The 72,089-nt window shown below is 39.8% G+C and overlaps 8 protein-coding genes across 8 annotated transcripts; 4 read left to right on the top strand and 4 right to left on the bottom strand.

The window, feature by feature from the left end:
* Positions 1–1,594: 1,594 nt before the first annotated feature.
* Positions 1,595–2,419, top strand: LOC309327554 (olfactory receptor 14A16-like; the record flags this gene model as incomplete). Its single annotated transcript, XM_081836855.1, has 1 exon — positions 1,595–2,419. One exon carries the CDS (start codon positions 1,595–1,597, stop codon positions 2,417–2,419), a length of 825 nt encoding a protein of 274 aa, XP_081692981.1.
* Positions 2,420–7,907: 5,488 nt separating this feature from the next.
* LOC309326958 (olfactory receptor 14A16-like) lies at positions 7,908–8,840 on the bottom strand (the record flags this gene model as incomplete). The annotated part of the gene is made up of 1 exon (XM_081835986.1): positions 7,908–8,840. The coding sequence occupies one exon, from the start codon at positions 8,838–8,840 to the stop codon at positions 7,908–7,910; it is 933 nt and encodes a 310-aa protein (XP_081692112.1).
* A 6,846-nt stretch (positions 8,841–15,686) lies between these two features.
* Positions 15,687–16,604, top strand: LOC309327545 (olfactory receptor 14J1-like; the record flags this gene model as incomplete). Its single annotated transcript, XM_081836842.1, has 1 exon — positions 15,687–16,604. One exon carries the CDS (start codon positions 15,687–15,689, stop codon positions 16,602–16,604), a length of 918 nt encoding a protein of 305 aa, XP_081692968.1.
* A 7,046-nt stretch (positions 16,605–23,650) lies between these two features.
* LOC309326960 (uncharacterized protein) lies at positions 23,651–37,096 on the top strand (the record flags this gene model as incomplete). Its single annotated transcript, XM_081835988.1, has 3 exons — positions 23,651–24,564; positions 28,742–29,151; positions 36,258–37,096. The coding sequence occupies 3 exons, from the start codon at positions 23,651–23,653 to the stop codon at positions 37,094–37,096; spliced, it is 2,163 nt and encodes a 720-aa protein (XP_081692114.1).
* A 6,760-nt stretch (positions 37,097–43,856) lies between these two features.
* Positions 43,857–44,465, top strand: LOC309326961 (olfactory receptor 14A16-like; the record flags this gene model as incomplete). Its single annotated transcript, XM_081835989.1, has 1 exon — positions 43,857–44,465. The coding sequence occupies one exon, from the start codon at positions 43,857–43,859 to the stop codon at positions 44,463–44,465; it is 609 nt and encodes a 202-aa protein (XP_081692115.1).
* A 2,230-nt stretch (positions 44,466–46,695) lies between these two features.
* Positions 46,696–47,682, bottom strand: LOC309326962 (olfactory receptor 14A16-like; the record flags this gene model as incomplete). Its single annotated transcript, XM_081835990.1, has 1 exon — positions 46,696–47,682. One exon carries the CDS (start codon positions 47,680–47,682, stop codon positions 46,696–46,698), a length of 987 nt encoding a protein of 328 aa, XP_081692116.1.
* A 5,556-nt stretch (positions 47,683–53,238) lies between these two features.
* LOC309326963 (olfactory receptor 14A16-like) lies at positions 53,239–54,210 on the bottom strand (the record flags this gene model as incomplete). The annotated part of the gene is made up of 1 exon (XM_081835991.1): positions 53,239–54,210. One exon carries the CDS (start codon positions 54,208–54,210, stop codon positions 53,239–53,241), a length of 972 nt encoding a protein of 323 aa, XP_081692117.1.
* Positions 54,211–58,687: 4,477 nt separating this feature from the next.
* Positions 58,688–59,752, bottom strand: LOC309326964 (olfactory receptor 14A16-like; the record flags this gene model as incomplete). Its single annotated transcript, XM_081835992.1, has 1 exon — positions 58,688–59,752. The coding sequence occupies one exon, from the start codon at positions 59,750–59,752 to the stop codon at positions 58,688–58,690; it is 1,065 nt and encodes a 354-aa protein (XP_081692118.1).
* Between the last annotated feature and the right edge of the window lie 12,337 nt (positions 59,753–72,089).

Raw genomic sequence — 72,089 nt, forward strand, 5'->3', positions numbered from 1 at the left:
TTGGTTGTGAATGATCTGTCACTCTCACAAACTCTTCCACACCCTCTGCTAATTTTATTAGCAAAACACAGATAAGAGATTTACCGGTAATCCTTCACCTGGACACCTGTAATCCTGTGGTACAGCAGACTGCAGAGAACAAGGCTCCAGGGAAATTATGCTTTTAATAGACTTCTTCTGCCAGTATAGATGGACTTTCTATGCTTCAAAAGGAGCAGGATAACATTTGTAAGATGTTATGGATCACTGAGTAACAGTGCTGGGAGCAGAAAGTGCAAGAGGAGATACAATAAATCTGTGAGGGGAAATGTAAGTCATTTATCTACGTAACTGATCTACTTAATACTTTAGAAAAAGATAGATACATTTCACACTTTCTTAAACTTGCAAGAATATTAATTGCTTTTCTGACTATTTGGATACAGCTTAGGTAGCACAGCAGGGCTGAGGGGTTATATAGAAGCAGGTTAGATGCAGGTTTGGGTTTACTAAATGTATACCTCCCACTAAAATAATAATAATCATCATCATCCTGAAAGTGATTTACTGCTGAACAGTTAAAGCAGCTAGCTTTTTTTTTTTAAAAAAAAATGGTCTAATATTTCTATTCATCATAAACCATGGTAGTTTGTAGATATTCTATCTGGTGAGGAATGTGAACTAACGAAACTTCAGACTATTCTAAGAATAGTTGTGGAAAAGTAGTTTAAAATATATGGTTTGTAATATATATGGTTCATATATGTTGACCTCACCACTACCTCCTAGTAAGCAGCAGCAAGATTCCTGTACTCTGTTCCATTATTGTACTCACTAAAAATATAATCAACAATAATGTAAGATTTTTCTTCATACAAATCTGCTGGGTGCCCTAAAGTGCCCTAGAGCCAGTGTGGTGTAGTGGTTGAGAGCGATAGACTCATAATCTGGTGAACCGGGTTTGTGTCCCTGCTCTTCCACATGCAGCTGCTGGGTGACCTTGGGCTAGTCACACTTCTTTGAAGTCTCTCAGCCCCACTCACCTCTCAGAGTGTTTGTTGTGGGGGAGGAAGGGAAAGGAGAATGTTAGCCGCTTTGAGACTCCTGAAGGGGAGTGAAAGGCGGGATATCAAATCCAAACTCTTCTTCTTCTTCTTCTTTGGGAGTTCAAAGTTCCTGTTCTAATCAAGCAATTAACTAAGTGCACCTTATCCAGCACATGTGTTGACGTTTTTCAGTGTTGTTGTCCATAAAAAGAAGTAGAAAGTTAGGCTGAAATAGAATGTTATTTCGATTCTGATGCCTTAGTGCAGTTTCTAAGCATTGTGTATTCTAAATATGGAAATGATATGGGGAGTCCTCTGTCCTCTAAGTAATATTTTAACCTCATCATCCCCTAAGCCCAAAAGCAGCAAGGATGGCCAAGAGTGTTAGGGTTTATCTTATAGCCATCAAAAGGTTCACTTCTAAGACATATAATTTATTCCCCTTGTCTTTCTGTCTTTCCCCCCTCCCACAAATATCTACAAAATAAAGTAGGCATTTGTTTGTAACTGTGTTATATTTCTGCTTTCTTCCAGGGGTGGCAAGCATTATAGTAATTTGTTTATTTTTAATGGATAATCAATCCTCCATTTCTGAATTTCTGCTCCTTGAATTCTCAGAAATCCGGGAACTGCAGATTCCACAATTCCTTTTGTTCCTGATATTATACCTAGCAATTGCATCAGGGAATCTTCTTATCATCTCTGCAGTAGTTTTTGACCATCACTTACATACTCCAATGTACTTCTTCCTAATGATCTTGGCCATCCAGGATCTGGGCTCTGTTTTTGCCATTATTCCCAAATCAATGGCCAATTCTCTCAACAATACCAGACACATTTCTTATTCTGGATGTGTGGTTCAATTTTTCTCTTTTGTCTTCTTTGAAATATCTGATGTCTTTCTCCTAACAGTCATGGCATGTGATCGGTATGTAGCCATATGCAATCCGTTACAATATGTTATAGTGATGAACAGGCAAGTCTGTGCACAAATGGTTGCTGGTGTTTGGTTCATTGGTCTCTGCTTTGGTCTCTTGCACACTGGAGGCACATTTTCAGCCTCTTTTTGCTCAAATATTGTCAATCAATTCTACTGTGATATCCCACAGTTAGTAAAAATTTCATGCTCTAATTCATACCTAACTGAAGTTGCCATTCTTGCAATTACTTTAGTTACTGAGTTAGGTGGCTTTGTCTTCATAATTGTAACATACGTGCTAATCTTCACTGCAGTGCTAAGAATCCCCTCAGCTCAGGGAAGGAAAAAGGCCTTCTCCACCTGCCTTCCACACCTCACTGTATTTTCTGTGTTTATGTTCACGGGGTGGTTTGCCTACCTGAGACCTCCTTCTGATAAACCATCTATTCTGAGTTATATATTAACTGCGATATAAAGCTTTGTTCCACCCTTGTTGAACCCAGTGATCTGTAGCATGAGAAACAAAGATATAAAGGTTGCCTTAGCAAAGCTGTTAGCTTCAGTGTGCTCTTTTTTTGTGTAGCTGTTGATTTTGTGTTCATTTAGGTACCCTTATTTATGTGGAAAACAGTTAAAAAATATCTCAACCATTGATATTGCTGATATGGAGGTGGAACTTGGCTATAGAGACTCTTTTATATGGGGAATTTAGGAAGTTTAGTTCATCCATCTTCCTCCTGTATGACATAAATACCCATCTTCACACATTATGTACTTATGCTAAGTAAATAAAGAAGGGCACAGCAGGGATGAGTATTCTACTTCCACCCTCCAGCATCCCCTAAGCCTCCATGACGTAAATTCCCTGAAGTTGAATTTACAAAACTCAGTGGGGGTGGAGGCAGCAGATGTGTAGCAAGGTCAGGTGGTAATCGTTGCGGAATTTTTTTGTCACCCCCCCCACATTGATATTATTAAAAGAAGGAAAAATAAGATACAGTTCCAAGTGTCATTTTCTGGTTTATTTACTTAACACTGTGAGCATAAGCACTTAAAACTCCCCCCCCCAACTTTGTTCTCACACGCCACCTCTCCTCCTGTGTGTTCCAGGGTTTGGGTCCTGAGTTGAGGGAGCTTTTGCTTCTCTCCTTCCCTCCCTGCTCTGCTTGTTTGCTCACCTGCCTCCTTCCCGTCCTCTCCCTGCCTGTCGGCCTGCCTCCTCCAGCAGCCCGGGAGTGTGGGGCAATGGCACGCCACACGCCCACAACTCCCAAGCCTCCCCCGAGCTGTCAAAACAAAGGGGGAAGGCTGCCGGCAAAGCGGCACAGATCCCCGCTTCCCTTGATGGCTCAGGGTAGGCTTGGGAGTTACGGGGAGGCGGTGCACTGAATGTCACCCCCCTCAGTGGTGACAGCTGGGGCAGACCGCTGCCACCACACACACCTTCCTACACCTCTACTGAACTCATAATCTTCAGATCTTGCTAAGTTTCATCTAGATGTTGAACAGCATGGGAGGCAAGATGAGCAATCATTCTCAGTACCATCTTTCAGAACTGTGTGTTTCCATGAAGGACTGAAACTGCTGCAAACAAGTAGAGTCTTTCCCAGGCAGGTCCATAAAAACCATATTGTGATGGGTAGTACTGAAAGCTGTTGACAGGCTCAGCAGATACAGGACTCCCTGGGTCTAGTTCCTAGTGTAGATTGTCTAGAGCAGTAACCAAACTGTGGCCTTTGAGCTTCATTCAGGTGGTCTATGCAGCGTTGGTAAAATTAAAATTAAAAAATCATACAGCATCTAGCACAGCACATTATAATTGCTACAACAGGCAGAAAAATCATTAATTTATTTTTTTTAAATAATTTTTTATTAATTTTCCAATTTTTAACACAAAACAACAACAACACACAAACAAACAAACACAAAAATATCATTTCTTAACCTCATTTTCATACGCCTCTTTTCTCGGACTTCCCCATACCTCACCCTTTTTGCATCCTTATTTTACAGTTTTTCAACAACCCTTTTTACGAATTAAATTTAGACTCATTGTCATTCTCAATTTTGCCTTAAATCATCAAACAGTTTTAGCTGCAATTCTGCATCTTCCTTCCCCTTGACATTTTATCACTCCTCTATTTTACAACAGTTCTTAAGATATACTTTAAATTTCTTCCAATCTTCCTCCACTGTCTCTTTTTCTTGGTCGCGGATTCTGCCGGTCATTTCTGCCAGTCCCATGAAGTCAATCACTTTCGTCTGCCATTCTTCCAGTGTGGGTAGTTCTTGTGTCTTCCAATACTTTGCTAGAAGAATCCTTGCTGCTGTAGTGGCGTACATAAAGAAAGTCTTGTCCCTCCTTGAAACTAATTGGCCGACCATGCCCAGGAGAAATGCCTCCGGTTCTTGTGAAAAGTACATTTAAGTACCTTCTTAATTTCATTATAAATCATTTCCCAGAAGGCCTTAATCCTTGGGCAGGTCCACCAAAGGTGAAAGAAGGTACCTTCGGCTTCATTACATTTCCAACATTTATTATTGGGCAGATGGTAAATCTTCGCGAGCTTGACTGGGGTCATGTACCACCTGTAAATCATTTTCATAATATTTTCTTTTAAGGCATTACATGCCGTAAATTTGATACCGGTGGTCCATAACTGTTCCCAGTCCGCAAACATAATGTCATGACCTATGTCCTGTGCCCATTTAATCATAGCTGGCTTTACAGTTTCGTCTATTGTGTTCCACTTCAGCAATAGGTTATACATTCTTGATAAATTCTTAGTATTGGGTTCTAACAATTCTGTCTCTAGTTTTGATTTCTCCACCCGGAAACCAATTTTCCTGTCTTGTTTAAAGGTCTCCATTGTTTGATAATATTGGAGCCAATCTCGTACTTTAGACTTTATTTTCTCATAGCTCTGTAGTTTAAATTTACCACTTTCTTGTTCTAAAATTTCAAAATATTTTGGCCATTTAGATTCCATGTTAAGTTTCTTCGCCTCCTTAGCTTCCATAGGTGATAGCCACCTAGGAGTTTTATTTTCCAGCAAATCCTTATATCGCATCCAAACATTGTATAGTGCTTTTCTAACAATATGGTTTTTAAAACCCTTATGAACTTTAACCTTGTCATACCATATATATGCATGCCAACCAAACCTATTGTCAAATCCTTCCAGATCCAAAATGTCTGTGTTCTCAAGAAGTAGCCAGTGTTTCAGCCAGCAGAAAGCTGCCGATTCATAATAAAGTCTTAAGTCCGGCAGGGCAAACCCCCCTCTTTCTTTTACATCAGTAAGTATCTTAAATTTTATTCTGGGCTTTTTGCCCTGCCAGACAAATTTAGATATATCTTTCTGCCACTTCTTGAAGCAATCTAGTTTATCCACAATTTGTAGTGTCTGAAACAAAAATAGCATTCTAGGCAATACATTCATTTTGATCACTGCAATTCGGCCTAACAAGGAAAGCTTCAAGTTCGACCATATTTCTAGATCTTTCTTTACCTCTGTCCAACATTTGTCATAATTGTCTTTAAATAAATTCACATTTTTGGATGTCATATTAATCCCCAAATATTTTACTTTCTTTGCCACCGTTAATCCAGGCAGAAAAATCATTAAGTAGCCTATCAAGGAATATTCAAATAGTTCAAGGGCAAAAAAAAGTTGGGAATCACCAAATACATTTCAGTACCAAAGTCAGGCCAGAAATCAGATTGAAATTTATCTTGATCCTCCACAGACCTTTGGCAGGGAGACACCATTGCATGCTTGCCCCTAAGATAAATTGTTGAGTAGCCAGAAATTATCCAGTATGGTGAGTTCAGAGAGGGTCCTTTCAACAACAATCTTCTTCAACAGTTTTCTGGTAGAACTATTCACCCACTGAAGGTACCATAGCCCCTTGGCACACACTTTTCTTATGCGCTTGGCTAGCTATCCTCTGATGGGTGAGGACTAAGTTTGCAGGTGATTGCCCTAAATACTTTAAGGATCCTGTCCACATCCTCATACAAATTGTAAAGTACATCTGAAACTACTGCTAATGTGGTGTCCAAACTGGAACAGATGTAAGTGATTTTTACCTATGAAAAGATTTGCAATCTGGTCACAGTGGCTTACTGAGTGCTGGGGTGCACGCTTTGCTGGTGTGCTCCTATTGCATGCATTTCATTTAAATCTGATACCTGCTACGTTTCTAAACCTTTGGAGGTAAGTCATAATCAAACACATATATACACACACATATTTAAATTGGGCTTCAAGGATGGCCAGCTTTTTCTCTGCACCTTTTAGTATCTGCATGACCCTCCTGATGTTGCTGAACTACAACTCCCAGCATCCCTAACTATTGGCCATGTTGGTTAGGATTTATGGGAGTTGGGAATCCAACATCTGGAGGGCCATCCCTGTATTAAGGCAGAGAGCCCCTGTCAACATAGTGCTATGGTAGTAGGGACGCGGGTAGTACTGTGGTCTAAACCACTGAGCCTCTTGGGCTTGCTGATCAGAAGGTTGGTGCTTTGAATCCATGTGACGGGGTGAGCTCCCATTGCTCTGTCCCAGCTTCTGCCAACCTAGCAGTTTGAAAGCACACCATATATATATATATATGAAAGAAAGCTACAATTTCTTCATTAAAGAATGATAGAATATCAGGATCTGATATCAGTCTGTTGTGGTAATGCCCTGAGGAAAGAGGGTCATAATTCCTCTTAGAACAGAATTAAAAAACCATGGGGGTCACCACTAAGAAGGCTGTGTCTACCATGCTTGCTTGATCTCATTTGCAGATGTTGTTGACATCCCTCTGTCTTGGAAGAGTGTTCCCTTGGTGGCATAGTGAAACTGTTGTAGAGTTACATTGCCTACTGTGGCTGTAGAGACTGATATAGCAGAGGCATTTATCAACAGCAGCTAGAGCAGTAATAGAACTTGGAAAACCTTGCAATTAATGAATATTGATCACTGCTATAATATAGTGTGACAAACAGACATAATGGAAAATCTGTTGTGCGTAAAGACCCAGGCACACCCCCCAGGAATAATAAAAACACAATGACACAGAATTTTAGTTTAAAGGTTAATGGGCAAAATTTAGGCCACAACTTTATTGATTACAAAAATGTGAGTGGTACTGGCAATAACTATAACTGACTCCTGCCCACCTTGCAGGAAGTCTGAAAGGGTAAACCACCAACCAAGAGAGCTACGTCAATGGCGACCAACTGAAGCTCACCCCGGGGTTCCCGTTGGGTCCTGGCATGGCCCTAGCCCCTCAAGCTGACTTTGGACGAGATCCAGACCCACAGATTCCTCTAATGGAATACCCTTGTACCTGGAGGGGCAGGTGATGGCTGCACCACCCCTCCCCCACATCTCACTAAGCCAATGCCTAACCACCAAACCTTATAAAGTTGTGACGATTGCTAAGAGGTGACGATTGCCCTGAACCTGTGCACAATGCAGACCCTCGAATAGGAGGATCCGATTTGCCAAAAGTGAAGGTGGTGAGGGAAGAGGGGCGAAAGATAATTTTTACACTGTACGGTGTCATTTTAATAAATATACAAATGAAACAACACACGGACGGGAAATACGTACAACATATATTGCAATATGAAGTCGATAAGCAGGCACTACTATTATTCTATGTTTTCCAAGTTGCTTTGTTGAAGAATTCATTTTACTGGCTAATGACAATGAATTCTTATTTTGTAGCATAAAATAATAGGTTTAGTATTCCTGTCATAACCCATTTTTGTTAGTCATACCCTGTTTCATGATTTATGTGTGTACAATGTTGGAATTAGATTTAAAAAGCAAAAAGAGTCACCAGTTCCTCAAACAAAAGAGCCAGGTTTTGCATCTATTTCATCCATATCTCCAGCTTAATTATTTTTTAAACTGCCTTCCACACAAATGAAGGTATTTAAGCAAACACAAAATCCACAGTTACATGCAAAAAGAGGACAGTGAAGCTGACAGCTTTGCTAGGGCAATCTGGATATCTTTGTTTCTCATGCTATAGATCACTGGGTTCAACATGGGTGGAACAAAGGTATATATCACAGTTAATGCCAAATCCAGACCAGATGGTGTATCAGAAGGTGGTCTTAGGTAGGCAAACCACCCAGTAAATATAAATACAGAAAATACAGTGAGGTGTGGAAGACAGGTGGAGAAGGCTTTTTGCCTTCCCTGGGTGGAGGGGATTCTCAGCACTGCAGTGAAGATTAGTGCATACGTTGCAACAATGAAGAAAAAACAGCCTAACTCTATAACTGCACTGATCACAAGAATGACAACTTCAGCTAGATATGAGTCAGAGCAGGAAACCTTTAGTAACTCTGGGATTTCGCAGTAGAATTGATTGACAATATCGGAGCAAAACTGTACTGCAAAGGTCCCCCCAGTGTGCAATGTGCCATAGAAAAGACCAGTGATCCAAACACCAGCAACCATTTGTGTGCAGGCTGCCTTGTTCATCACCATTTCGTATTGTAGTGGGTTGCAAATGGCAACATAGCGATCATATGCCATGACTGTGAGGAGAAAGAAATCCGATCCCACAAAGGAAACAAAACAGAACACTTGAGCCACACATCCAGAATAAGAAATGTATGTAGTATTGTGGAAAGAATTAGCCATTGATTTGGGTATGATGGCAGAAACGGAGCCAAGATCCTGGATGGCCAAATTCATTAGGAAGAAGTACATAGGGGTGTGCAGGTGGTGGTCAAAGACTACTGCAGAGATGATGAGGAGATTCCCTGAGACAATTGCTAGGTACAATATCAGGAACAGAGAGAAGTGTAGAATCTGCTGCTCCCGGACGGCTGAGAATTCAAGAAGGAGAAATCCAGAAATGGAAGATTGATTATCCATTTTTTCTAAAAACAAATGACTAAGATCCTTGCAACCTCTGGAACAAAATAGAAAGATAACTGTTATAACTTACTAAGCAAGATTTACTTAATTCAGAAGAGAGTTAGGGGAAGAAAAAAAGATAAGGGAAATAAGCCACAAGTTTTAGAAGTGAACCTTTCAATACATGAAAACTTTAATGATGTGTTATTATAAGAGATAGTGACTCACCACTGCTTCCTTAACATCAGTGTTCTGCTACTCATTTAATATGGGTTTACTTTGGTTTTCTAAACACTCAGAACCTTGAGCTTTTATTATAAGTTAAACTTCTTTCAGCATTTGAATATGGGCACCTTAACAGTCCCCAAACCTCATTTGGGGTAAAAACAGCCCCACATAACACTCATTTCATTCAAATTTGATGAGACAGGCTGCCATATGTCCCATTACTGGTATTTCAAAGGCGTTTTGTGTTAAGCAACTTCCTAAAAAAACCCCTCAGCAATTTTGGGCGTTTCCTTAAAAAACACTGTGCTGAAAATGTGTTGCTCTACAAATGGACAGTCCATAGTATCTGTAGCAGCCACAAAGGAAGTTAATCATGGTTGCATCCTAGCTCCCACACTGTTTAATTTATATATAAATATTGTCCAGAGTTAACATCCCCAAAGTATCATGTCCCTCAATTGGCCACAAAAGCCATCTCTATATTATTATATGCAGATGATGCAGTCTTTCTATCTCAAACAAAAGTGGGTCTAAAAAGATTGATGAGGGCATTCACAGGATACTGCCAAAGAGAACAGTGGGCTGTGAATTACAAGAAAAGGAATGCCATGGTGTTTTCAAGAAACTATAGGGCCCATAGATGGTATATGGATAATCAGTTGATCAAACAAGTTAAAAGTTTTAAATACCTTGGCCTTATTTTTCAGTCAACAGGGTCATGGGGAGCACATCAGAAATATGCAAAGGGAAAAAAAGTATCAAAGCACCAAAATTCTGACACACGTTTTCTGTACAAAAGTTGGCAATCACATACCATCAGCATTTGAAGTGTTTAAAGCTAAACCCATAGCACATTTATTATATGGGGCTCAGATTTGCCCAGGCACTCACCTTGGATCTACACAAGCTGTTCAGTCTGAGTTCCTAAAGCAATTTTTTCCTCTTCCATTCTGTGTTCCAAATGCTCCATTGAGCTTAGAGGCTAATCTCCTCTCTGCTGAATTACAGATTTGGTGTAGGACATTTAATTATTGGCTTTCACTAAATTTAAACCCCACCAGCCTACTACCCTTAGTATCACAAGATAGTCATGAGAGTGCTTGGATTAAAATTGTCAACCGAAAGCTTTACTTTTCTGGTTTATCATCACAACAGTTATTAATTAAAAACTCAACAACTCTATGCATACACTTCACATACACACACACACACACACACACACACGTATTCTGCCCCTCACAAACAGGCATTTCCTACATTGTAACAGAACAAAATAGTAAGAAAAGCAAGGCAAGACTTTGTTCACAAGGCTGTTGCTGGGCCATTCAAACCATTCAGGCTTTACCACTTCTTAGCTGCACTGCCATATTGGCTGAATGGTGAAGTAAAAATAAGCAATGTAAATGAGAGCAGATTATAGGTACACAGACTTCAGTTTAAGTATAGAGGTAAGCCACGTACAAATTTACAATGTGCTACAAAGCAGAAACCTGCAAACTAAGTTTCCTACATAGCCTATGCACTATGTAAGCAGTAAGCATGTTCTACAGCAGGGATGAGGAATTTGTGACCCTCCTGATCTTGTTGGATGGACTCCCATCATTGCCAACCAGCGTGGTCAGGAATTATGAGCATCGTAATCTAGAAACACCCAGAGTTTCACAGGTTCCTCAGCTCTGTTTTACAGTCTTGCATATTATGCTCCCTTACAATTTAGTCCCCGTGCACCTACTTTTCCCTTTGATCATCCCAGCATAATTCCCTACCTCTTTTGATTGAAGACATCCCTGAATAACTTTGAGACATATACTGGATAACATGTACCTTTCATTAAATGCTTCATTAAGGCAAGAAGTTCGAGATCTCAAAAGTTTATGAACACCCATCATTTGTGTAACAAACCCTGCAGTATTGTTGAAGTGTACAGTGTGTTTTGATTGAGCACAAACATGGCACCAAAAGCAGGATGTTTACAGTTGGATAAAAAACATTTATTACACAGACATTTTTCACCAGAATATCCTGAAATTCCATTACATTGTATCCCTTGTCAGACAGGATATTCACTAATTGCCTTGATTTATGATTAACAGAATTATTAAGGTTATAATGACAGAATGTTAAAAAGCTAGCTGCTCTAGCAGTCCAGTAGTAACCTGTAAATAGCATCAAAAGACACAATGTATAAATTTAATAAATCTAATCTAAATCTAATCTGTCTCTGCTGTACAAGTCCTCTGTATTTCTGCGATACCTAAAATGTATCCCAATGCAAAGAATGACATTTTTTATATATTGAATTTGAAAAAAGTGCAGTATATATCTGCCACTTTCTAAAGTATTAAGTAAATAAATGACTTACATTTATTCCATAGATTTCTATTCGCTTCTCATACACTTTCTGCTCCCAGAACTAAGTGTTTCCCAGTGTGCTAAGATGCATTATAAGTGTTCCCCTGCTCTTGCTGAGGCAGGAAAATCATATCTTTACTGGCAGTGAGAGTTTAACACAACCATCAGGAGGTGGTTTATTAATATGATCTTAATTTCCCTGAGGACTTGGCCTTAGTAAGCCACTTCAAGCCATGACTGCAGGTGTGTAGAAAAATTAATTTTACAATCTATGTTCTCCTAACATAATTAAGAGAAACTTTATCTGTAGGAGTTTCTGACAATGGCATAGCATTCAAAACAATCAACATTGCATACAATGACTCATAGACAATATACAGGGTTTAAGATGGGGATCTTTTCTAGTCAACTTCTAGATGCTGAGGAACCTGAGACCTGCTGAATAAAAAGCATGTGGCCGACCACTGAGCTATGGCGTAAGGTGACATGCATAGGAAATCTGATTATAAACTATTCATATCATTGTTTTACTGGTCTCAAGCATTTGCCTTTGCAACTATCTGTTGTAAGATCTGGGGCTACTACTGTTACAGAAAGGACCAAAGGCTTCAGTAATGGGTGATAATGGTAGAAGAAGAAGAAGAAGAGTTTGGATTTGATATCCCGCCTTTCACTCCCTTTAAGGAGTCTCAAAGTGGCTAACATTCTCCTTTCCCTTCCTCCCCCACAACAAACACTCTGTGAGGTGAGTGGGGCTGAGAGACTTCAAAGAAATGTGACTGGCCCAAGATCACCCAGCAGCTGCATGTGGAGGAGCGGAGACACGAACCTGGTTCCCCAGATAACGTGACTACCGCTCTTAACCACTACACCACACTGGCACACTGTAGCTTGTGGAAAAACAAAATGTTGTGGCCATTTTGGTTTTGCAATGCAAGTTAATGGAATTTCTAGCTTCATAAACCACCAGAAGAAGAAAAAAAAGTGCCCTGCAGGACACCATAACATCTCTGGACATTACCTTGCAAGTAGAAATGTTGCCACTGTGACAGTGTCCATGATAGCATCCCACAGAGCTGGTTCAGCAGAACACCATGTTCAATAATATCAAAAGCTGTTGAGAGATCTAGTAGGACAGCCAGGTTACATTTCCCATCTCTACCTCGGACACATAAGATATTAGACACCTCAAATGGAACTGCCACAGTTGTGATATTCAAGTCTCTATGAAGTTGAGTGAGATTACTCTCAAAGTATTAAGCAAACCATTCACAGTTGGCCTCCACATGCTCCAGAGCCCCATCCCTCATATCTGATGTGACTGTTACAATTCCTGCTCCATGATTTCAGTCATGGGATTTTTGTCTATCACATGACGGTGTATGTTTGACTCCACAGAGTGGAAAGTGATGGAGACAGGATGTTTGGGTTACTGTGTTCCGTAAAGTGGGACAATTGTCCTTTGTTCTTTTTCTCTTTGCTGTCTGATGCTAGAGAGAGAGGGAGCCATGTTGCAGTGCTCTGTGTGTGCTTATATGTAAATAAAGTAGATTAGCCAAAATGCTGAGTTGCTGAGGTCTGTTACGCAAACTGCAAACACTCTGAGGATCCCTAAGTGTGCCGATGACTATTGGCATCGGTCACGGTGATGTTCAGGCAGAAGAAAGCTTCTGAAGCTCCCGAACGAAAGACCAGGAGAGAGAACATGCCAGTCAGGCATGTGTCTCTGCCAGGATCATACTTGAGTGTAGGACAAGCTCCTGAGAGTGACAAGCCTCTGGACCTCATGGAAAATCTCAGCTGGAACAGTGGGAATATATGTGGATTAAAGGGCTAAAATTTACATTGTGTTATTATACCACTTTAACCAGTCAAAGAATTCTGTAGTTTTTTTAGGGCTGCTGAGAGTTGTTGGGAGACCCATATTCCCTTCACAAAGTTTGAACTCTAAAAGTGGTTAAACAAGCCCTATTTCCAGGGAAATGTGGAAATTGTAGCTATTGCTTAGTGGTCAAGTCAAGTCAAGTCAAGTTTTATTGCGGCAAAAGCCAGTGACACAGAACACCACAAGATCATACAAAAGGAAATCAACAACAGCATCAAGAAGAAAAAAAAGAAAAAAGAAAAAAAAGAAAATTATTACGCAAGGGAGCTTCGCAGTGTGCTTAGTGGTCTGATACTGTTTTAAATGTATCCTGCAAATAAATGTAATGAATTGATAAATAAATAAATAAATAAATAAATAAATGTTTGTGTACTCTCGCATACATTCATTATCTATTAATTATATTTTCAGAAATAGCGGAAAATCTATTTTCCTTGGGGGAGTTCTTTGCCCAGTTGTGTTGAACTCTTGGGAGCATGTGCCAGGGAACACAACAAACATAACAATATAGTGGCAATTTTGTACTGCCAATGAAAACAGACTTTTCACTGCCTTGGAGGGTGGGAGGCAATGGAGCGGGGTGAGAGAACATAAATAAAATTGCAGCTATGCCCATATGGATAGATGGACATCTAAAGACAACAGAGAGGAAGACACATCATAATTTGGGAGGGAAAGCTGACATGAAGAAAAATAGTAAGTTATTAATATCATTTTACCTTGAATGACTGGACATTTATGTCTTTCTTTAACAAACTAACTAACTAACTAGTCATCAAATCCCTACATTTCTTCTCTCGAAATGATTGTCCCACTTAAATCAGAGCATGTGATTTGCCTATAGAGGAACTGCTAATGGGATAGTTTCATTTGGTAAGATAAACAGTACTATAATCTGAAAACCAAATATGAGATACTGGCTCTTACACTGATTAATTCTATTTTTTACAACACGCAGTATTCAGATTATTTCCAGAGGGGTAGTCATATGTCATCCAAGTGGAAACATATTAATCTGCATTATTTAAAAGACTTTATTATAGCCTTTGGTGACTACAATCCAACCTTAAGGAACTACATATGTGTTTATTTTATGTTATCCTGAAAGTTTGTGACCAACTGAGGGACTCTTTATAGAACATTAATTAGAATTATACAAGCAAAATTTAACTGAGTACAAAGTCTAAGCTCTCAGAATTCTCCAATTCCATTTTGCATGAATGGGGAGGGAAGCTGCATCTCTTCTTCATACTCTTTGAATACATCCTCCTCTACATCTTTAGTAAGACTGGGAAGGGAGACATAGCAATAGTCTTTAAGTAATGCCAATATTCCCTTTATTGTGTGAAAGGGAAACAAGAACAACCTGAGACCTACAGTGCTTCTCTGGGAACTGAGCATCATTAAAAACTGTTTGGGAATACATAGCAAAATACATCAGCAAACACGTATTTTATTTCAAGCTCTATTTTGGGCTAAGAATATCCGTACCCTTTAGATAATGAAACAGCATCTCCTAAACAGCCCAAATAAAGTGAACATTTTAATGAACCATAGTGCTACAGTGCATGATGGGAAGCTACACTAACAGTATAATACAATGGGATGCACAGAGGCCCCATTGTTGCTGAAAATCAGAAAGGCAGAACATGGTGGGGCCAACTCGGGTGGCAGAAAAGGGCATTGTGCGGGCTCCTTAGTCTGGTATAGTGGTGACTTGAAATACCACTTCCAATACATGGGTCAAATTTTCAGGGTACCCCCTTAAAGAGATTCAGGGGGAATGTATTCTTTCCGAATTCCCGGATGGGTGTCAACCAGTCATAGAACACCCTAAGATGGCATTCTGGAGGGATTTTAGAGAAATGATACACCTCATAAAGGTAAAGGGACCCTTGACCATTAGGTCCAGTCATGACCGACTCTGGGGGTGCGGCGTTCATCTCGCTTTATTGGCTGAGGGAGCCGGCGTACAGCTTCCGGGTCATATGGCCAGCATGACTAAGCCGCTTCTGGCAAACCAGAGCAGTGCACAGAAACGCCACCCAACATCAACACTGAAGGAATAATCTCCTGTGGGTTGGGTGATTCAGGATGTACAACCAATTCCTTTGTGAAAACCTACTATTATCTCTAATCAATAAACTTCTCCTTCATGAAGCCCATCCCTCAGTGACCAAGGCGCACTTCACATGGGCCCTCAAAATATCCATAAGCCACAAAGAAAAGCTAGATGATTTAGTGTTGAACATATGATAGTTATAAATTTAGTGTGACATGTTCTAATTGTGTGTTCATGAATGGTTTGATATTTATTCATTAAACTGCTTCAAACTGAATTAAATACAGAGTTGTTGTTTTCTTCCAGGGTTGCCATGCTACTTAACATTAAGTAAAAAATGGATAATCAAACATCAGTGTCTGAGTTTCTTCTCTTGGAATTCTCAGAAGTTCAGGAACTGCAGATGCTACACTTCTTTCTCTTCCTTGGAATGTTCTTAGCAACTGTGACAGGGAATCTTCTCATAATCTTGGCAGTAGCTTTCGACCACCGCTTGCACACCCCAATGTACTTCTTTCTGGTGAATTTGGCAATGCAGGACCTTGGCTCTGTTTCAGTTATTATTCCCAAATCCATGGCCAATTCCCTCATGAACACAAGGCACATTTCATATTTTGGATGTGTTGTTCAAGTCCTCTTGTTCTTCCTCTTTGTTGGATGTGATGTTTACCTCCTTACAGTCATGGCATATGATCGGTACGTTGCCATTTGTGATCCCCTGCAATATGAAATGGTAATGAACAGGAGAGCTTGCACCCAAATGGTTGCTGGTGTGTGGTTTGGTGGTCTTCTAAATGCAGTTTTAAACACCGGTGGAACGTTTTCAATGCCCTTCTGTTCCAATGTTGTCAATCAGTTCTTCTGTGAAATCCCACAGTTACTTAAGCTTGTGTGTTCTGACTTGTATCTAATTGAAATTGGAATTGTTATGCTTAGTACTACTATTGGGTTTGGCTGCTTCATTTTCATCATTGTTACTTATGTACACATCTTCAGTGCTGTTCTGAAAATCCCTTCAGCTGAGGGAAGAAGAAAGGCCTTCTCAACTTGTCTACCCCACCTCATTGTCTTATCCACATTTTTCCTTACAGCAGGCTTTGCTTACCTCAGACCCACCTCTAACACTGCCACACAACTGGATTTGGTGTTTACTATACTATATTCCATGGTTCCACCCATGCTGAATCCAGTAATTTACAGCATCAGAAATAAGGACCTCAAGGCTGCCCTGGCAAAACTTTTAGGTCTGAGGTAATCTTTTAAAAAATGCTTTCTCTGTTGCTTTCTTTAAGCAATGGTTTGGTTTTTACTTTTTTGTCCTAGTATTTTATAGGGAAAAGAAATAAGCGATGCTTGGGATTAAATCTACAATGGACCTTTAGGGTAATAGTGGAGGAGTGGGTCTAGATTGAATCCTAAACTCATTCAGCTCAGTTACTTGGTATAGCCCCTTGCATAGAAGACTATTTGAAAGGTTTGCTTTCCTTCTGTCAGGCTTAGGCAGAGTAGCAGCCCAGCCTTGCTGCTGAATGGCGTTTGGTTCTAGTGTAACATTACACTGGGTTAACATACACCAGCTTCCTTCAAATGAACTTCATGTGCATAGGATAGCTATCTTTGTATATCCTTTCACAGAGAGAATCTAGCAGTTGGAGCAAACTTAAAAAGGAGTAATACCCAATTTAAGGGCTTCTCCACACTTCTACTTGTCCCCTGCTTAGAAATCACAGGTCTGAGCAGCATTCTGGGTCCAAGCAGTTTTGCCTTTGCTCTGCTTCTTTCCTCCAGAAAACCCGCTCTTCTGTGCTAAAGTGGAATGAACAGAAATCCACGGAAAACCTGACTGCTGTTTGTTCCAATTCAGTGATCAAGATAGGAATTTTTTTTTCAACTCTACTGATGTAATCTGTAGCAACAATTTACCAAAATCCATTCCTCCATACTAAGATCCTCTTGTAACTCTCTAGCCCATTTCCTCATAAATGGTTCTCTTTGGGTATCAAATTCAATAATTATAAATATCACCTATTCAACCTGTATCATTTGCTGATGTTAATAAAATTCCAAATTTTGGTTCAGCTCTTTACTCTCCATATTTTCATTAAGTACAATAATGCACCCCTTCTATATATATATTTCCCATCAGTCTGGAGATTTCAGCAAATGGTTTCACATCTTTTATAGTAACTACTTTTGTGTCCAATTCTGTTTGAAACCATGGTGGCCAATCTCTGAGCAAACTATATGTATGTATGAAAAAATACTGTGAAATGGTTCTGTATGTTGCAAAAGGTCTGGACACATTCCACCCCCCCCCCTATTTTTCACCATTGATGCACACAACCCCAATATCCCCAAACATTGTGGGATGCAAGGAGTTCTGGGCAGTTACTCAGGGTCTGTGTTTCTTTTTGGACAATGAGGCATGGTGGAGACTCAGGTATCTTTAATATATATGGTTTATTTATACATGTCTACAACCTGAGCCTAGATGGAGATGTTCAATGCATTACAATCCAAGAGGATTACTTGCTTCTCCCACAGGCACAGCAGGCTTGCATCTGCCATGTGCTCTTTCTTTTTATTACAGCCTTTACAGTCAACCCACATGATGCTCTTCAGGCCCCTGCTTCCTCCTTGTTGCTACTAACTCAGAGAAAAAATATACATCTCTGAGGCTTATCATTTAAACTGAAATTCTACACCCTTTAAACCCTTTTTTCTCTGCCCATTAAAACACAGCTGAAGGAGGGGCCATAGCCCCACCCTAACCCTCCACAACTCGCAAAGTCTTCACTCTTTTGATGGCTGCACAATCAAAGGGCAACCAGGGCTGGAGTGGATGCAACTTTACCAAGATCAATCTGCACATGTCTACACAATATAGGCTTGGCAGTTAATCACTGTCATCAATTCTCCCTATTTTTTTGAAAGACCCTCACAGAAGAGCAAATTATTAAGTTCCCACTTTTTATTTTGGCTGTGTCTGAGTAGGCATAATCAGTTAGGCCACAAATCTTAAGACTAGAGAATGTGCTTCCCAAGTGTAAAGAAAAATTATGGGCCAAAGACATCCCAAGTTAGGCCATGTTCAACAGAATTAAGTAAGTTTTTTTAGTTATTATTTTGCGTAAATTGCATATACAAACATATATGGTAGATGAGAACAAAATACATCATTTCAGGAAAGTGCATATAAAATGTATATTTGAGTAGTGTACTTTAGAAAATATATACAATTTCTTTTTTTTTTAATAATAATTTTTATTCCTTTTCCAAACACATAATAAAGACAAGCGAAACACAAAACAAAAACATACAAAACATTTAAACATGTATAACTTCATAATCTTATTTTCATGCACCTTCTTTCCTTCGACTTCCCCATACCTCCCCATCACTGCATCCTTGTTTTACGATTCTTTAGGAACCCTTTAGTCAATTTATCTATAATTCCCTTTCATTAAGTTTTCTTTAATTTGTTAATTACAGCTGTAATTCTCTGCTTCTTACCCCTTGACATCTTAACACTCCTCAATTTTACAACAGTTTTTAAGATATATTTTAAATTTCTTCCAGTCCTCTTCCACTGTCTCCTTCCCCTGGTCGCGGATTCTGCCAGTCATCTCAGCCAGTCCCATAAAGTCCGTCACCTTTGTTTGCCATTCTTCCAGAGTAGGTAGTTCTTGCATCTTCCAATACTTTGCCAGAAGAATTCTTGCTGCTGTGTTAGCATACATAAAAAAAATCCTGTCCCTCTTTAACACCAATTGGCCAACCATGCCCAAGAGAAAAGCCTCAGGTTTCTTAGGAAAGGTCCACTTAAGGACTTTCTTAATTTCATTATAGATCATTTCCCAAAAAGCTTTATTCTTCGGGCAGGTCCACCAAAGGTGGTAAAAAGTACCTTCAGTCTCATTACATTTCCAACATTTATTATTGGGCAAATGATAGATTTTTGCAAGCTTGACTGGGGTCATGTACCACCTCTAGATCATTTTCATTATGTTTTCTTTCAAAGCATTACATGCGGTAAATCTAACACCAGTGGTCCATAATTGTTCCCAGTCAGCAAACATAATGTCATGACCGATGTCTTGTGCCCATTTAATCATAGCTGATTTCACCGTTTCATCCTGTGTATTCCATTTCAACAGCAAATTATACATTCTTGACAAATTCTTAGTATTGGGTTCTAACAGTTCTGTTTCTAATTTTGACCTCTCTTTCTGAAATCCTATTTTCCTATCCTGTTTAAATGTCTCATTTATCTGATGATAGTGCAACCAATCTCGAACTTTGGACTTTAATTTCTCATAACTCTGAAGTTTAACTCTTTCACCATCATGTTCTAAGATTTCACAATATTTTGGCCATTTAGAATCCATATTAAGTTTTTTCACCTCCTTGGCTTCCATTGGTGACAGCCACCTGGGAGTTTTACTTTCCAACAGATCTTTATATCGGATCCAAACATTATATAATGCTTTCCTAACAATATGATTTTTGAAACCTTTATACACCTTTGCCTTATCGTACCATAAGTATGCATGCCAGCCAAAGTTATTATCGTACCCTTCCAGATCCAAAATGTCTGTGTTCTCAAGAAGTAGCCAGTGTTTCAGCCAGCAGAAAGCTGCCGATTCATAATAAAGTCTTAAGTCCGGCAGGGCAAACCCCCCTCTATCTTTTGCATCAGTTAAGATCTTAAATTTTATTCTGGGCTTTTTGCCCTGCCAGACAAATTTTGATATATCTTTCTGCCACTTCTTGAAACAGTCCATCTTGTCCAAGATCTGCAACGTCTGAAATAAAAATAACATTCTAGGCAATACATTCATCTTAATAGTAGCAATTCGGCCTAACAAGGAAAGTCTCAACCTTGACCATATTTCTAGATCTTTCTTTACTTCTAACCAACATTTTTCATAATTATCCTTAAATAAATTCACATTCTTAGATGTTAAGTTTATCCCCAGGTATTTCACTTTTTTCGTTATTTCCAAACCTGTTTCATTCTGAAATCTCTCTCTTTCCTCCATTGTTAAATTTTTTTCCAGCACTTTCGTTTTTTGTTTGTTCAATTTAAATCCTGCTACTTGACCAAATATCTCAATTAATTCTAATACTCTTTTGGTACTAGTGTCTGGCTGTTGCAGGGTCAATACTAGGTCATCTGCAAATGCTCTTAGTTTGTAGTGTCTGACTCCGACCTGAACTCCTTTAACCAACTGGTCCTTTCTAATCATGTTTAACAAAACCTCCAGGACTGAAATGAAAAGCAAAGGGGATATTGGGCATCCCTGCCGTGTACCTTTTTCTATGGATATTTCTTCCGTTACCACATTATTTACAATTAGCTTTGCTTTTTGCTTAGAGTATATTGCACCTATACCGTTTTCAAAACCTTGGCCTACCCCCATCCCTTGGAGATTTTTCTTCATAAAACTCCAACAAATATTGTCAAAGGCTTTCTCCGCGTCCACAAAAATCAAAACAGCCTTCCTGTTAATGTCAACTTCTAACAACTCCAAAATGTCTATAATATTCCTCACATTATCTGACATATGTCTCCCTGGGAGAAAGCCAGTTTGGTCCTTATGAATCTCCCCTAACAACACTCTCTTCAGTCTTTTTGCCAAAATGTCTGCAAAAATTTTGTAATCCACATTAAGTAAAGATATAGGGCGGTAGTTTCTGACCTGGTTCTTTTCAGTCTCTGTTTTCGGTATAAGTGAGATGAAAGCCTCTTTCCATGATTCAGGTGCCTTTTTCCCCTCCAAAATTTCATTACAGACTTCCTTCAGTGGTTGTATTAACCATTCCTTCAGAGCTTTGTAGTATCTAGCCGTCAAGCCATCTGGTCCTGGTGATTTTCCCAATTGCATATTCTGAATGGCACCCTCTATTTCTTGTTCTGTTATTTTCTCATTCAGAATCATTTTACTTTGTTCTGAAATTTTTGGTAGGCCATATTTTTTAATAAATTCTTCTATTTCTTGTTCGTTAACTGGCCCTTGTGCATACAATTTCTTAAAAAAGCTTTGAAAACAATTACTTATCTCATTAGGTTTGTGGATGATCTTTCCGTCGATTTCTAGACTTGTCACAGTGTTCAATTTCTGCCTCTTTTTCAATTGCCATGACAGAAGTTTCCCACATTTATCTGCTGATTCAAATGTCTTTTGTCTCATTTGCTTTATTTTCCATTCTATTTCTTGGTTCTTCAATTCCATGTATTGCATCTGATAATACTTTATTTCTCTCAGAATCTCATGCGACTTTGGTTTAGACCTCAATTTCTTTTCTCCTTCTCTCATTTTTTCTAAAAAAATTTCTTTCCTCTCATTTTGTTTTTTCCTCTTTATGGAGTTCTGTTGGATTAGGAAACCTCGCATCACGGCTTTGCTAGCGTCCCAAATTGTTCTTTTCTCCACTTCTGTTCTCAAATTTATCTCAAAGTAATCTTTCAATGTTTTTTGGGCCTTCTTGTAAATCTCTTCATCTCTAAATAGGGTGTCATTCATTCTCCATCTAAAGGATCCAGTTGTTGTTAATTTCATCTCCATCTTTAGAAAATATATACAATTTCAATGTGCTTCTTTTTTGCACATTTGTTGTTGTTGCTGGTGTTGGCATCCATCTGTCTGGAGAGAAAATGGGATGAAGTCAAACTACTGCAGAATCATAATGCCTTTGAAAATTTAAAGCATTAAAAACTTTTCCTGTCTACTCAGAAGACCTGTTGAACTCAATTGGTCTTACTCCAAGCAAGATCCCATCTGCACCATGCAATTAAAGCAGTATTATACAACTTTTAACAGTTATAGATTCACCCAAAGAATCTGGGGAGCTGTAGTTTGTTAGGGGTCCTAAGGGTCGTTATGATACCCCTATTACCTCCACAGAATTTAAACTCTGATAGTGGTTTAAGAATACGTATTTCCAGGGAAATCTGGGAATTGTAGCTGTGTGATGATAGTTTAGTGGTATGATACTGTTTTAAATGGATAGTTCAAATGTGGGCTAAATGTGTATAGAACATCATCCTGGTCAATAATATGCAACGATTAATCTAAAAGCACAAATTCAAAAACTAAAACCTGCTAAATCTTCATCGTTTAAAAACTATCAGAGAAGGACTTAATATTCTGTTACTGGATTATGTGATTTTTAAATCATTTAAATTGTTCATTGCTCAGAGAACCCCAGTTATAACTTATGGGTGGATAATAAATGTAATGAATTGATAAATAAATAAATGTACTTTCAAAGACATTCATTATCTTTTAATTATATTTTCAGAAATAGCAGAAAATCTATTTTTCTTGGGGGAGTTCTTTGCCCAGTTGTGTTGAACTCTTGAGAGCATGTGCCAGTGAACACAACAAACCTAATAACATAGTGGCAATCTTGTATTGCCAATGAAAACAGACTTTTGACTGCCTTGGAGGGTGGGAGGCAATGGTACAGGGTAAGAGAACATACATAAAATTTCAGCTGTGCCTGTATGGATAGATTATTATCTAAAGACAACAGAGAGGAAGACGCATCATCATTTGGAGAAAAAAACCGGCATGAAGAAAAATAGTAAGTTATTTATATCATTTTACCTTGAGTGACTGGACATGTATGTCTTTCTTTAACTAACTAACTAACTAACTAACTAATCATCAAATCCCTACATTTTGCTCTTGAAATGATTGTTCCACTTAAATCAGAGCATGTGAGCTGCCTATAGAGGAACTGCTAATGGGATACTTTCATTTGGCAATGTAAATAGTACTATAATCTAAGAACCAAATATGAGATTTTGGCTCTTACATGGATTAATTCTATTTCATACAACATGCAGTATTCAGATCATTTCCAGAGGGTAGTCATATGTCATCCATTCAAGTGGAAACACATTAATTGCATTAATAAAAAGACTTTACTATAACTGTTGGTGACTACAATCCAGACTGAAGAAGAACTACATATGTGTTTATTTTATGTTATCCTGAAAGTTTGTGACCAACTGAGGGACCTTTTATAGGCCATTAACCAGATTTATATAAGCAAAATTTAACTGAGTACAAAGTTGAATCTCTCAGAATCCTCATTCATTTTGCATGAATGGAGAGGGAAGCTACTTGTACTCTTGGTACTCTTTGACTACATCTAGATTTAGTGTGACAGATTCTAATTGTGTCTTCATAGAGGATTTGATATTTGTTCTTTAAACCACTTCAAACTGAATTAAATACAGAGTTGTTGTTTTCTTCCAGGGTTGCCATGCTACTTAACATTAAGTAAAAAATGGATAATCAAACATCAGTGTCTGAGTTTCTTCTCTTGGAATTCTCAGAAGTTCGGGAACTGCAGATTCTACACTTCTTTCTCTTCCTTGGAATGTTCTTAGCAACTGTGACAGGGAATCTTCTCATAATCTTCGCAGTAGCTTTTGACCACCACCTGCACACCCCAATGTACTTCTTTCTGGTGAATTTGGCAGTGCAGGACCTTGGCTCTGTTTCAGTTATTATTCCCAAATCCATGGCCAATTCCCTCATGAACACAAGGCACATTTCATATTTTGGATGTGTTGTTCAAGTCCTTTCATTTCTCTTCTTTGTTGGATGTGATGTTTACCTCCTTACAGTCATGGCATATGATCGGTACGTTGCCATTTGTGATCCCCTGCAATATGAAATGGTAATGAACAGGAGAGCTTGTACCCAAATGGTTGCTGGTGTGTGGGTTGGTGGTCTTCTAAATGCAGTTTTAAACACCGGTGGAACGTTTTCAATGCCCTTCTGTTCCAATGTTGTCAGTCAGTTCTTCTGTGAAATCCCACAGTTACTTAAGCTTGTGTGTTCTGACTTGTACCTAATTGAAATTGGAATTGTTATGCTTAGTACTACTATTGGGTTTGGCTGCTTCATTTTCATCATTGTTACTTATGTACACATCTTCAGTGCTGTTCTGAAAATCCCTTCAGCTGAGGGAAGAAGAAAGGCCTTCTCAACTTGTCTACCCCACCTCATTGTCTTATCCACATTTTTCCTTACAGCAGGCTTTGCTTACCTCAGACCCACCTCTAACACTGCCACACAACTGGATTTGGTGTTTACTATACTATATTCCATGGTTCCACCCATGCTGAATCCAGTAATTTACAGCATCAGAAATAAGGACCTCAAGGCTGCCCTGGCAAAACTTTTAGGTCTGAGGTAATCTTTTAAAAAATGCTTTCTCTGTTGCTTTCTTTAAGCAATGGTTTGGTTTGTATTTTCTTTACATATTATTTTATACAGAAAGGTGATAAGCTGTACGTGACTTTAAATCTAAGGTGGATCTCATGTTCTTCCCCAAGATTCATACTCTGATCACCCTAATGTCATGTGGAGGTTTAATTTTTCTTTTTCTTTTTTAATAATTCCATTTTGATTGTGTTTTCAGCAGCAATGAATATCCCTCAAAGTGCATTAAAACAAATAAAATATCTAAATAAGAAAATAACTTAAGAGGGGCAATCCTACAGCAAGATCTTCAGGGATAAGCATTGGGATTTAGTTTATCTCTGGTTTGGTCAATTGTTTTTCAGCATTTAGTTCCTGACCCCAGCTCTGTTGAAGACACACCAGTATAAAATGCTCAGCCAACTGAGTGGAAGCTGGTTGAACTGTGGGTAGCATAAATTTAAAAAAAAAAAGGGCTGTTCCAGACACATGGTTCGGGTAGGACTGGGGGAGATGGGCTAGGCTGTGTTTTAAGCCTATTTGGCTCAGTCTCATGGCCTGGCAGCCGACATAGAAAACTGTTTGAAAAGTAAGTCCAAATTGAGGGTAGTCAGGGGGAATGGCAGAAGCAGGACCATGTGGGGGGAGTGCTTAGGCTATATCCTAAGCCTATTCAGCTAGGTCATGTAACCTGGTTTAGAGCACTCTCATTTTAAAACAATCATTTTTAATTAAATCCTTACAGCTTATTACAACATCACACAAACATACAATATCCCACCCTAACCAAGATGATAAAGTTTGGGCAATACATCAGAAATAACAGCCAAATACGATATAAGTTCTCATCCATGAAAATATTTGCACACAGGGTAATATACAGATTATTCTAACCAAAAGTTTTTATAGTGTCAAAGGAGCCCTCTGTTTTAATTTTTAGCCATATACTTAATAAAACCTTTCCAATCAGTTGCAATTGAATCATTATGCTTCAGTCTTTGTGCCAATTTTATTTTATTGCTCTCTTTTTTCCTCAAGTGCTACTTGCCCTAATTTGTTTCACCTTCTCATATATTGTTATTATGAGCCTGGCTCCTAGACAACCTTTGAGGGGTCTGAAGCTAGTGTTATTTCCTGTCAAAGGTTAAGAAGCAGTGACATGTCTGGACATTAGAGGTGTTTTGTCCAGGGACTGATTTTATTTCAACAAATCTTTCCAGAACTGAACCACTTCCCACATCTCCACCACATATGCTGATTTGAGCAAACATTCCACAAGGTGATCAGCAGTTCGCTGAATAAGGAAAGTATGGGCTAAATGTATAACCATGAGATATCCCTCTCAAGTACTACCTCTTTTGTCAAGGTTGAGACAGATTTTAAAGGAAGTTTCAGTTTCCCCCACACTGAAGTCCAGACACATTGAAGTTGGAAAATTGCCAGACTTCAGAACTCTTATCAGTTGCAGGACTTTGTGAGCAACTGAACTAAAGATTTGGCTGTGGACTTTAACACAGCAAAGACTTTGAAAGAAAGAACCCTCTCTGGGCTCAGAGAGCGAAGACAACTTGTAGCATCTGTAAATAGTGTATGTATAGTAGTACATGTTGGTATTTGCCTAGTGAAGACCACTCTGCTAAATGGCTGTTTTCTGTGGTGAGTTTTACTGCTTGTCTGAGCTTCCGCGGCACATGCACCCAACACCCCAACAGCCTGCCTTTGGCCAGTGCAGATAGGTAAATCATAGAGTTGGAAGGGACCCTAAGGGTTATCTACTCCTACCCCCTTCAATGCATTCATGACAGATGTCCATCCAACTTCTGCTTAAATGATCATGATAAAGTAAAGATTGACACTGTGTTTATCTAAACTACTGTAGCAAATACAAAATTTCTTTTTTAAGAAATTGGTTTATGGATATTATACTAGAAAAAAAATGGTCTTGTGCATCTTTGTTTTTATATGGTTTTGGCATTTTAGGTATGGCCTTTTTTTAAGCAAATAAATATAAGGTATTTATATATTTCTATTTCCTAGGGAAGGTGCGGGCAATCTAACCAATCAATATTAGCTTACAGCCATGGCATATTCATAGTGAAGCAATAGTAAGTCTGCCTCAGGGTAAACCTAGCAGCCTGGTAGAAAATTGAAACATAGATCTGCATTATGAAGAAGAAGAAGAAGAAGAAGAAGAAGAAGAAGAGGAGGAGGAGGAGTTTGGATTTGATATCCCGCCTTTCACTCCCTTTAAGGAATCTCAAAGCGGCTAACATTCTCCTTTCCCTTCCTCCCCCACAACAAACACTCTGTGAGGTGAGTGGGGCTGAGAGACTTCAAAGAAGTGTGACTGGCCCAAGGTCACCCAGCAGCTGCATGTGGAGGAGCGGAGACACGAACCCGGTTCCCCAGATTAGGAGACTACCGCTCTTAACCACTACACCACACTGGCTCTCTAAACATGCTCAGAACTGTTTTCTTGAAGGCCAATCCTCCATAGAACTCTGAGCACTTTTGGTAACCAAAGAAGCAAAAATGAGTGTTTCCTACTTTAAGGTTTTTGTGTTGTTTTTTTAAAAAATGTTTTGTTTAGCATTTAATACCTGTTTTGTGAATTTGTTAAAGAAAGAGAGACAGAGAGTGGCCAAACAAGCAGCTTTGGACACAGTGTGAGTCCATTTCAACTGACATTCATCAGTTATTCAGTTCAGTGGTTTTCAACCAGTGTGCCATGGCACCCTGGGGTGCCTTGAATGAGGGTCAGGGGTACTGCAGGCAACTCTGGCCTCCAACCCTTTTTTGTTCTCTCCCTTCTCTGATGCCTTCTCATGGCATCAGCTGCCTGGATGATTCTCAAGGAGAATGGAGAGGTGAGGAGGCTGAGGGAAAGCTCCACAAGAAAGACCAGTGTGCTTGCTGCCTGCCCGGCCTCTCATTTGTCCATCCATTCCCAAGAGCAAGGACTGGCAGACTGGCTGGCTGGACTACCTCAAACACTTGCTTGCTTACTCCAAGACCACTTCAGTTTCTGGCAACCAGCACCCCTTGGCCAACCCCAGAGGACCATTTGCATGGGGAGCTTGTAGCCAGAGCCACTGCAACAAACAGCCATGCAAGCCTATGGGAGGCAGAGATGTGAGCAGGAATCAGAGGAGGGAGGGAAGAAAAGAGGGATGGAGGCCATGGTCAGGGCAGCACCCCTGACCATCCTTCAAGGCACCTAAGGGTGCCACAGCATACTGGATGAAAACCACTGGTGTAGGCCCCTCACTGGTGTAGGGGTAATGAGGGGCCTACTTATCCAACAAAATGTCTGGAAAAAAAAGAATAAGGAAAAGAGATTAAATGAGATCATGAGACAGATTACAGAGAACGAGCAGAAATTAATCCAAAAGCCGAATAATGAAAGGGTAAAACAAGAGATAAAATATCTGCAAACACAAGTCGCAATTATAATAAATAAGGAGATTGAATGGAACATCAGAAGGCTAAGACAGAAGAGCTTTGAATTTGCCAACAAGTCAGGTAAATGGCTAGCGTGGCAAGTCAAAAAAAGAAAAGAACAAAACACAATTAACAAAATAGTAGTAAATGGAGAAGAAACAACCAATCCGAAAGAAATCAGAAAAGGCTTTTCAGACTTCTTTGAACATCTGTACAGCCATAAGGAAAAGAATAATAGGAAAAAGATAGAAAGATATTTAAACGAAAAGATGGTAAAGAAAATATCGACAGAGGAAAAAGAACACCTAAATGCCCCAATATCTAGATTAGAAATAGAAGAAGTGATCAAGGACCTGAAAAGAGGGAAAGCTCCAGGCCCGGACGGGTTTACATCGAGTTATTATAAAGAAATGAAAGATATCTTGACTACGCCACTGATGGAAGTAATGAATAACATCTTAAAAGAAAGAGAAATGCCCGGGTCGTGGAAAGAGGCCCTCATTACAATTATTCCCAAACAAGATACGGATTTGACCTCAGTCAAGAATTATAGACCCATTTCCCTACTGAACATAGATTATAAGATCTTCGCCGGAATTCTAGCCAAAAGACTTAAAAAGATATTAATAAGGATGATACACGAAGATCAGACAGGCTTCCTCCCGGGAAGGTCAATAAGGAATAACACTAGAAATATAATCAATCTTATTGAATTCTTATCTGATAGGTGTGACAAACCTGCGAGTTTAATATTCATAGACGCGGAGAAAGCCTTCGATAATGTAAACTGGGATTTTATGCTTAAAAATTTAGAAAGTATGGATATGGGCCGAGAATTCTTAAATGGTATAGGGGCAATCTACACAGAGCAGAAGGCGAAATTAATAGTTAATGGAGTCATCACGGAAGACATAAAAATTAGTAAAGGAACCCGTCAGGGCTGTCCACTTTCTCCGCTACTTTTTATAACAGTTCTGGAAGTACTACTAAATGTAATAAGAGAAAGTAAAAAAATCAAGGGGGTAACATTAGGTGCAAATGAATATAAAATCAAAGCGTATGCGGATGATGTGGTTATCACGGTGGAAGAACCTTTAGAGAGTATAAAAGCTTTTCTGGTCGAGACAGAGGAATTCGGTAAACTTGCAGGCTTTAAATTGAACAAGAATAAGACAAAAATGATTGTAAAAAACATGGATCAGGATAAGGCTATAATAATACAACAATCAACCGGAATCGAAGTTGTCAAAAAGATAAAATACTTAGGGATTTGGATTACCAACAAAAATATTGACTTATATCAAAATAATTACGTTCCGGTTTGGAACAAAATCAAAAAAGATTTAGAGATTTGGGCCAGACTGAAATTATCGTTTTGGGGTAGAATATCCATGGTGAAGATGATGCTGCTACCTAAACTGCTGTTTCTATTTCAAACAATCCCCATTTTAAAGGGAACAAAGAATTTTAAAGATTGGCAAAGAACTATCTCAAGATATGTCTGGGAAGGGAGGAAGCCCAGAATTAAATATAAGTTGTTAACGGACGCTAAAGAAAGAGGGGGCTTCGCCCTCCCAGACATGAGACTTTACTACGAAGCGACATGCCTTTGTTGGATAAAAGACTGGGTGAGGCTGGAAAATGGAGGGTTGTTAGATTTGGAAGGCTATAACAACAAATTCGGGTGGCATGCGTACCTGTGGAAGGACAAAAAGAGGGTTCATAAGGGGTTTACCAGTCATATTTTTAAGGGTCCACTAATAGAGGTCTGGGACAGATATAAAAACATATTGGAGCCAAAAACACCACACTGGCTCTCCCTACAAGAGTTAATGAGTGTTAAAAAAGTTAATATGGAAGAAAAGTGGGGGAAGCTTGAAGATATGGTTATAAAGGAAGGGGGAAAGTGGAAAGTAAAACCTTACGATCAGATAAAATCATTTACTCAGGGTTGGCTTCACTACTTTCAGATAAACGAACTTTTTAAGTCGGAGATGAAAGAAAGGGGATATGAGGAAAAAGAATCTACATTTCAAAAGGAGATAGTAAGTAGTGAAGTTAAGAATCTTTCCAGAATGTATAAAATACTACTAGAGTGGCATACGAAGGACGAGGAGGTGAAATCAGTGATGGTGGAATGGGCAAGAGATCTTGGGCGCAATATATTAATGGAAGACTGGGAAAGACTCTGGAAAGTTAATATAAAATTCACGGCTTGTATGTTACTTAAGGAAAATGTGATGAAGATGCAATACAGGTGGTACATTACTCCCGTGAAACTGGGTAAGATGTTTAAAGTAGATAACAAATGCTGGAAATGCAAACAAAAGGAGGGGACATTCTACCATCAATGGTGGGAGTGTAAAAAGGTTAAAAATTTCTGGGAAGAAATATATAATGAATTAAAAAAGATGTTAGGCTACACCTTTGTGAAAAAACCAGAGGCCTTCCTACTTTGTATCATTGGAAAGGACATTAGGAAAAAGGATCATAAACTCTTCCAATATGCGGTTACGGCAGCTAGAATTGTGATAGCTCAGAGATGGAAACAGGAAGAAATCCCAACGGTGGCAGATTGGAGAACAAAACTAACAGAATATGCCGAGTTAGATAAATTAACAGGGAAAATAAGATATTTAAAAGATCAGACGTTTATTGAAGATTGGGGAAAATTTGTAAGATACCTGGAAAATAAATGTTTAGTAAACACAACGTTAGTGGGGTTTAAAGAGGCTGTGTGAAAGACCAACAAGTATTGTTTAAGCTCAAATAATATTTAAAGGAGGTACAAATGGCAATATAAAAGAGGAAATGTGATATGAAGATTCAAATGCGAATGAATGTCAATACCGCTGAAGGAAGTTCAAACTGTACAAGAAAGGATAAATTTCGAATACATTGTATATATAACTGAATTTAATAAAGCTTTTTTTTTTTGAAAAAAAAAAAAAAAAAAAAAAAAAAAGAAAACCACTGGTGTAAAAGATTTCAGTTTTAGATGTGTCACACTTCTTTGAAATCTCTCAGCCTCACTCGCCTCACAGAGTGTTAGTTGTGGGGAAGGAAGGGAAAGGAGAATGTTAGCCGCTTTGAGACTCCTTTGGGTAGTGATAAAGCGGGATATCAAATCCAAACTCCTCCTCCTCCTCCTCCTCCTCCTCCTCCTCCTCCTCCTCCTCCTCCTCTTAATTTAAGCAGCCACTGCCAGAAACCCACCACACACACTTAGAGAAAAGTGATTTAGGAACTTTAAACCCCCCTCCTCTGGTGCAAGCCCCTAAGAAGAACTTTGGATCATAGTCATTATAAACATAACTGAATCTCAACCCTCAAAATACACATCTGATTCACAGCTGCTGAGCTGTAGAAGGCTCGTGAGAATTAAACCTTCTGGGTATAATTAGTAACGAGACATTGATAAAGCTCATTGCTAACCATTTCACCCCTTTGTTGAATAGCTTAGTTTCCAATATCTGCCCTTCAGTGAAAGAGATTACATTGGTTGGAATGAGTCTCAATAACAGGGAGGGCAGTCAGAGAGGCACCACCAAAGGATTCTTTCATTTTGGCTTCTCTTACCAAAAGACAGGAGTGCAGGTAGAACACATCACCAGGGTAGGCTTCTTGGCAAGGTGGATGATGTAGCAACGGATGATGTAGCACAAGCCTTTTTGGACAAGTAATCACAAGTAATCAAAGCATGTTTGCCAAGAAAGATTTCCTGGTTCAACTGAATAAGAAAGAATGAGAAAGAAGTAGTATGGCAGCTTTCTTTCCCGGGCACCAAACAAAGGTCTGAGACACACAATGATGAACCAGTCAAGAGCAAATGGATTCCTTCTACATGGATTCCCTGATATTCGGGAGGTGCAGCTATTTCACATCAGCCTTTTTGTCATAATATATTTGGTGGCCCTCATAGAAAACCTTATCATCATCACTGTCATCTTCTACAGCCACCAGCTTCATACACCCATGTACTTTTTTCTCGCCAACCTGTCATTGCAAGACATTGGCTCCATATCAGTTACAGTTCCCAAGTCCATTGCAAATTCCTTGATGAAGACCCAAACGATCTCTTACTCTGGATGTGTCTGCCAAATATTTTTCCTTGCTTTCTTCATGATGTCCCATTACATCTTCCTTGGTGTCATGGCATATGATCGCTATGTTGCCATCTGCAATCCACTGCATTATGAGACTGTCATGAACAAGAAAGCTTGCATTCAGATGGCAACCAGTGCATGGATTGGTGGACTTTTCTATACAACAGTGTACATTCAGAGTTGAGTTCTGTTCTAATGTCATCAATCAGTTTTTCTGTGAAATCCCACAACTGCTGAAGAACTCTTGCTCTGACTCGGATAACACTGTAATTTGGGTTGTGACTTTTGGAGTTTGTTTAGCCTTCATCTACTTTGCTCTTATTGCTTTTTCTTACGTTCAGATCTTTAGAGCAGTCCTGAAAATCCCATCCAGACATGGGAAGCAAAAGCTCTTCTCAACTTGTTTGCCACATCTTATTGTTATCACCCTGTTTTTGGTAAGTGGCACCTTTGTCTATTTAAGACCAACTCCCAGGTCTCCATCGGCATTTGACCTCTTGGCTTCTATGTTCTACTGCATGGTGCCACCCGTAACGAATCCAATCATCTATAGCATAAGAAACAAGGATCTTAAAATGGCATTCTGGAAGTTGCTGGTAAATATTTTCCCCCAATTCTTAGACAAAAAACATTCTCAATTATAGGAAACAGTTTCAGTTGCCTAGATGGTGTGCATAAGTTTTGTTCAATCCTATGTTTGCTTACTTAGAAGAGGATATCATTACATTGAATATTAATTCTAGTCTCAGGAAAGTGTACATTGGATTGTAGCCTTATATCACACATTTACTTCATCTTTAGACCAGGGGTAAGTATATGTGGCTTTCTGGGTGCTGTTGGACTACAACATCCATTCTCCCTATCTACTAGCCATACATGCTAGAGCTGATGGTAATTGGGTTACTGGAGATTATTGGAGATTATTGTGTATAGAACTGCCATTTCCCACTGAAATCTAGAGGACCTAAAACTTATTTAACTCTGATATTAATACTGAATGCCCAATATGAACATGTGAAAATCCTTTACATTAAACTCTATGAAAGTTTATATTCATTAATATTTGAATTAATTTTTACTTCTTGCAGTGGATATACAGGCTGATAAAAACATAATTTTATTCAATTGACCTTACCTATATACCTGTCCTTGCATGTGCCATATATTTTCACTTGTTTTTAATCCATCATTTGTGTCTAAACCTGCATATATGAGACAGGTAGGGAGGAAGATGGCTTTGATGTGGCTGCTATTTCCCATTTGTTATGATTCCACATCCCAGCATTGCTCATAGCAGGAAGTCTATATTTAGAAGAACCGTAAGTTGAGTCATAGCTAGAAGAAGGTGGAGACTGAAGAGAAAAGGGCCATGGGGGGGGGGGGACAGGTGCTTTCTAATGTGCCTTGATCCCAGCTTTTTGTATTTGACTTCTTTTAGTAATGTTTTCTTTTGAAATGCTTAAGTTAATGTTTACTATGCTATGGATTTCTGTGTTTTTATATTGTAAACTGTTCTGTGATCCTCAGATCAAGGGCGGTATACAAATTTCATAAATTAAAAAAAGTTTTTTTGTGAACCTTAATGTGTTAAATGTGCATCTGTAGTTGACATCCTTTCCAATATTTCATTAGGAAATTTGTAAGATCATGTATTACTTTCCTGTTAATTATGTTGCTTGAATGTATATTTTATATTTGTCTTTCTTCTGTAATTTTCTATTCTGGATTGTTTTATTTGATGTTTTAATGTGTTGTAAACTGGTTGAGGTTTTTCTTCTTCTTAAGCAGTACAGAAATGAAATGGAGGAGGAAGAAACAACTCCTGGATACAGAAGGTTTTAGGTCATAAGGCATTTTATGATTGGGTGGATTATGGTTCCAGCTTCTAATGAGCTTTGAAGCTGATGGTTCCAGCCCCTACTGCGGGTGTACATGGGAAGAGCCTTCTCTGCAGTGGCTCCAAATTTCTGTAATGACTCTCTTAGCTGTGTCATGCTTCAACATTGCTGTCTTTTCAAAGTTAGGTAAAAACATTTCAGTGATATGCAAGGTATATAGATATAGATCTGTTCCAATCCAGTACAAATCTGTTTGGTTCTGATGTATGCATTTAATTCCTTTTCTTTAATCTGTCAGTTCCTGCTACAACCAAGAACTATGGATATGTTTCTATGTGCTACTGAAATTTCTCTCTCTGGGGAAGGACCAGTGAGGGTCAGTAGATGCAGGGAAGGTTGGGATTGATGCTGTTTTAAAGTTTTGAATGCACTATCATTTTGTTCTGTATATTTTTCTGTCTGTTCTGAAACTCATTAAAAAATAGATATTTAAAAAATCCACTTCAATGCTCAGGCCTTTGGGAAAGGCTGAGATACCCATCTTTCAATTAACAATGTCGTTATGACATCACATGATTAGAGGTGGTTTGTTCTGCTTGTCTTTTAAAATTAATAGCACAAGAGGTATTGTGAGATTTTAAAAGGCTTTCTTGGAATGGACACACTTTTCCCTATGTGGCTAGCAGGGGTTAAATCCTGCTCAGTTTCTGTGTGCAGGCTTGGTCTCAGCAGGAAAGAAGCATGCACAAAGAAAGCCTTGGAAAAGAGGTCCCCCCCCCCCCACTGTGAGGTAAATGCAACCTAACTGAACACAATTTAGCTGCCATTGTTGATATAAGAACAAAAGAAAAGCCTGGTGACTGGCAAGGCCGTCTTATGCATATCTGGAGCCATAGTGCAAAGATCCCTCTGCCCCCCCCCCCCCCATTTGGAAAGGCTGCTCCCGCCCTCGCGCTGCTGCGAAGTGAGCTGGGCCATCCGCATCACAGCAGCAGATAAGCGTGCTCGCTCAGCTGCAGTCTCGCCATCATTGCTTGGGAAGGAAGGAGAGAGCGTGACTGGGAGGTTATCAGGCAGGGGAAGGAAACACGGTTTGTATGAAGAAGTACAGAGATGGTGGGGGCACCGGGAGGAGGCAGGCTCTCGGCAAGGCAGTGGAGAAGCAGAGGAAGGAGGGAGGGGGCAGCAGTTGCAGCATGTAGCCTCGAGCGTGGGGATCTTTCGTGGTAGAGTGGACAGGGGAACAGTGGTAGAGTCACGTTTATGATGTGCAGAGCTTGGGATGCAAAGCACACACCACACAGCCAAGGAGGTGGTGTGTCATGGAGCCAGCAGAGAGAGCTCTGGACTGCGGGAAAGCATCGGGATCCTTCCCGCCTCCGACGGGCACTGGGGGCACGCAGGCACCAAGCCCCCACTCCATCTCGCTTACCTCCCCGCTCTCTGCTCCCCTGACTCTCTGCCTGGCACCCTCGACTGCTTGGCACCCTGGCTCGCTGTGCCACTATGCCCAATGGTAAAGACGTCCCTGGTGACAGGGCTGTACAGGTGTTCAGCCTGTTGTAAGCCATCTTGGAAATCATTCAACTGACAGAATTTCAAAGTAAATAAATACATATATGCGATAAACAGACCATGAGGACTGTCATGCAAAAGCGTGAATGGTGCAATTTCATGAGCAGAAGAGGATTTTACAGCATAATCCTATACATGTCTTCTTAGAATTAAGTCACACGGAGTTCGATATGACTTCATCCCACATAGTTGTGTAAAGGATTGCAGTCCGAGATGTGTTAATTTAAATAGCAACAGCCAATAACCCACAACCCACACAGGGTTATGCCATAGAGAAAACTGCTTTAGGAACATTTTTTTTAAAAGGAACACCCCACTTTGGTGCAAGCCCCTTACATACACCAAAGCAGAGCTTTGGATCATAGTCATTATAGGTGCATCTCAACCCTCAAATACACATTTGATCCACATCTGCTGAGCTGTATACAGGAGGCACATGAGAATTAAATCTCCTGGGTATAATTAAAAGTGAGACGTCGTTAAAGCTCATTGCTACACATTCCACCCTTTACCACATTCAGTACAAAGAGAAAGGTTTCCTGATACAACTGAAAGAGAAAGAAGTAGTGTGGTAGCTTCCTTTTCCTGGGCACCAAAGTCTGAGACACAATGATGAACCAGTCAAGAGCAAGTGCATTCCTTCTACACGGATTCCCTGATATTCGGGAGGTGCAGGTATTTCACATCAACCTTTTTGTCATAATATATTTGGTGGCCCTCACAGAAAATATTATGATCATCACAGTCATCTTCTACAGTCATCAGCTTCATACACCCATGTACTTCTTTCTGGCCAACCTGTCATTGCAAGACATTGGCTCCATATCGGTTACAGTTCCCAAGTCCATTGCAAATTCCTTGATGAAGACCCAAACCATCTCTTACTCTGGATGTGCCTGTCAAGTATTCTTCCTTGTTTTCTTCATGTTGTCTCATTATCTCCTCCTTGTTGTTATGGCATATGATCGTTATGTTGCCATCTGCAATCCACTGCATTATGAGACTATCATGAACAAGAAAGCTTGCATTCAGATGGCAACCAGTGCATGGATTGGTGGGCTTTTCTATGCAACAATGTACACCGGAGCAACATTCAGAGTTGAGTTCTGTTCTAATGTCATCAATCAGTTTTTCTGTGAAATCCCACAGCTACTGAAGATCTCTTGCTCTGACTCGGATATGACTGTGATTTGGGTTCTGACTTTTGGAGCTTGTTTAGCTTCCATCTCCTTTGCTCTTATTGCTTTTTCTTATGTTCAGATCTTCAGAGTAGTCCTGAAAATCCCATCCAGTCACGGGAAGCAAAAAGTCTTCTCAACTTGTTTACCTCACCTTATTGTTATCTCCCTGTTCTTGGTAAGTGGTAACTTTGTCTATTTCAGACCAACCTCCAGTTCCCCATCAGCATTTGACCTCTTGGTTTCTTCTTTCTATTGCATGGTGCCACCAGTAATGAACCCACTCATTTATAGCATAAGAAACAAGGAACTCAAAGTGGCATTCTGGAAGTTTCTGACCAATATTTCCCACCAATTCTTAGACAAAAAACATTATCCAATTTAGGTAACTGTTTCAATTGTCTAGATGGCTTGCATAAGTTTTGTCTAGTCCTATGTTGTTGTTGTTTTTACTCAGAAGTGGACTTCACTGCATTGAATGGGAATTAATATCAGAAAGGTGTACCTTGGATTGTAGGGTTACATTGCATGTTTACTTCATCTAAATAGATCTTTAGTCCAGGGGTGAATATCTGTGGCTTTCCGCAACATCCATTCTCCCTATGTCCTAGCAGTACATGCTGGAGCTGATAGTAATTGGGGTGTTGAAGATTCTTCAAGGTTGTTTTGTATATCACTGCAATTTCCTATTGAAACCTGGAGGACCTAATACCTATGTAACACTGATGATCGTACTGAATTCCCTAGTAAGAACATGTGAAAACCTTCTACCTTAATATCCAACAAATCTTCTATTTGTTAATGTGAATTAATTTTTACTTCTTGGAGACATAAGCTTATAAAAACGTAGTTTTATTCAACTGGCCTTACCTATATACCTATTTCTTGCAGGTACCATAGATTTTCACTTGTTTTTAATCAATTATTTGTGTCTAGATGCTATAAACTTGCATATATGACAGGTAAGGTGGAAGATGGCTTTGATACAGCCACAACTTCCCCTTTATAAAGGAATGGGAGCATGTGACTGGATGAAACCTGCCACAGTCTAAGTAAATCAAGAGATAGTGCAACCTGCAGTAATACCCCTAATGAAGATGGGAGGATTTTTTACTGGGAACCTTTAGATCCTCAATTGTGGGGGCCAAATGCAGCTCTTCAGGCCTCTCTACTTGCCTTTTGAGACTGTCCATGGGCCACACATCCTCACCAACCAAATCCCCTCTCCAACCCTGTTTCACACCCTTTTTGAGTGTTTTCCCTGGCTGGAATGTGCCCTTGAGCTCTGATAATGTCTCCTTTTTGGGGGGGGGTATACAGAGGGGTGTGAGAGTGTGTAGAAACAGACCTACTTTACAGGGGTAAAATTCACATTCACTGCCATACCCAGTTTTGTCTCTGGCCCCATCCAGCAGTGGCATGTGACCCTTGAAGTTTGCCATTGATTTAATGTGGTGCTTGGCTGAAAAATGTTCCTCATCCCTGCTTTAGGCCCAAGCATCCTCATGTACTAGATGTGACAGATTCCATTTTTATTTTTATTTTCATTTGCCATATTGCTCCCAGTCTATCAGCATTTAGTTGGGAAGTGGAGTTGCACTGAAAATCCTCACCACTTACATCACATGTGCTGGATTGCCCCTCCTGTCAACAACATGTAAATATGAACATTGTAGGGAGGAAACCTTCATATCTACAGCTCCCTCTCAGCTGATGTTTACAAGTGGATATAAAGGAGGAAAGTTAGTTGATATGCGCAATGTTTGGGGATGGCTTAATTGGGACCCCACATCCATATTTACAGAACGCTTGAGTGTTCTCTCTGTATAGGACTCAGGTATGACAAGCAAACAGACCCTCATGCAGCATGCCCCTATATGCTGAACTTTAGATAGCAAGGGGAGAATAAGAATAAACATCTCAGCTGTTTATTTATTTGCATATTTATATATTGCTATTCATTCAAAATAACAGAGTGGTTCACAAAAATATGCATAAAAATCATACAATAAAAAACCACATAGAGATGTTAAAATCAGAAGTCAGCTATTATGAAATGATACATCCTTCATTGCCAGCATTAACCTGATAGAATAGAAAAGTTTCCAGCAGAAATTTAAAAGTTGAAACACAATGTGTCTGCGGTATCTTAATTGGCACTGTCTTCCATTAAAGATAGATAGATAGATAGATAGATAGATTCTTTATTGTCATTACACAAGTGCAACATTGCACAAGTGCAACGAAATTGGATGCCATCCCTTAAAAACAACAAAAGCAAAACAACAACAACAACCAAACAAACCACATTCCAGCCACACCCACACCCACACCCATCAAACTCCCAGGTCACACTATCGAGTTACTGCATTTAAGAAGGCCACAGCTCTTGGATAGAAACTATTTTAAGGCTCAGTTTCTTGTCGAAAGGAGCAATTCAGCAATCTTGTGAAGACAGGTTATGACAATATTTTGTTTTCTAGCTAATTATGCTGTTTGAAATGTGCAGTTTATATTTGACTCCTTTTAATAATGTTTTCTTTTGAAATGTTTAAGATAATGTTTACTATGCTATGTTTAATGGGCATTATATTTGTATTTGTTCAAAAACAAAAAGTTGTAAAAAAAGAAACATTGCCTTTTAAATTCAAGGTCCTTTCACTCTGCACTCCCACTCCAGCATTGGAAAAGAGGTTCTTTTTTTCTGCTCTCACTGTGATGTAAATGTAGCTGAACTGAACAAATTTAACTTCCACTGGTGAGAACAAAAGAAAGGTCTGGTGACTGGGTTCAGCCTTTTGTAGGCCAGATGTCAGGGACTGGGCAGAGGAGGAATGGTGGAGACTGCCTCCCTAGCCTGTCCCTTCTAGAGAAGAAGGAGACAGATCAGAATTACTAAAGGGCTTGAGGGAGGTTATAGCTCAGAAGCAGATGAGGGAAAAAGTTGGGAAGTAATGGGAAAGGAGGAGGAGGAGGAGGAAGAGACTATGGGAGAGACAGCTGATGGACTCAGTGTCTTTAGAAAGCATTCCAAACCTATCCCCTACCAGAACACAGCAGACCTTGAAAGTAGGAGAGCAAAGAGCTCAAAGGCAAAAGGCGCTTTCCTGCACCCATAGCGATGACTTATGAGGAAATGGGAGAGACAGAGGGGATGGGGTTTTACTCGGAGCAATACTATTACTCCAAGAGGCTGCATTTCTAAGCCTCTTTCTGTGAATATTGAATAAAAAGCATTGGTAGAACTTTCCTTGTCTTATCCATTCCTGGCAACCTGCTGTGGGGGGTTGGATCCTCTGATGCCTGACACCACCTTGGGAATCATTCAACTGATAGAACTTTGAAGTAAATTAATGTGATCAATAGGTCATGTGATCTGACATGCAAAAGTGTGAATGGAGCAACTGAGGTGGTGGAATGCAAGAAAACTTTGTGACACAGGGTGAATTTGAATCTGCCGATCTAAATTTATCTGGAAGTTGTAGCTACCAATAGTAAAGGTAGGTAAAGATAAAGGGCCACTGGACAGTTAAGTCCAGTTGAATTCTACTAAGGGGCTTATGGGGCTCATCTACACTTTCAGGTCAAGGGAGCTGGCATTTGTCTGTAGACAGCTTTTCTGGGACAGCTTTTCATGTGGCCACCATGACTAAAACACCATAATGAGTGCCAGATCAATCAAAAATGTCTTTTACCTTCCTGCCACAGTGGTATCTATTTATCTACTCGCGCTGGTATGCTTTCAAACTGCTAGGTTGGCAGGAGCTGTGACAAAGCACTGGGTTTGCACGGTCCATCGCACGGATTCAAACTATTGACTTTATGATCAGCAAGCCCCAAAGACTCGGTGATTTAGACCACAGTGCCACCCGCATCCCAAATATCAATGATTGGTTTCAGGTAGTTCCCAGGGATGGCCCAAGACATTTTGCTGCCTGGGGTTAGCCTAAACATGTGGGTCCCACTACCATGCAACCAGATGACGACACTGACCAATCACCAGGTGATAAATGACTAAGCAAGTATTGATCTCTGAGAAAAGATTATCAAAAGGATTGATTCCTAAAAAAAGTTGATGAACAGTGATGGAGAAAGTGTAGAAAAGAAGAGACAAAGTATACATATTCTTGGAAGCAGAGGGTTTAGATTCCCAATGTGCCTTGCTGTTCTGGCTGGTAGAAGAAATCATAATATACTTCCATTTGGTTCCAAAATCCCAGCCCTCGATATGCTGATACAAAGCTTGCTCTCTACTTTAATTAAAAGCACATCCTGCAGTCTTTGCATGCCTTGCCATGGAAAGAGATACATAAATAAAGAGAATTACTAAACCAACAATACTTACAAAGCTTAATGCAGTGCAGTCTTTAGCATATGTGCAGCCAGGGTGCAAGGACCTGCCCAGTGCCCCCAAATTTAGTTTAGCCCCCAAATTAACTTTTATTATGCTTATGTCAGACACAATGCTTACGCCTTATCTCTTGTTTACGAAAGAAGGGAGGAAAAATAAACAAACTTTTTATTTGCTTATTTATTTACAACACATTTATACTTAAGTATACAACACCACCACACTTAAACTTGTAAGTATTGTTTAGGCACCTACTTAGGAGAAACATCAGTCATGTCAAAGGTGCTGTTGACTCAGCTGCCGCATAGCAGCACAGCTCAATACAATACATAACATAATATTTTGATGTAAGAGTTAATTTCGTGTGTACGGTGCCGTTGAGAATGACAAGCGCTTCTATTGTGAATGACAAGCACCATCATTGAGTCAAGTGCCACCATTGTGAATGACAAGGGCCGCCGCTGGCATGGCACGTCTTTGGTAAATGAGCGCACAAAGTCAAAAGTCCTTCAGTGAAACAGTAGGTATACATTTCGGTAATACCTAGGTATATATGTATTTTGTTTTTCTAACTAGATCAAAATTATTTATTATTTCATAACACATAGATAGTTAAGAGCTTAGGCGGCTTCAGTGGCGGGCGCCTAGCACCCCCCTGAATTCGGCGCCCAGGTGTCCCGCACCCCTGGGTAAAGACGGCCCTGGCTAAATGGAAGAAGACATTGTGGCTTTTGGATTAAGGCTGGTTGCTTGTTTAAGCTGTTTGGAGGCTTGATTTGGAGAGTTAGATTGTGAATGTAGCTGTGTGCTCTGCTAGAGCACATGGTCTGAGGGAGAGGGGCTACTGCTGAGAGGAAGTCAGGCTGAATAAGGAAGTGAGTTGGAGGAGTTCTATTTAGCTGCTTATAGTTTAGCGGAACTCATGAGCAGGACTTGCAAACAGGGCAACTCATTGCACATAGTGCTCCTCTGCTTCCATAACATCAACATCTTTGGCACATCCACAATAATCTCTAAATACATCACAATTTAATAGGTTAGCATCTGGAACTCTGTAGTAATGTGCTACACACACACAGTGTAAACTGGTCTGTGAAATACATTTAGAGATCTTAAGATTCTGATGGGTTGTTGGGAGTTGCAAGCCAAACCATCTGGAGGGCACCAGGTTGGCAAAGGCAGCAACAAATTGTGTGTGTGTGTGTGAGAGAGAGAGAGAGAGAGAGAGAGAGAGAGAGAGAATTCACATAGCCACACTGAAAAGGTGCAACATTGGGAATCTTTCCAAATGAAAGATCCCTTGCTAATGAAAGTCAGGGCAATCCCAGAAAATCCAAGAGCCCACTCTTGATCTCACCAAAAGTCCCCAAAGGAGGTAGGCCTCCCTTAATAGGTGGATGAATCCCGATGCTGACTGGTCCCTACCACATAGTGAATGGACTAGGCCCCAATGAGACCTGAAGCCCATCTGGAATAAGATGGCCTCAAGTAGGCCTGGTTCATTTGAGGGCCTTATCCAGCTCAAAAATACATTCAGGGGTCTGTCACATAGAAAGCCTACTGGGCTGAGTAAGAATATACATGAATGAATGGGCCCAGTTTACTCAATTGTCCAGGAGGGCTAACTCTTAAGTCACACTGTGCCACAGGCTAGGTGAATCCAGTTCTGTCACCATGCCCAAAATACAGACTGGTCCTTGATCTTGTCCCCCTCCCCCGCAACTAGGAATACCACCCACAAACCACAAACCCTACCAAAGACCTTTCCTACTCCTCAGCTCCGTTCAAAGGGTGGGGGTGTCAACATTCAATCATATAAACAGAGTCATCATCAAAACAATGTTTTCAAGTTAAATAACAGCCATTGAATCACAGTCATTATGAGCACATGACTTCCAAAATGTGTCTGACTTAGTGCTGCTGAGCTGCACTTAACTCCTGAGAACTGAACCTTCTGGGTACAATTAAAAATGAGACATCAATAAAGTTCATTAGTACAGTTTTTATCTCCATCACTATTGCCAGAAAGGGAGAGATATTTTGTCCAAAGAGCACCACTCTATTTCACAAATAGATACAATCAAATGAAAAAAGAAGTCGTGTGGCATCTTTCTTTTCACAGGTACCAAATAGAACTCTGAACAATACAATGTTGAACCAGTCAAGAGTGAATGGATTCCTTCTGCTCAGATTCTCTGAAATTCAGGAGCTGCAGATATTCCACATTTTTTTTTTGTCATAATGTATTTGGTGGCCTTCATAGAAAACCTTCTCATCATCACAGTCATCATCTATAGCCATCAGCTTCATACACCTATGTACTTTTTTCTGGCCAATCTGTCATTACAAGACTTTGGTTCCATATCTGTTACAGTTCCCAAGTCTATTGCAAATTCCTTGATGAAAAACCAAGCCATCTCTTACTCTGGGTGTGTTTGCCAAGTATTCTTTCTAGTTTTCTTCATGATCTCCCACTACCTCCTGCTTGGCATCATGGCATATGATCGCTATGTTGCCATCTGCAATCCACTGCATTATGAGACTGTCATGAACAAGAAAGCTTGCATTCAGATGGCAACCAGTGTTTGGATCAGTGGACTTTTCTATTCAGCAATGCACACTGGAACTACATTCACTGTGGACTTCACTGTGGCACTGTTCCATATCTGTTACAGTTCCCAAGTCTATTGCAAATTCCTTGATGAAAAACCAAGCCATCTCTTACTCTGGGTGTGTTTGCCAAGTATTCTTTCTAGTTTTCTTCATGATCTCCCACTACCTCCTGCTTGGCATCATGGCATATGATCGCTATGTTGCCATCTGCAATCCACTGCATTATGAGACTGTCATGAACAAGAAAGCTTGCATTCAGATGGCAACCAGTGTTTGGATCGGTGGACTTTTCTATTCAGCAATGCACACTGGAACTACATTCACTGTGGACTTCTGTTCTAATGTCATCAATCAATTCTTCTGTGAAATCCTACAACTGCTAAAGATCTCTTGCTTTGACTCATATATCAATGAAGTCCGGGTTCTGATTCTGGGGTCTTGTTTTGGCTTTGTTTACTTTTTTCTAATTGTTTTTTCTTATGTTCAGATCTTCAGAGCTGTACTGAGAATCCCATCCAGTCAAGGGAAGCAAAAAGTCTTTTCAACTTGCTTGCCTCATTTTATTGTTATCTCCCTGTTTATGGTAAGTGGCATGTTTGTCTACCTAAAGCCAACCTCCAGGTCCCCATCAGCATTTGACCTCTTGCTTTCTATGCTCTACTGCATGGTGCCACCAGTAATGAACCCGGTCATCTATAGCATAAGAAACAGGGAGCTCAAAATTGCATTCTGGAAGCTGCTTATCAATATTTTCCCCCAATTCTTAGGCAAAAACCATTCTTCATTTTAGGAAACACTTTCGGTTGCCTAGATGGCTTGCATAAGTTTTGTCCAGTCCTATGTTTGTTTACTCAGAAGTGGATATCACTACATTGGCTGGGAGTTAGTCCCAGGAAAGTGTGCATTGGATTGTAGCCTTACATTGCATGTTTAGCATTGTATTTCAGGATGACTTCCTTCTGAGGCATGTCATGCCCTGACACTGCAGTGTTTTCAAAGGCAGGTAAGAACACACTTCAGCATTCAGGCCTTTGAGCAGGAGTGAGGTGCATTGTGATTGTTTCTAAGGTCTGTCATGTTGACCCTGCTGCTATTTGATGCTGTATGATAGAATCATAGAATTGTAGCATCGGAAGGGACCCTTAGAGTCATCTAGTCCAAGTTCTTGCAATGCAGGAAACTCAGCTAAAGCATCTATGACAGATGGCCATCCAATCTCTGCTTTGGATGCCCAGAATGGCTGGGGAAACTCAGCCAGATGGGTGGAGTATAAATTTTTTATTATTATTATTATTATTATTATTATTATTATTATTATTATTATTAAAAAGGTCCATGGAATGAGAGCCCGCAACCTCCCAAGGGAGACTATTCCACTGTCAAACAGTTCTTCTTTTGTTTTGATGTGCTGCTTTTGTTTGAATTTATATTTTGTGCATTGTGATTTAAAAGCATTTGTTGTATCCCTGCTTGCAGATCCTTAGAATTACAAGTTATAAACATGTTAAATCAATAAAATTGTTGCTTTGTTCTTAAGCAAAGATTTGTTCGTAAGCTGCAATGATTACTAAATCAGAAGAACTGATTAGATCACAATATTAGTAGTAGTGCCATACTGAGCTGTTATTAATTCAATTTTACTTCATGTTAAAATTATGCTTGTACAGTGGTACCTCAGGTTAAGTACTTAATTCGTTCTGGAGGTTCGTTCTTAACCTGAAACTGTTCTTAACCTGAAGCACCACTTTAGCTAATGGGGCCTCCTGCTGCTGTCGCGCCACCGAAGCACGATTTCTGTTCTCATCCTGAAGCAAAGTTCTTAACCTGAAGCACTATTTCTGGGTTAGTGGAGTTTGTAACCTGATGCGTATGTAACCTGAAGCATATGTAACCTGAGGTACCACTGTATACAGTAGCAGTTCCCTTGTCTGTCAAATGAAACTCATTCAATGCAGCCAAGTTCAACTTTTGTGGCAGAAAAGTTTTATTTTGACCTCATCTATCCATACCAATCAGAATGTTATAAATAAACTAGTATCATTTCCATTTTGAGATGTTCTTTGCTTGCACTAAAAACAAAAAAGCACCCTCAAATGCTAACTATTGCTCATAGAGTTGTTGTTCCCTTGAAGTTGGTTGATTGACTATACAATTTTGTAAGAGGCTTTGCTTTCCAATGCGTCCCCTGCAGGAAGTACAAATGGGCACCTTGACCAAGTCAGATTGCCAACCTCTCAGACCTGTAGTTTTTAGGCACAGGACAAGTGGAAGCGGGGATAAATCCTAAGCCCAATTCCAAATAAGACAATGAAAACAAAACAAAATTAAAAATTATACAAGATATAAAAGAGGTTATGGAAAGAAGAGGAATGAAAGCATCAGAGGTTGATGTACAGAAGCAGTTTGAACTAACCTTTGCCATGCTGCACATCCTTAGAGGGAGGGCGTTTAGAGTTCCAATGGTCCTTAGTGCTCTGACTTGTAGCAGAGACTTAATATGACTCCATTTGATTCCACAGTCCAAGCCCTCAATATGTCGAAACAATATTTGTTCTCCTCTTTAATGAAAAACACTGTCCCAACTCAGTGAAAGGACATCACAGCAAGAGGAAGACAAGCCTAACCCCATTCAGTAGCCAGAGGAACAGTAGCTTCAAGAAGCTTGCTTCTATGCTCACTGTCAGAAAGAATACTCAGTTCAAACTGTCATTTCAACAGAGGATGAGGGAGATATGTCCTATTCCCATCCATCTGGCAGGGGATTACGGTCTGCTGGGTTGAGTGGGTGTTCAGCCAGTTGTAAGCTGCCTTGGAAATTATTTCCCACAGTTCAGTTGAACAAACTGCACAGTAAATATATTAATGTAAGATCAATTCAACAGGCTACGTGATAAGAGAAGTGAAGTGTGAACAGTACAACTGAGCTAGGGAAATTCAAGAAGATATTGTGACACAGGGGGAATTTTGAATCTACATGTCTAACAAGGACAGTGTGTTTTAGGAGCTCCCTATGATTCTACTCACAGAGAGAGATTTCCTGTTTTCAGAATAAGCCTGGAAAAGATATTCATAGAAGAGGGCTTCAAACCCAACAGCTTTGATAGAGAATTTTTAATCTCCTTATTTCGCATGCTGTAGATTATTGGATTGAACATGGGTGGTACAATGGTATACATCACAGTTAAGGCAATGTCCAGAAATGAAGGGGTTTTAGAAGGAGGCCTGAAGTAAGCAAAACTTCCTGTGAAACAAAATATGGAGAAGACCACAAGGTGGGGAATGCAAGTGGAGAAGGCCTTTTTCCTTCCCTGAATAGAAGGAATTTTCAGAACGGCCATGAAGATGTGTATATAAGTGATAACAATGAAGGTAAAGCAGCCAGCCAGCAGGATTATACTCACCACCAAAACTCCAATTTCTATTAGGTATAAATTAGAACATGCAATTGTAAGTAACTGTGGGACCTCACAGAAAAACTGGTTGACAATATTTGAGCAGAATGGAGTTGCAAAAGTTGCACTAGTGTGCATGACTGCATAGAGAAGGCCAGTGACCCACACGCCAGCAATCATTTGAGTGCATAATGTCCTATTCATCACCATTTCATATTGTAATGGATTGCAAATGGCGACATATCGATCATATGTCATGACTGTAAGGAGAGCAATATCAGATGATAGAAAGAATAGAAGTGAGAGGACTTGAGCAGCACATCCCACAAAAGAAATGTGTCTGTTATTCATGAGAGAATTGGCCATGGAATTAGGAATAGTGACTGAAGCAGTACCTAGGTCCTGGATGGCCAAGTTCATCAGAAAGAAATACATGGGAGTGTGAAGTTTCTGGTCAAAGGTGACTGCAGATATTATGAGAAGATTCCCTAATACAATTGCCAGGTACAATACCAGGAACAGAGAGAAGTGTAGAATCTGCAGTTCCCGTATTGATGAGAACTCAAGGAGTAGAAAGTCAGAGACAGAAGATTTGTTGTCTTTTTTGGCATTCATGACTAAAATGCTTGCTGAATCTGAAAAAAGAGATAAACATTAGATTAAAAGATCTTTTGAAAACAAATATTGACTCTCTATAGATAATACATCATTCTCTTAAAATAAACTACTATTGTAGTAGATGGTGCTGCTCGTTACAACCAGTTTTGTCATAGCACATCATTCAAACCAGGACTACTAGTTAAGCTTTCTCCTCCAGGGGAGCCCGGCCAGCCAAAATGGCACTTGGAGGGTGAAAACCAGGTGCCCGTCTTCCAAGGCTTGGAGAGGGGCACAGAGATGCCTGTTTCGCCCCCCCCCTCAAAAAATCATGCCTGGGGCCATGGTCCCTCTGGCAAAACCCACTGTAATGGTTCTAGGGGGTTGCTCGTGCGTAAGTCGTTGCCACACCCGCCTGGGTTACCTGGGTGAACCCTTTCTGTCCGGACAACCACTCATCCGTGGCTGTCTCAATCGCTGGCAGAATCCGTCAGTGGGCGTTTCTTGAACTTCTTCCAGCAAAGAAGTTCTTTGACGCCAAGTCTCCACCTACTCTCCCTGCGCGGAAGTCTTCTGCGCAGGGAGGGTGTGGGCAGCGGAGGACCCATGCTCTCCCCGCTGGTCTCCGGCGAGGAGTCATGGAGCCCCCTCACCGATTCCCCCCTCTGCCCCCCTTCTCCACTGGTGTTACGCTGATTTCCTTCCCCAGCAGATGGGCTGTCTCTCTCCCTCCTGGGACGCTCTCCGCCATCCCTCTGGAGCCCTCCCTCCTCCTCTGGCTCCGATGGCAGTTCCCTGACACCCACATTATGCCCTTGACACCATTGTCCGGGCACAGTGTACATTGAGTTTAAAAATATACAATAAAGATAAAACAGTTAAAACTTGCTGCAAGAATTGGGCCCAGAATACTGAATACATGCCTCCTGCTGAATATAAGCCATGTGTTTGAGCCATGTAGAACCCCTAAGAGCTACTCCTTCAAAGACCCCACTGATAAAACCAGAATATTTGGAACCAGGCTATCCTCAGCCCAAGTTGTAGTAGTCATTGGAAATTAAAACACAAACATTGAATTGGACCCTGTATCATTCTGGTAGCTAGTCATCCCCCTATGTTTACGAGTTAGTTACTTCAGTTTTGATACTGAATTACAGGAGCAAAATATGCTTTGTAAATATGGAGATATTAGTGAGAGGCATCTGTGCTCTGCATATTTTGATAGTATCGATTGCAGCAGTCATTGTATCACCACCCTGTTCATTGTTTTATTGTTGTCTTCCCCCCCTACGCAGGCAGGCAGGCAGCACCGTGTGCCTTTGCTTGACTCCAGTGTGGGGCGAGTTGCACTGGCAGTGTCAGCAACAAGGGCTGGGGTGCCCACTTGCTCATGCAACGCTGCTGCATGGTGACATGAATGTACAAATGTGCATGGAGAGAAGCTCACAGCTCCTTTCCTCATGCCCAGATCATTTTGCTGCCACACTGTACTAAGCTAAGACAAAGTGCTTAAGCTTTATCCTCACTCACTAGGAGCTGAAATGAAGGTTTGCTCCTGGTTACAGCTCCTGGTTAGTGAGGACAAAGCTTAACCATTAGTCCTGGTTTGAAAGATGTGCTATGACAAAACTGGCTGTATCTTAAGATGGCAGTAAAAAGAACCACACAAGCGCAAAGCGACTATAATCTTCTTTCCAGGAGGTTGCACATTTGTGAAGTCTCACTAAGATAAGATTTGGCTTAGGGTGTCATAGAAACCAGCTCATTCATTGGGTATTCTACATGCAGTCTATATAGGTTTTAAGAGAGACCACAAAGCAAGCAGGATTTCACATTCTGCACAATACACTATAGTAATATTGCTGCACATTTATGCATTCTCACTGTTATAAGCAAAAAGCAGAGACTCAGTTTTGAGGTGATCCTGCAGGGAATCCATGCTTAAGACACACAAAAAAAGTAATTGGTTTGTTCTCTGCCTGCCAAACCAGCAGGAAATAGAGAAGCTCTAATACTTAGAAAGGGGAGTAAAGGGCTTGTAGTTAGATGAGTTGTCTTTTATCTATCTCTCTGACCTCGAAGAAGAGTGTTGTGGATTGGTGAGAAATTCTCCATTAAGGGCTGCTGTCATGGATCTGAAGCCTCTGACCAGACAGGCACCTTGTGAATGGAGCTTTGAACCCAAATGAATGATGGCTTGGTAATGTGCAGCTATTTTGTAAGCTAAGTGCAGTCTATATAAGCTTTATGAGCACCATCTACCAAGCAGAATGTCCTATTCTACACAATACACTATAGTAGTATTTTCTTCATTCAGCTTTTAAAACAACTACCCAGGTGATTACTAAAATTAAAAATATGTAAATAACTTACTCTTTTTCTTAACAGAAAGTAAATTTCCAGATGAAATTTCTTTACCACTTCAGGGTCCTTTGTATTCTTCCAGCCATTCATAAAACTTGTTCCTTTCTTCTTCTTCTTTTAAGTTCACCCTCTCTTTTTCTTTCTGAGACGGTGGAAATATTTGTGTACTCTTGCAGAATGATGCTTTTACTATGTAGTGGGAAATTATTCTTATAATATTTATATTCCTGGGAGTATGGTCTCAGAACCCCAACATAAACAATTGTGTTCTTGTTGTTGTTTTTTTTTTATAAATATTTATTTTAGTTTTATGTGATAAAACAGATATTACAATTGAACAAAACAACAGAGAAGTACAATAACAAACAACATAAAAAACACAGTATAAGAAACATATAACAGAAAAAGTAAAAAAGAACAAAAGTTAAAGAAAAATTAGTTTTTTAATTCTTATCTTTATAACCCTCTTTCCTGACTTCCTCACATCTCCCTTTCCTGCGTTCCCCTTTACACAATCAAATTTAGCAGCTCCTTACCCTTTTTCAAATCTTAAATCAATATTATACATTCCAACCTATTATGTCTTCTGTTTTCCCTTTCTTTTTAAATACATTCTTACATATTCTTTGTAACTTAATCCCTAATATCCTTTGTTTAGTTTCGACATAATTTTACTCTGGTCTTACCCTTTTTTCTTGAAACATTTTTACATATTTCTTTTTACTATGTCACTGATGCCATATTATCTTTATATTCAACATCATTTTAACATTCAAACATTTTGCAATGTTTTTGGAGATATTCTTTGAACTTCTTCCAGTCCTCTTCCACCGACTCTTCTCCCAGGTCTCGGATTCTGCCAGTCATTTCTGCCAATTCCATGTAATCGATCACTTGCATCTGCCATTCTTCCAGAGTGGGCAAATCTTGTGTCTTCCAATACTTTGCGATGAGTATTCTTGCTGCAGTTGTTACATACATAAAGAGTGTTCTATCTTTCTTTAGCACCAATTGGCCGACGATGCCCAGAAGGAAGGCCTCTGGTTTCTTAGGAAAGGTATACTTAAATACCTTTTTTAGTTCATTATAGATCATTTCCCAGAAAGCCTTAACCTTTGGGCATGTCCACCAAAGGTGAAAGAATGTTCCCTCAGTTTCTTTACATTTCCAGCACTTGTTATCAGGCAGGTGATAAATTTTTGCAAGCTTGACTGGGGTCATGTACCACCTATAAATCATTTTCATAATATTTTCTCTTAAGGCATTACATGCCGTAAACTTCATATCGGTGGTCCACAACTTTTCCCAGTCAGCAAACATAATATTATGACCAATGTCCTGTGCCCATTAAATCATAGCTGATTTAACTGTTTCATCCTGAGTATTCCATTTTAACAGCAAGTTGTACATTCTCAAAAGTATCTTAGTTTTAGGTTCTAGCAATTCTGTTTCTAATTTCGATTTTTCCACCTGGAAGCCTATTTTTTTATCCAAGTTAAAGGCCTCTCTGATTTGATAATAATGTAATCAATCTCGCACTTTATCTTTTAATTTCTCAAAACTCTGCAATTTCAATGTGTCTCGATCTTGTTCTAGTATCTCCCAATATTTTGGCCATTTGGCCTCCATATTGATTTTTTTCAAAGCCTTAGCCTCCATAGGTGATAACCACCTTGGGGTCTTGTTTTCCAATAGATCTTTATATCTTATCCAGACATTAAACACAGCTTTCCTGACAATATGGTTTTTGAATGTTCGATTAGCTTTTACCTTGTCGTACCACAGATATGCATGCCACCCAAAAGCATTATTGAACCCTTCCAAGTCCAAAATGTCAGTGTTCTCAAGAAGTAGCCAGTCTTTCAACCAGCAGAATGCTGCTGATTCATAGTACAACTTCATGTCTGGCAGGGCAAACCCCCCCTCTTTCTTTAGCATCAGTCAATATTTTAAACTTTATTCTGGGCTTTATGCCCTGCCAGACAAATTTAGAAATATCTCTTTGCCACAATTGTGTTCTTGGAAGCTTGGACTCAGGAGCTCAACACAAAACAGCAGTAGCATTTCTTGAGACTTGGTCCCAGGAGTCTAACACAAATGATCAATTGAGGTTCCTAAATAAATGTTAATTTTCTGGCCCTTTACTTCTGATAATAGCTCTGTATAGTTAAAGGGGAATAATTAAAAAAGAAGAAGCCAACATGATCACCAGGTTCTTCTCAACCACTGCTTCAAATGCATTTAATGCATTAAAAGATCTAAAAGCTAAGCGTGATATCATTCATATAAATGAATGGCATGTGGTTGAGGTTAGTGGCCTTTCCTGACAAATCCACTAAATCTAACAGCACACCTAGGCATACCATGCAATCAGACAAACAAAATTGTGAATGGTACATCTAAGCTGGAAGAATGCAAGATGCTCATGTAACACAGGATATATTTTGAATCCACATATCTAAATTTATCTGGAAGTTGTAACTGGGCACAACATATCAGTAGTTCCCTATGATTATAGTGTTACTGTGGTTGTGTGCCACCACCCAATCTCCGGCTGAGCAGTAACAATACTCCAGAGGGTTCTAGACACTCACCCAGAGTCTGTGTTCCTTTGCAGAAAATGAGGCACAATTGAGTCTCTAATGTCTTTATGATATATGTTTTATTTTATACATATATAAAACCCTTTAGCCTTCAATGGAGTGGCACACAGCAGCAGCACCCCATAACATGCAAACTTAATATATGGCAGCATCACCAGAATCCTTGTCTTCTGTAGCCTATCTTGTAAGGCACATTCAAGATGTTGTCCTTTCCCACTTCTTCCTTACAGTTCACCTAAGTTCTGGTCTCATTTTGTAACACAGGAGAAGGCCTCTCCTTTGGCATCCTAGAGTTTATTACCTCAAAAGTGTCTAGCATTTCACACTTATTCACACTTTGCCCTTTGATGCTTTGAACTGCTAAATAATAATGCCCTGCAGATGTTCACCTCACACAAAAATTAGTCTACTACATAATCCATGAAGTGTGCCCACTTAACCAGCTTTACAGGTGTTTAATACGGAGGCTTACCAGAAAGTCCACTATACTTCTTCCTAGTCCTAATACACTAGGAACTGGCCATTTTCAGGTTGTAAATCCTAATATTTACTGAACCTAAGCATTGGTACCACAGATCTAGAACAATACTTAGAGAGATTTCACATTTCACCTTTTCAGAATAAGCCAGAAAGAGATATTAACAGAAGCTTGCCTGAAACTGAGTAATTTTGATAATGCATTTTTAATCTCTGTATTTCTCATACTGTAGATTATTGGATTGAACATGGGTGGAACAAAAGTATACATCAAAGTTAATGCAAAGTCCAGATCAGATGGAGTTTTAGATGGAGGCCTAAGGTAAGCAAAACATCCTGTGAAACAAAATACGAAGAAGACAACAAGGTGGGGTATGCAAGTGGAGAAAGCCTTTTTCCTTCCCTGCACAGAAGGAATTTTCAACACTACAGTGAAGATGTGTACATAAGTGACAACAATGAAGACAAAACAGCCAGTCACCATGATTACACTCACGACCAAAACTCCAATTTCTGTTAGGTAGAAGTTTGAGCATGCAAGTGTAAGTAAATGTGGGATCTCACAGAAGAACTGGTTGACAATGTTTGAGCAGAAAGGTGTAGCAAAGGTTGCACTAGTGTGCATGACTGCATTAAGGAATCCAGTGACCCACACACCAGCAACCATTTGTATACAGGCTGCCCTGTTTATCACCATTTCATATTGGAATGGATTGCAAATGGCAACATAGCGATCATATGCCATGACTGTAAGCAGGGCGGTATCAGATGATAAAAAGAAAACAAATGAGAGAACCTGAGCAACACATCCAGTGTAAGAAATATGTCTGGTGTTCATGAGAGAATTGGCTATGGATTTGGGGATAGTGACTGAAACAGCAACTAGGTCCTGTATGGCCAAGTTCATCAGAAAGAAGTACATGGGAGTGTGAAGGTGATGGTCAAAGGCTACTGCAGAGATAATGAGAAGATTCCCGAATACAGTTGCCAGGTACAATACCAAGAAGAGGAAGAAGTGTAGAATCTGCATTTCTCGGATTGATGAGAACTCCTGGAGTAGAAATTCAGAAACAGAGGATTCATTACCTATTCTTGCATTCATTACTATAATGCTTGCTGCCTCTGGAAAAACAAAAACACGACAACAGGAAGATGAACATCAGTTGTTGTTATTGAGCTTTATTGGCATAAACATTTAAACATTGGTTTAAATCCTCTTCTGATAACAAATATTTAATACTTTGGAAGAGCTTTTGTGAGATATAGAAGGTAAGAGAAGGAGGTAGACAAAAAATGTAAATAAATTTTCATCAAAGGAGGAATTAGCTTTTAATGCTTTATTGCTAATACACCATTATTTTAAAATAAGAAACTGTTATTTTAAAACTGGATGATGGTGCTACTCTCAATCTCTGGAAAATGAATGATGCCACTGCTGGAGATGTAACACTGGAGTCCTACCACAATCCTTACCATACTTTCTTAGGGTTGCCATATTTCAAAAAGTAAAAACCAGAATGCCACCCAAATTGTTGAGCCAAGAAAACGTGATTTTTTGATTGACTTGTCTAAGATCCAGGACAAAGTGCCATATTTCAGAATTCCCCACCCCTCCAGATGTCAGTTCTGCCTTTGAAATCCCAGTAATGTCCAGACATATGGCAGCCCTATACTCAGAGGGCAGATGCCTCTTGCTATCATGTACATATTTACAAAACGGATCTTGAGAGCAAGATTCAGTATCAAAACTGATCTTGGTAGTTGCTTCAGTTTTGATACTGATTTACAGCAACACTTAACTCTAGGAAGATGATTCAAGCTTTTTGTATTAATTCCCTATGCTCTCACAAGTTGGGTGTTTAACAGCTTGATTCCTAATATCCCTGTTTGATCAGTGAGGTCTTTGACTGAGTCACTGGTAGTGGTTTCACATGTCTCAGACACATAGCTGATCCTCACCAGCAGACATGCATTCAGTATTCTGGGCTCAGTGCTTTGCAACTCCTTCCTAGTTGAGATCACAGAAGTTTCAACTGTATAATCTTGGTTGTATGTTTCTAACCTTAATGTACACTGTGCACAGACCACAGTCTTATGTATGTACAAATGTAAAGGCTCTTGAAGAGAAGCTTATAGCTGCTTTACTTGTCTTCACTCACAAGTAGCTGCAGTGAAGGTTTATTCTTGGTTGTAGCTCATGGCTGATGAGGAGAGAGACTAACTACTAGTCCTGCTTTGGATGATGTGCTAAATCAAATCCTGATATAGCTTACGATAACAATAAAAGGATGCGGGTGGCGCTGCGGTCTAAACCACTAAGCCTCTTGGGCTTGCAGATCAGAAGATCAGTGGTTCAAATCCCCATGACAGGGTGAGCTCCTGTTGCTCAGTCACAGCTCCTGCCAACCTAGGAGTTCAAAAGCACATCAAAGTGCAAGTAGATAAATAGGTACTGCTCTGGCGGGAAGGTAAATGGCGTTTCCGTGTGCTGCTCTGGTTTTGGTGTTTCGCTGCGCCTAGTCATGCTGGCCACATAACCTGGAAAAACTGTCTGCGGACAAACGCCGGCTTCCTCAGCCTGTAAAGTGAGATGAGCGCTGCAACCCCAGAGTCGTCTGCAACTGGACTTAACTCTCAGGGGTCTTTTACCTTTACCTTTTTTAACAGTAAAAAGGACCATGGAGGAGCAATCCTACTGCAATCTTGGAGGCTGCACATTTGTGTAATCTTACTAAATTAAGATTTGCAATTAGCTTGTCATGGAAACCAGGACATTGGGTATTCTATGTGCAGTCTATATAGGTTTCAGGAGAGACCACATAACAAGAAGAATTTCACATTCTACACAATACACAATAGTAGTATTGTCTGCACTTAACCCTCCAAAAACTACCCAGGTATCACTAAAGTTATAAAAATATAAACATCTTACTCTTTTCCTTTATAGAAAATAGATTTCCAGAAGCAATTTCTTCATTACTTTAAGATATTCTTTATTCTTCTAGCCACTCAAGGATGTTTTTTTTTCAAAAAGATATCACCTGCTCATTGTCTTCTGTGAAAGCTAAAATGTTTCTATACTCTTGCAGAAAGATGATTTTACTATGGGGTGGAAATTTATTATTATTATTATAGTTTTGTTCCTGGGAGTTTGGTCTCAAGAGCCTCAAACAAATCAGCAATTGTGTTCCTTGGACTCAGGAGTCCCACAAAAATTAGCAATGGTGTTCATTAAGACTTGGTCCCAGGAGTGCAAAATGAACCATACAAAGTATGTAAACGTATGAACATACTTAAGCTAGAATAAACCACCAACACTTAGATTTGTTTACATTCCTGTTTCTAAAAAGTATACTATGTAATACTATTAAAAATGATAATGTCAATGCCATATAAGTCTTTCTGGAACCTTGTTGTTTCAACTGGACCTTCTCATACTCATTTCTGATAGTTGTGCAAAGTATAACTAGCTCAGTGCTACACATGCAATTTCCCCTTACCCACTGTGTTCTCCCATTTAGGATATCTGGAGAAGATGCCGTTTATTACATTGAATATATATTCATCTGAGGTCTGTATTTTATACGGTCTGAGAGCTAGTTCTTCATTAACAACATCCCTATGTGTCCCTGAGATATCATCATGCATTCAACCCTCACCTTTGGTTGCAGAGGAGTCTATGCTCATAACCCTGTTCCATAATATCACTTTTGTCTCAGTATCTTATGTATCTGGGACTGGACACCTTGTGTTAAATCAGAGTTAAGGTGTTAACATGCATTGTAGCCTGGTCCTGAGTTTTCTATGAAACAAGAGTTCATCAGGGGAACTTGCCTGCTCTAAGGATGTGGCCCTGTAACTTTGAAATGCCATACAAGGATCCAAAGCCTTTTTTAAGCAAATACTTTATAATTTTCAAATACAAGGGCCAGCAGCTCTTTTTCTATTTGTGCATGGTTACTTTTGCGGTTGGTGAGACGCCGTGTAGCACATACCACTTGTCTCCGGAGTTTCCATATGTATGTGGGATTTAAGGTCTATTAATGTAGACTTCTGTTGCTTAGGGCAAAATATAGTGACTGATAATCTAATAAATAAATTAACCATTTAACATTTTTTTAAAAAATATCCCTTCACTAAAGCAGTTCCTATGCCTTCTCTGGAGGCAACTATGGGCAATTCATAATCAGAATATTGTGTTCAAATCTTTAGACTATGTTAGCATGCCATGTCTACAGAACATGAAGTTCTTTTCATTTATTCCATAAAGATTCCATACATTTGAGTACTTCCAGCCTTGTGAGGTCCAAAGGAACTTTGCAAGGAAAATGTGTCACTTGTATTTTTGGCTATGTTATTTAGATGTTATACATCATTCACTTTGCCCATTCCTCCAAAAACATAAGGGTACATCTGTTCAACGTGAATGTCTTTTGTTTGGCAAATTGTGTGTCATCTTTCAATGAATCCCAGAGCATGACTAGTTTTTTCTCTCCAAGCAATAGTTCTTTATTCCCATACACTATCACAAATAGGATGAACTCTATCAGTTCTGGGAAGCTTACCCCCAACTCCCTGTGTGGAATTACTTTCCCTGTGTGAAACTCCAGTCTTATATTTTCCGAAAGTATGTGGTTTTGTTTTTTAAGATTTTGAGAAATTATGTCAGTGGCCACTGTGTCAATTTCCCTAACTAAAGATGGGAGGTGGGAAACATGACCAACTTCCTGGGTTTTTAAAAGATACAGCTGTTTTAACTCTTTCTTGGTAAAAAAACAACAGCACCAGCCAGGTGTTTTACTTATGGGAAGGATGCCCTGTGTCTACTTATCTGCCACCAAAGGTTCAAAGTAATGAGGAAACACTTCTGGAACAATTTTATATACAGTATACAATGAGGATTCCAGCTTAATAGTCACTAAGGTATGGTACAACACTACATTTTAGAAATGTTACTTATGTGGGGCACAATAGTTTCAGGCAAAAATTCTTTACAGAGAACATTTAAGCCACAGTTAGCACTCTTATTTAAAACTAGTTTCAGGATACATTATTTCCATCTAAAATGGACATTTGTGCATTCTAGCAAGAATCTCACAGCCCCTTCTAGGATTTTTTTCTCAGCCTCAGGGAAGCAAATTGTGTTGCTCTCTAAAACTAATCCCTAAATCCAATCAGAACAGGTCCGTCTCAAGTGAAGTTCCTAAACAAGGGCTCATCCCCACTTTTACTTCTTCCATAGTTAGAAACCAAGGATGTGAATAGGGTTGTTTTCTCCTTTCCCTACTCATTTCCTCGGGAAAACCCATTTTAGCTTTAAATAAAAAGAAATGGCATTCTACGGAAAAGCTTGTTATCAGATGAATGCTGTTGGAGAAGAGAAAGAGTTGGACATGCACTAAATGATAGACAGTCCCTCTCTAAATGCATAATTAACAGGCTATGTGAACAGAGAAGCAACAATGTTAATGGTATATCTACGCTGGAGGTCCTTTTGACACCCAGCAGATTTTGAGTCTGCATATCAAAATTTATCTAGAAGCTGTAACTGGTCATGATATCTCCACAGTTCCTTATGCTTAGACCAACAGAAAGAAATGTAACCTTTTCAGGATAAGTCTGGAAAAGATATTAATAGAAGAGTGCTTCACACCCAAGAGCTTTGATACAGCATTTTTAATCTCCTTATTTCTCATGCTGTAAATTATTGGATTGAACATGGGTGGTACAATGGTATACATCACAGTTATTGCAAAGTCGCCATTAGATGGAATTTTTGAGGGAGGCCTAAGGTAAGCAAAACATCCTGTGAAACAAAATAAGGAGAAGACAATCAGGTGTGGTATGCAAGTGGAGAAGGCTTTTTTCCTTCCCTGAATAGAAGGGAGTTTCACAACCACAGTAAAGATGTGTACATAAGTGACAACAATGAAGACAAAACATCCAGACACAAGTATTACACTCACCACTATAGCTCCAATTTCCATTAGGTAGAAGTTTGAGCAGGCAAGTGTAAGTAACTGTGGAATCTCACAGAAAAACTGATTGACAATGTTGGAGCAGAAAGGGGTTGCAAAAGTTGCGTTTGTGTGCATGACTGCATTAAGAATTCCAGCAACCCACACACCAGCAACCATTTGTTTGCAGGCTGCCCTGTTCATCACCATTTCATATTGTAATGGATTGCAAATGGCAACATAGCGATCGTATGCCATGACTGTAAGAAGGGCAACATCAGATGATACAAAGAAAACAAATAAAAGCACTTGAGCAATGCATCCAGCATAAGAAATGTGTCTGGTATTCATGAGAGAATTCACGATGGATTTGGGGATGGTGACTGAAACAGCCCCTAGGTCCTGGATGGCCAAGTTCATCAGAAAGAAGTACATGGGAGTGTGAAGGTTGTGGTCAAAAGCTATGACAGAGATGATGAGAAGATTCCCAAATACAATTACCATGTACAATGCCAGGAACAGAGAGAAGTGTAGAATCTGCAGTTCCCGTACAGCTGAAAACTCCAGGAGTAGAAATTCAGAGACAGAGGATTCATTGGCTATCTTTGCATTCATTACTAAAATGATTGGTGCTTCTAGAAGAAAACAGGAAGATAAGTATAGGTTTAAGTCCTCTTCTAATAACATATTTGGTAACCAATACTGCTTTGGATGTGGTTTTTGTGGAAAATAGATTTAAAAGAAAGAAGTGAACAAAATAGTGTAATAATAAATCTTCATCTGAAGGAGAACCTAGCTTTCAACTCCATATTGATACTGCACCATCGTCCTAAGATAAACTACTGCTAAGTAGTGTTTTTTCTTCTGGGAATTATAGGGGCAGAACTACCCAAACAGTATAGCAATTTATTCATTCATGTGACTACAGCAGCAAGAAATTTGGCTTAGCTTGTCATGGAAACCAGGTCACTGGTTTTTCTATGTGCAGTCTATGTCAGGTTTCAGGAAAAACCAAAAACAAGCACTATTTCCCATTCTACACAATAGACTATAGTAGCATTGTCTGCATTTTTTTCTCCGAAAGCTATCCAGGTATAACTAATGTTATAAAAATATAAACATCTTACTATTTTTCTTTATAAAAAATAGATTTCCAGATGCAATTTCTTCACCAGTTTAAGATGTTCTGTATTCTTCTAGCCACTCGTGGATCTATTTTTCTTTTTTAAAAAATCCCTCCGTCCTTTTCTTCTGAGACAGTGAAAATGTTTGTATATACTTGCAGAATGATGATTTTACCATCGGGTGAAAAATTAGTACCATCATTATATTTATGTTCTTGGGAGCTTGGTCTCAAGAGCCCCAAACAAAATAGCAATTTTTTTCCTGGATGCTTGGACTCAAGAGTCCCACACGAAACAACCATGGTGTTTTTTAAAGACTTTTGCCCATGGGTCTAACACAAATACTGAAGATATGCAACTAAACCATCCTGTTTCAAAACAACTTACTATATAATATTTAAAATACTTGTGTGAGATATGACTAGCTCAGTATCCCCCCCCCCGCTGTGTTCTTCCTACTTCTGCTATACTCTCCTCCCTTTTATGATATCTGAACTGGATACTTTATGTTGCATTTGAATACTTGACAATCCGAGGTCTGTATTTGACATGATCTGGGAGTTACTTTCTGTTAAGAGCCCTACATGTCTATATCATACCATCATACCTTTTGACCGTCACCTTTGGTTGTAGTGGGATGTATGTTCATAATCCTGTGCCATCGTACATTTTTGTCTCTGTCTCTTTTGTATCTGAGACTGAACACCTTGTGTTAAGTCAGAGTTAATGTGTTCTGCATATTGTAGTCTGGGCCTGAGTTTTCTATTAAACTAGAGCTCATCAGGGGATCTTCGTTTATCTAGTTATGTGGCCCAGTCATTTTGTAATGCGAAATAAAGATCCGTTTTGAGTCTAAGGGTTTTTACATAAATGCTTTATAATTTTTACTTTGCTTTCTGCCACCCCACTAGTTCAGACGCATGCAGTGAAATTTCTCATGGAGGAAGAGTTGGGGCTAGAGGCACTAGCTTGCAAGGAGCATATATAACCATCTGAAGAGTATTGTTTTGCCCTATCTCAGTTCAGTGCATGCACTTGTAGGGACTGGCAATTTTTTAACTATCAGTTCACACATACCACCTCACAGTCAGTCTCACTGCTTATCTCACTCTGCTAAAAGCTCTGGGCAATGCAAGAGCCACCACTAAATTTCAACCAGGTGTAAACTCAAAGGAAATACCATAGATTTCACCTGGAGAAAAATAATACTTGGAGTGTTCTTGAGGCCCTTGCTTGCAATGGTGACTAAGGGTTTGTGGTTTGTCCTGCTTATATTGGTCTCCCATATAGAAAGGTGTGAATTGTTTTACATTCAGCACCTCTTTTTCTATTTGTGTCCTGAACATATTCAAAAACTTGCTGTAGTCATTCATCAGGTTCTGTGATAATACTACCACAAGCAAGGATTTCATATATATCTTACTGCTATCAATTCCTTTTAAAATGTGATACATTGTCTTGTTGGTGTAATATGAACAATATTACAGAGTGCTTGGGCTCATGTCTTAAGGCACACATCCACCATGTCTGAATATTCTGAGATAAGGTTGCCAGGTGCACTTTGTTACCATGGCAACACCAACGAGGTTGAGTATATGAGTTACTGAGCCATTGCTTCAGGAATTATGTCTACACATAGACAAAGGTATAATAATCTCCAGGGCTTTGCTTTCATTATGGTTTTGTTGTGCACTTCCTGTTGCTGTCCTGCTTGCATGTCAGGGCCTGAATCTGTGAGAGAAAGGGAAAGAGGTTGTAGGTTTTACAAAGCAGTATTAGCTAGCATGGTGATAGTGGTAGCAGATCTCCATACATATATATCTTTACTTCAAAGTCCAGAAGAACTGTACACATAGTAGTGTTTAGGTTTCTCTTGTGTCTGGAGACAATAAACACTTTGGTACTTTGAACTGTGTGGAAAAGGAGATTTTCCATTAACTACGGACTCTGGTAGAAGCTGTTCTAATGGTAGCAGGAAATTTGTGAAGATTCTGCTGATACATGCCACTAGATGAGGAGTAGTGAACTACCAACTGACTGCCACAAGGCACCAAAAAGTCTTGTGGTGCACCTTGGAGGCAGATTTAATATGAAATATGTGCATAAACATTAGCTCTTTATGTGTATTGGTATTTTCCATTTAAATACAATGTTCACCTTGCCTATTCCTTAAAAGAAATAAGGATACCTCTGTTCAGTATGAAGTCTTTTGTGTGGCTTATTGTGTGCCATCTTTCAATAAGTCCCAGAGCATGAAAACGTTTTAGTTCTAGCAAAAGTTCTGTATTCACATAATATTGTAAATGGGATGGCCTCCATCTGATCTTGGAAGCTCACCCTCAATTCTCTGTTGGCATACAACCAAGGAAGTGGGGGCAATTGGCAGGCCCCCAGCTGGCTCCATCCCACCAGTTGGTGTACCGGACAAACTCCAGTCCTTGGTGCCACATGAATCAATGACCTGAACTTCAAAAGCTAGGGCATGCTCTAATCAGCAGAGATAACACCACGCAGCAGAAGTATGTGTGAGCATATTTACAAGCAGTTTATTCAGCATGCATCAGGACAAAAGGAAAACATGTCTGATCCCCTTCATGTCCAAAGCAAGCAGCATAAGCAATATCTATACACAAAACGAAAGTTCCCAGAAAGCTGTGCTGGAGTGTAAACAGGCATGTGACATACAACAATTCCACACTGAGGAGATTTCACCCCTCCCATACCCAAGAATCTCCTGAGAATCTCCTGAGGTCTCTGCTGACTCTACAGAGAGGAGGAGCAATGTACTGCTCTCTACTTAATTAGTCAAGTGAGTTTAGTCTGTGTGAGAGAGAGAGTCAGTCAGTGTGTCGGAGAGAGAGTGCAAGAGATTGTGTTTATAGATAAGATTGCTGCTAAGAGCAGCTGCAGGCACTCAGAGTATAGCATTGATTTATGCTAAGAATATTTAGCTCTGTATATAGTTTTGTATTATAGCTGTAGTTATAGAATAAAAGGAGGATACTTTACAGAGCTGCTCTCCGAGTAGTTTATACTCTGCAAGACTCTGCAAAACGCTGCTGCGCAACGACTGCATTATTGAGACAGTCAATCCGGTGCTCTCAGCTGCAAGCTGTAAGTCCACAGCACTGTGACCTGTTCCTGTGGGAAAGGAGGTCTCTGGCAGTGCTAGCCAGCTCGCCTAGCCCAGTCGGGCTGTAGTGCATGAGTCCAGTTGGTACACTGGCTCAAGGGTGATGCTGACATCGGTTATGGGCCCAGTCATCTGACCAGTCGTTGTTCCAGTCATCCCAGTCGTCCCAGTCGCCAGAGGTGTCTGTTGCTGATCGCTGGACGGCGGAACGGAGGCTGCATGCTGGACTGATTTGTGGTGCCTAGAAGCAGAGCTGTGTTGGAGCAGAGTGTTCAAGCTGCCGCTGTTGCTGTTGCTGCTGCTTGAGGTATGTTGCTGACTGCCAAAGAAAGGAGATAGCATCCCTGTTTGCCTGTTAATTGCGCTCTGAGTGGGAGAGAGAGTGGCTGAAGAAGTCCAAGGCTTTATCTGTGTTTGCACGAGGGAACTGTCTTGCTCTAAGTAATAGCAGACATGGCCTGTGCACATTCTGGCCAGATGGCTCTATCTTTTCCCCTCCTCACGCCTGAAAACTATGCAGTTTGGCAAGTTAAGATGAAAGCGTTTTTACAGAGGGAAAAGCTATTTCACACGATAGAAGATGACCCTCCAGATAAGGATGATGATGATTGGGCTGAGTGGCATGCTGCAGATATGAAAGCCCGAGGGACAATTGTTTTGAGTGTTTCAGACCACTTGCTGGTGAACCTAGAGGGTCAAGAGACTGCACAAGCTGTTTGGCATAAGTTGAGAGATATGCATCTGAGACAAAATGCTGGTTCCAGTGTGATTTTCTTCAAGAAGCTGTGCAGGTTACAGTTGCAGAAAGGTGGTGATTTGCCTAGCCATCTATCTCAGTTAAAGCGTCTCAGACAGGACCTTGTTCAGCGAGACCTGGCTATTTCAGAGGCTGTGTTTGCAATGCTGATGATAAATAGCCTAGATGATTCTTACGATGGAGTAGCTGCCCAGATTTCTACAATGCCTGCTGACCGGCTAACAGAAGATTATGTGTCTAGCGTGCTCTTGAATGAGTGGGATCGCAGACAGGCTGTTAGAGAAAGCCGGGACTGTGCTGTTAAAAATGTGCTTGAAAATATGCCTGAGTCTTCAACAGGGGAAAGTGAAAGTGAAACTGCTGCTGTTAAAGCACTAAAGTTGAGGCGGTGCTTTTCATGTGGAGCACAAGGCCATTTGAGTTTCCAGTGCTGCAAGAAATCTTCAAAGAAAAAGGGAAACTTCAGAGGCAGAGGGGGAGGAGGACGAAATCCCCAAGCACCTGCTACTTCAAAGGCCTTGATCTCTCGCTGCTCTAGTCAACGTGGGTGGAGTTTCTTTGTGATCGACTCTGGCTGTTCCAACCACGTAGCCAAAGATAAGGATCTCTTTGTTCAGCTTGAGAAGCAAGAGAAAGAAATTCATCAAGCAGATGGGACAGTTTTCACGAGTGAGGCTAAGGGAACTGTGTTCTTAAAGAGCCTGAATGCAACTATTAAGAATGTCCTGTATGCGCCTGATATTCAGGACAATTTGTTGAGTGTTTCCCAGCTTGATCATCAGGGTTTTAAGGTGGTGTTTGCTAAATCTCGCTGTGAAATTCGTCGAGATGGCAAGCTCATTCTATATGCAAAATGTGTAAATGGTCTGTATCAATTGCCTTTTGTTTCAGGTACAGGTACTGCAGAAGCAACTGAGAAAGAGTGTTGCAATTTGTCTATTGATAAGAATGAAAAGTTGCATGACCAATGTATTCATTATTACCACCGTGTTTATGGTCATTTGAATTTCCAGGCTGTGGCAAAAATGCCTGATATGGTTCAGGGTATGAAGCTGAAAGAATGTCCCTACCACATGAAATGTGTTTCTTGTGCTGAGAGTAAGGCAAAGCAAGCTCCCAAAGGTACAGAGTCTGGGAGAGAGGCCAAGAAACCATATGAAGTCATTCATGCAGACTTAGTGGGGCCTCTAGCGCTCTCTAGAGGCAATTCAAGGTTTTTCATGGTTTTGATAGACTCCTATTTGAGTTTTGTTTGGGTCCATATGCTGCAGAAAAAGTCTGAAGCCTTTACTAAGTTTCGCCAGTTTTGTAAATGGCTCAGGAATGTACATAATGAGAATGTACGTTGTCTTTTCACTGACAGGGGTGGAGAGTTTTGTTCAGAAGAGTTTGAGGCTTTTCTTTCTGAACAGGGCATTGAGCATAGGACTGCCACGCCCAGATCGCCCTGGCAGAATGGTTTATGTGAGAGAATAAGCCAGACCCTGCAGCAAGGAATCAGAACGCTGTTACATGATTCGGGGCTGCCCAATCCTTTTTGGGCCGAAGCTCTTTCGTTTTTCTGTCACGTGTATAACAGGAGGTACCAGTCCGCAGTAAATTGCACCCCATATGAGATGCTTCACGGAAGGAAGCCATGTGTGAAGCACTTTAAAATTTTTGGGTCGGAGGTTTGGGTGCACACCTCGCAGGGTGACAAACTGAGTAAGCGTGGAGAACATGGTGTTTTCCTAGGATATGAGAAAGGGTCTTATCGTGTCCTGATCACAGACACGAAAACCATAAGGCTGACCAGGAGCATTGACGACAATCCACAATGGGACAGAGTTGGCGTTTTTCAGTGCCATCCCATTTGTGATGATGGTGCAAGAGGGGCAAAGAAAGTTAAGAGGGAGGCAAGTTCTGATGTGATTATTATTATTATTATCAAACCTTTATTAGGCATTATGCAAATAAAACCATAAAAGAGAAAATAACATATAAAAACCTTGAAATGTATATAAAAAGGCAGCAGATGGTTACATACATATATATATATATATACATATAAAATCAGTGGTTTTCCTTGTTAACCTGCTCCTTGGAGGACTGCTGCCAAAAACTCAGCTACCCCCGCCGTTACCCTTTGGTCAGCGTCGGATAGGTAAAGTCCCACACATTTACCTTGCTGGGGTTCCAGACCACCCGAAAGAGGGGACAGCACGCGTTGACGGAGCGTACTGTGCAATGGGCAATGAAAGAGAATATGCTCTACAGTGTCCGGGACATTCATAGAGCATCTGCAGAATCTCTTGTTTCTAGGAACGTTTTGATATCTTCCCCTGACAAATGCTGAGGGAAAAACATTTAAACGGGCCAGCATAAAAGCCCTACGTTGGGCTGGGATTATTAATTTAGTGACGTAATTGGCTCTACTATCTAAGATATTTAAATCATAGAATGTGGGGGAGCAAATTTTGTTTACAGCTGCCATAATATTTTGTCTCTCGACATCCTTTAGTCTAGTTAGGATATTATGAAAATTGTACTGCTCATTAGAGTTGTACAGGGGCTCCAGCTCGATGCCTAAAGATTCAATCTTTTTTTCGAGGTGCTGATACCATCTTGATTTATAGGAGTCTTTGAGCAAATCAGCGAGCAGACTTGATGGAGGGCAGCGAAAGTGGCAGCGTAACCAGTACTTTATTGAGGTGGACCATGCCCAATATTCCAGTGTGTGTATGCCTATTTCTGCACACATTGTTTCATATTTGATCACAGCTGGGAGTCCAAGAATACGTCTCAAAAAGCTGGAATGAATTTTTTTTTAATCACTGTTATATGCTTGGACCCATAGCGGGATTCCATAAAGTAACTGGGATTGCACTTTTGTTTGAAATATCTGAATGGCCGCAGGAATAAATTGATTACCTATCTGATAATAAAAACGGGCAACTGCTGATGAGGTGCACTTTGCCTGTTTTATGGCATTTGTACGATGAGTTACCCACCCTAAATTGCTCTGGAATAAGATTCCCAGATACCTATGGATTTTCACTTGTTGGATTTCTTGCCCTCTTATTTTCCATTTCTCTAATTTCCAACCATTCGAGAAGACCAAAATTTTTGTCTTCTCATAATTTATAGAGAGTTTGTTACATTCGCAGTAAGGGATCAGTGAGGATATAAGACGTTTCAGACCCAGGCTCGTTAATGATAGTAGGACAGCATCGTCTGCGTATAATAAGAGAGGAACTGGCTTCTGATTAAGTTTAGGGGCATGTGATTCTATTTTTTGAAGGTAATCTGGCAAGTCTGATAGGAATAAATTAAATAGAAAGGGGGCAAGAATACACCCTTGTTTTACCCCTTTCGAGTTTGGGATATCTGATGAAAGGTGACCTTTGGTGTTAAGTTTGACTTGACAGGTATTAGAAGAGTGTAGATTTTGCATTAGAATCAATAAGCGCTGATCAATTTTTAATTCTGCGAGTTTCCTCCACAACTTTGGGCGGTCAATTGAGTCGAATGCACCACGAAAATCTACAAAAGCAGCGTATATCTTAGATTGCCTTTGGGATCTGTATTTTTCAACCAGATGCATGAGTATAAGACAGTGGTCTAGTGTAGAGCAACCTTTGGAGAAACCTATTTGTTCTTTCCCTGGTAGGTTTAGATTTTTCATCCAGGTAAGGAGTTTAGATAAGAGGTGCTTAGCGTAGATTTTCCCTATCACTGATAGTAGGCTTATCGGTCTATAATTCCTTGGTTCTTTTGGGTCGCCATTTTTAAAGATTGGAATAATTATTGATCTTAACCATATCTCAGGTATGATCCCGTATTTATCTATAAGAGTAAACAGTTGAGCTAAGGGTTCTGCCCACCAATCTATATAGGTCTTAAATAATTCTATTGGTAGACCGTCTGGCCCTGGAGATTTCCCCGATTTGAAATTTTTAACTATCTCTCTAATTTCCTCTTCCTCTACCCTTGGCCACTCCTGGAGTTTATTTATTTTATTTTTAGTGGTTTCATTTCCTTTAAGTTCACTGTGTAGATTGTTAAATACAGATGTAAAATATTGGGACCATTTGGATTCTGTAATTGGTGGTAGAGTTAGTTGATTTTCAGCTTTCAATCCTCCATACACTAGGTTCCAGAACGCTTTGTTGTTTTTACTCTGAATTGAGTCGAGTAATTGTAGCCATTTTTGGGTTGCGTATTTTTGTTTCTTTTCGGCCAGAATGTTGTGATATTTTCTTTTTCCATCAAGATAAGAGGGCTCTAGTTTAGTGCGATTATTTCTAAATGTTTGGCGCAGTTTTCTTTTTAGCTGGAAACATTCATCATCAAACCAAGGGCTAGCGCTATGTTTAAGTTCCCAAACTTTAGGTGGGGTACTAAGCTCTACAAACATTTGGAAGATTGATAATCCTGATGCCAATGCAGTTCCGGATGGTGGCACAGATTATCAGAGCCCAAAAGCCTCAGGTGAGTCTGACGCTGATTCAGACTTAGCAGCTTCATATACTTTAGCTCCCCATTCTCCCGAAGAGGAGGAAGCACCAGAACAAGAAGATCAAAGAGTTTTGCGCAGATCTGAGAGAGCAACCAAGGGTGTACCACCGAAAAGGTTTTCTGAAGAGTTTGCAAAGGCTGCGGTCACATGCAACTCTGGTGGGGTTTTTAAACCTAGCATGAAGTGTGCTGAGAGTAGTAGCACAAAACGCTTCATTTATTTCCTTACCTGACATTTGAAGGATCAGGATTGAAGAAGCAAGCATGTGTTTAAAGTGGTTTGTTCAAATCTGCCTAATTGGCAATGTCAATTTGTATTTGAGGGAAGAAATGTGTGTGAAGATTTTCTAGAAGCTGCTTATTCATTTGTGTATTCACAGTGTGTATTTTGTGTAAACTGCAGGTTGAGATTTATGTTTTAACTCTTTCCTAATAGACACAGAGTGGTTGCAGTAACTGTATAATGGTATTGATAAAAGTGTCTTAGATAAAGGGGGAGAGAGATACCTGCAAATATGTTACCAAGGTTGTAAGCAGAGAACAACTTTTGGAGTGTGTGTGTAAATTGCAGTTATGTTAAAGATTCTTGAATGGTCGGATGAAATGGGGGAGGATGAGGAGATTTCACCCCTCCCATACCCAAGAATCTCCTGAGAATCTCCTGAGGTCTCTGCTGACTCTACAGAGAGGAGGAGCAATGTACTGCTCTCTACTTAATTAGTCAAGTGAGTTTAGTCTGTGTGAGAGAGAGAGTCAGTCAGTGTGTCGGAGAGAGAGTGCAAGAGATTGTGTTTATAGATAAGATTGCTGCTAAGAGCAGCTGCAGGCACTCAGAGTATAGCATTGATTTATGCTAAGAATATTTAGCTCTGTATATAGTTTTGTATTATAGCTGTAGTTATAGAATAAAAGGAGGATACTTTACAGAGCTGCTCTCCGAGTAGTTTATACTCTGCAAGACTCTGCAAAACGCTGCTGCGCAACGACTGCATTTTTGAGACAGTCAATCCGGTGCTCTCAGCTGCAAGCTGTAAGTCCACAGCACTGTGACCTGTTCCTGTGGGAAAGGAGGTCTCTGGCAGTGCTAGCCAGCTCGCCTAGCCCAGTCGGGCTGTAGTGCATGAGTCCAGTTGGTACACTGGCTCAAGGGCGATGCTGACACACACATCTGTTCTTAAGGTGGAATGGAATTATGCCAACATTCTCTTTGTGGAATTACTTCTCCAGTGTAAAACTACGGTCTAGTATTTTGTTTCTAAAAGGACTAGGTTTTTGTTTTGTTTTGTTGTTTAAGATTCTGATACTTTGTGTCAGTGATCACTGTGTCAGACTCTCTCACTGAAAATAGGAACTGGATAGCATGAGCAATTTTCTGTTTCAAAGATACAACTCTCCTTATTAACAACACTGGAGACTTCAGTTTCCTTACACTTAATGTGGGTTCCAGCTGTATGGTTACTCTTCAAAGGCACAACACTTCATTTTATACATGCATATTTATTTAAGGCACAGCATGTAGTTTCAGGCAGACACTCTTTACACTGAACTTTAAAACCCCGGTCAGCACTTTTCTTCAAACTTCTTTTTTTAGTTTCTTTTTTAAAAAAAATAATCTTTATTACTTTTCAAACAAGACAAGAAATAAGAACAAAAGAAGAAACAATACAATAAACAATACAAAACACAACCTTAACACTAAATTAAACAAAACAAAACAACAACAATTTAAAAAAAACATATAGCATACCATTTCATTAATCTATCTTTCATTCCCTTATTTCATCGACTTCCTCTCACCTCCCTTTTTGTATTCCACTTCTCTTACTTGTTTCAGCAAATCCTTTCCATCTTTCTCTATTTTTATCATTATGAATGTCTTAACATATTTTCAACCATGCCCCCATTCCCTCTTGACAGGCCAGCCAACTCTCCACAGCTAGAACCAAAGTACATACAATATCTCAAATCATTTTTCAAGACTCCTCCAGATCCAAAGACCCCCACAACTCCAATCACCTCCTGATCCAGATTCAAAACCCAAAGGTCAATAAATCCCTGCATGAAAGAGTCTATCCAACCTTCCTTCTCCAGTCCAGGCAGGGCTCCAATCTTCAAATTCTGACTTTTTCTATATTCATTCATAAGAGGCCTCCACTTATAGTCCTCGATTTGCCTCTGAAAGGCTGGGGCTTCCACTTGTATTACTTTAGGTTCAACAACCACAACTTTCTCCTTCTTCTCCCCAGTTTGTCCTGTCAAAGTAGTTTCCTGTATCAAATCCTGAACAACTTCTGTATTGATGGTCACTTTTGTCCCAAATTTATCACTTTTTGTTCCATGTTCTCAAGTTTGGAATTCATAACATCCGTCTTTTTGTGAAGCTGTTCCAGTGAGTAGCTTATCTTACATAAAACAGTAACTAAAGCTCCTTCTCTTCTGTCAACATTCTTAAAGTCCAAGGTCAATCTCTGATTCTCACAGCTCTTATCTTGCAGCTGGAAAAAACCCACTCTTGTAACAGTTTCAAAAGCTCCCTCTAGAGGGAAACAGTCTCCACTTGTATCGATCCTTTCATGCGCATTTTAAAATATAAAGTTAGTTTCAATTTTCAATTACTTTTCCTCCTTTTTGAACGCAGAAGAGGACAATGGAAACAATATATTTCTCTTATTTAGCCATCTGTCAACATGTTATCCGTTCACAGTCAATGAACTCTCCCAAAATGTTAATTCTGCTGGCAGCCATTTTCCAGGTTCAGAGCAGTGGTAATTTAATTCTTCACTCTCTCCTGCAGGTTCACTAAGTCCAAAATTTCCCCCCTCTTCTCCTGCTTCCAAGGGGGGTTTTTAACAGTTTTAACCAATGGAGATTTAATCCTTTACAAAATACTTTCCAAGGCTATAACTTGCAACATCTTTGCTTCAATCTATTTACAAAAGAGGAAGGTGGACTTCCTGTTTAATACCTTCCTGCTTCAATGCCAAATTAATGAATTTAAAGATCCAATTTTCCGTTCTACTCACGGGTAGTTGTTTATTTTTTTTTATAAATATTTATTAAGGTTTTTAAATATAAATGCACACATAATACACAATCTTACTTCTTTTACAACAATTTCAACACTTCTTTGGACTCCCTCACGTCTCCCGCTCCCATTTACATCGTTAAAAATTTTTTCCAAACAAATTATCAACTTGTTTACAATCTCATGTCCACTCATTCAAATATAATCTAGCACTTCTTCCAAAAATTTTTTTATATTTTCTTTAGTCTCACTTATCATCGAATTTAAATCTAGTTTAGTGGTGGCCAATTTTTTATAATCAAGCATCCTTCTTAACATTCAACCAAATTACAATGTTTTTGTAGATACATCTTAAATTTCTCCCAGTCTTCCTCCATCTTCTCTTCTCCCAGATCACGGATTCTGCCGGTCATCTCGGCCAGTTGCATATAGTCCATCAGCTGCATCTGCCACTCTTCCAGTGTGGGTAGATCTTGAGTTTTCCAGTT

This window comes from Podarcis erhardii, assembly GCF_964252035.2.
Source record: "Podarcis erhardii genome assembly, chromosome: 13".
Taxonomy (NCBI): domain Eukaryota; kingdom Metazoa; phylum Chordata; class Lepidosauria; order Squamata; family Lacertidae; genus Podarcis; species Podarcis erhardii.